The sequence below is a fragment of the Macaca mulatta genome, chromosome 4 (assembly GCF_049350105.2).
Source record: "Macaca mulatta isolate MMU2019108-1 chromosome 4, T2T-MMU8v2.0, whole genome shotgun sequence".
Taxonomy (NCBI): Eukaryota; Metazoa; Chordata; class Mammalia; order Primates; family Cercopithecidae; genus Macaca; species Macaca mulatta.
Window position 1 is genome coordinate 5129437 of NC_133409.1, and position 71821 is coordinate 5201257.

The 71821-nt window shown below is 46.7% G+C and overlaps 1 protein-coding gene across 1 annotated transcript; it reads left to right on the forward strand.

Annotated features, from left to right (window-relative positions):
- The first annotated feature begins 14324 nt into the window (after positions 1-14324).
- On the forward strand, positions 14325-44630 carry RNASET2 (ribonuclease T2). Its single transcript, NM_001266725.1, is given in 9 exon segments — positions 14325-14707; positions 17929-17989; positions 23709-23764; positions 25881-25938; positions 30243-30313; positions 34972-35085; positions 40194-40239; positions 42936-43010; positions 44357-44630. Coding segments are annotated over 9 exon segments (771 nt in total). The 5' UTR covers positions 14325-14621; the 3' UTR covers positions 44561-44630.
- Positions 44631-71821: the final 27191 nt, after the last annotated feature.

The following is a 71821-nucleotide window of genomic DNA, read 5'->3' on the forward strand; positions in this document are numbered from 1 at the left end:
GGCCAGGCTGGTCTTGAACTCGACCTCAAGTGATCTGCCTACCTCAGCCTCTCAAGGTGCTGGGATTATAGGCATGAGCCACTGCGCCTGGCCTATAGATAACATTTCTTAACAAATATTTTCTGGAACGTCTGTGTCATGGAAGAAATGTTGATAAGGACTTGGCATTGGACTGTGTCACTGTTTATGCATTAACTGGCTGTGTCTCCCTCAGCACACACTGAACTTCACAAAGCCTCAATCTTCTCCTTTGTGAAATGGGCATAAATACTTGCTTCATCCAGCCACAGGGTTGTCAGAAAACAAAACAAGATAACTAAAGTAAAATGTATTCTAGGCCGGGCGCGGTGGCTCAAGCCTGTAATCCCAGCACTTTGGGAGGCCGAGGCGGGCGGATCACAAGGTCAGGAGATCGAGACCACAGTGAAACCCCGTCTCTACTAAAAATACAAAAAATTAGCCGGGCGCGGTGGCGGGCGCCTGTAGTCCCAGCTACTCAGGAGGCTGAGGCAGGAGAATGGCGGGAACCCGGGAGGTGGAGCTTGCAGTGAGCCGAGATCGCGCCACTGCACTCCAGCCTGGGCAACAGCGTGAGACTCTGTCTCAAAAAAAAAATAAAAATTAAAAAAAAATGTATTCTAATAAAAAAATTGCTACTTAAATGTAAGTTGATTTTTAAAGCATCTATAGGAGGGTATCCAGGGACAAACTGCTTTTGGCTGAGTGGATAAAGGGATACAAAAATAATAAATGAACAAATGATACTAAAACAATGAATGCCTACCCTAGTCACAGCACAGGGGTGTGTAAGAATTATAAGACACAGCTGTGTCCTGAGGAGTTTATAATTTGTTGAAGAGAGTGATAAATCAGTATATGAGAGTATATTTTCAATGGCTTTAGCCTTCAAGGAAAATAAAAGTTCAGATAAATAACTGAAGGCCTTAGATGAAAGGGGCCAAGTTTCAAGAAAAAGATGAAATATGAGTTGCATTTTGACAAATGAAGAGGATGTGAAGGGCAGAAGGAGCAGAAACTACCAGCAGAGATGCTAAGATGAAAGGTTAGTGTACCAGTAGAGACAGTCAGACTGGGGAAAAGCCTAATATCTAGTATTCTGAGCCATGCGCCCTGGCTGGCTTTGGTTCTGGTGCATTTTCTATTCCTGTTGCTTGTCTGGTGCAGGGCAACCTTCAGTCTCTTCCCCTGTACCTCCCTTTAATGTTCTTTCCCCTGATGCTTCTGTTTGATGTTGATATTAACAGACATGTACAGAAAGTTAACACTATGATGAGCCAATTAGCCATCCCACACACATACTTATTAGGACAATAATGAAAGCCAAAAGATGATGACATCTGGTTTACTTCAAGCTAGTGAAGACAAGTCATAAGCCATCATTTTAATCTGGTCCGGGTAAACAATTTGTGGTTTAACTAGTTTCCCAAGCCAAAATCAGCTCCAAGGGTACAAGTAAATTACTTTAATGACTAACTATATTTTGAAGAAGGAACAAGATAGTATTTAGACTAAATAGACTCTACTTTTCAATCTGTGGCCAAATGCTTGAAAGAGATTAAAGGAAAATGCAAAGATAAATCAATACAAGGAAACAAAATAAAATAAGAAACAAAATAAGAAAGCTCTTTTATTCCTAAACCTGATTTTTAAACATTAATATGGACTTGTGATGTATTTTCTTTAAAACAAACATAAATCAAGGCTGGGCACGGTGGCTCACGCCTATAATCCCAGCACTTTGGGAGGCCAAGGCAGGTGGATCCCCTGAGGTCAGGAGTTCGAGACCAGTGGAGACAGGGTTTTACCCTGTCTCCCGGGAGGCGGAAGTTGCAGTGAGCTGGGATCGTGCCACTGCACTCCAGTCTAGGCAACAGAATGAGACACCATCTCAAAAAAAAAAAAAAAAAAAAAGGAACCAAAAAAAAAGAAAAAAACCCATAAATATAACAAATGAGCAAACAAAATTTATTTCCTAGCTCTATCTGCTGAAAAGAGTTAGAAACAAGGACCAACCCAGTGGCAATAAGCACCCCTTGGACCAGGACTATGACCTCTAAATACAAATTTCAACTAAAAAGAATGAGGGTTCCTTTTAACAAAATAAGGCAGGAGTAGCAATATGTGTATTAACTGATATGAAATTTGAGGCTAAGCATATGACAGTACAAAACAGGACTTTAATGACAAAAAGATGAATTTTATAAAGAAAATCAAAAGAAACTGTATCAAGAAAAATAAAATTTTATAAAGAATGTCAGCCGGGCGTGGTGGCTCACACCTGTAATCCCAGCACTTTGGGAGGCCAAGGTGGGCAGATCACGAGGTCAGGAGATCGAGACCATCCTGGCTCACACGGTGAAACCTCATCTCTACTAAAAATTTTTTAAAAAATTAAAAAAAAAAATTAGCCGAGCGTGGTGGCAGGTGCCTGTAGTCCCAGCTACTCGGGAGGCTGAGGCAGGAGAATGGCGTGAACCTGGGAGGCAGAGCTTGCAGTGAGCTGAGATTGCGCCACTGCACTCCAGCCTGGGCGACAGAGTGAGACTCCGTCTTTAAAAAAAAAAAAAAAAAAAAAAAGAATGTCATGGCCAGGCACAGAGACTCATGCTTGTGATCCTTTGGGAGGCTGAGGCGGGTGGATTGCTTCAGCTCAGGAATTTGAAACCAGCCTGGACAACAAACTGAGATCGTATATTTATTTTGTTTTGAAAGGCGCAGAGAGGCAAGTTGTATTGAAAAAGCAAGACCTATCTGAGTGCTGACTTCAAAAGACTCATCTCATACTTAATGACACCCATAGGCTCAAAGTAAAGGATTGGATAAATATTTATTATGCAAATGGAAAACAAAACAAAAAAAAGCCAGGGTCACTATTCTTATATCAGATAAAACAGACTTTAAACCAACAAAAGTAGAAAAGGACAAAGAAGGGCATTAAATAATGAAAAAGATTTCAATTAAACAAGAAGACTTAACTATCCTAAATATATATGCACCCAACATTGGAGCACCCAGATTCATAAAACAAGTACTTCTAGACCTATGAAAAGACCTAGACAGATATACAATAGTAGTGGAGGTTTTACACACCCCAGTGACAGCATTAGAAAGGTCATTGAGGCAGAAAACTAACAAAGAAATTCTGGACTTAAATTGGACACAACCAACTGGACCTAACTGACACCTACAGAACACTCCACTGATCAACCACGGAATATACATTCTTCTCATCTGCACAAAGAACATACACCAAAATCAATCACTAGCTTAGCCATAAAGCAAGTCTCAATAAATTCAAAAAATCAAGATCATACCAACCACAATCTTGGGCCACAGTAGAATAAAATAGAAATCAATACCAAGAAGATCTCTGAAAACCACACAATTACATGGAAATTAAAAAACTTACTCCTGAATGACTTTTGGGCAAACAATAAAGTTAAGGCAGAAATTAAAAAAAATATTTTAAATAAATGAAACAAAGACATAACATACCAAAAATCTCTGGAATGCAGCCAAAGCAGTGTTAAGAGGAAAGTTTATAGCACTAAACGCCTACCTCAAAAAGTTAGAAAGATCTCAAATTAACCATCTAACATAATTCCTAGAAGAATTAGAAAAACAAGAACAAACTAAACCTAACACTAACAGAAGAAAATAACTAAAATCAGAGCAGAACTAAACCAAATTGAGACCCAAAAATCCTTACACAGAATCAAAAAAACCAATAATTGGTTATTTGAAAAGATAAACAAGACTGACAGACTGGCCGGGCGCGGTGGCTCAAGCCTGTAATCCCAGCACTTTGGGAGGCCGAGACGGGTGGATCACGAGGTCAGGAGATCGAGACCATCCTGGCTAACACAGTGAAACCCCGTCTCTACTAAAAAAATACAAAAAACTAGCCGGGCGAGGTGGCGGGCACCTGTAGTCCCAGCTACTCGGGAGGCTGAGGCAGGAGAATGGCGCAAACCCGGGAGGCGGAGCTTGCAGTGAGCTGAGATCTGGCCACTGCACTCCAGCCTGGGCGACAGCACGAGACTCCCTCTCAAAAAAAAAAAAAAAAAAAAAAAAGACTGACAGACCACTAGCTAGAGGAACAAAGAAAATGAGAGAGATTCAAATAAGCACCATTAGAAATGACAAAGGTAACATTGCATCCAATACTACAGAAATAAAAAAGGTCCTCAGAGACTATTATCAACAACTCTATGCACACAAACTAGAAAATCTAGAGGAAACGGATAAATTTCTGGAAGCACACAACCTCCCAAGATTGAACCAGGAAGAAATGGAAACCCTGAATAGAACAATATCAAGTTCCAAAATTGAATCAGTAATAAAAAACCTACCAAACAAAAAAAGCCCTGGTCCAGATGGATTCACAGATGAATTCTACCAGGTGTTCAAAGAAGAGCTAGTACCAATCCTACTGAAATGATTCCAAAAAATCAAGCAGGAGAAACTCCTCCCTAATTCATCCTACAAAGCCAGAATAACCCTAATACAACAAAAGAAGTGAAAACCACAGGCTAATATCCCTGATGAACACAGACAGAAAAATCCTCAACAAAATACTAGCAAACCAAATCCAGCAGCAACATACATAAATCAACAAAAGTAATACATCACATAAATAGAACTAAAGACAAAAACCACATGATCATCTCAATAGACATGGAAAAAGCTTTCAATAAAATCCAACATCCTTTCATGATAAAAGCCCAACAAACTAGGCCTCAAAGGAACATACTTCAAAATAAGAGCCATCTATGACAAACTGATAGCCAACACACTAAATGGGAAAAAGTCAGAAGCATTCGCCCTGAGAACCAGAACAAGACAAAGATGCCCACTGTCTCCTCTCCTATTTAACGTAGTCTTGGAAGGGCTAGCCAGAGCAATCAGTCAAGAGAAATAAAAGGCATCCAAACAGGAAAAGAAGAAATCAAACTATCTCTCTTCACTGATAATATGATTCTATACCTAGAGAACCATAAAGACTCAATCAAAAGGCTCCTGGAACTGATAAATGACTTCAGTGAAGTTTCAGGATACAAAATCAAGATACAAAAATTAGTAGCATTTCCATATACTAATAATGTACAAACCGAGAGCCAAATCAAGAATGCAATTCCAGGGCCAGGTGTGGTGGCTCACACCTGTAATCCCAGCACTTTGGGAGGCTGAGGTGGCCAGATCACTTCAGGTCAGGAGTTCGAGACCAGCCTGGCCAACATGATGAAAAGCTGTCTCTACTAAAAATACATTAGCCTGGTGTAGTGCCAGGCACCTGTAATCCCAGCTACTCAGGAGGTTGAGGTGAGAGAATGGCTTGAATTCAGGAGGTGGAGGCTGCAGTGAGCCGAGATGATGCAACTGCACTCAAGCCTGGGCAACAGAGTAAGACTCTGTCTCAAGAAAAAAAAAAAAAAAAAGGCCAGTCACAGTGGCTCACATCTGTAATCCCAGCACTTTGGGAGGCCGAAGTGGGCGGATCACCTGAGGTCAGGAGTTCGAGACTGGCCTGCAACATGGTGAAACCCCGTCTCTACTAAAAAGTACAAAAATTAGCCAGGCGTGGTGGTGGGTGCCTGTAATCCCAGCTACTCAGGAGGCTGAGGCAGGAGAATTGCTTGAACTTGGGAGGCTGAGGTTGCAGTGAGCCGAGATTGTACCATTGCACGCCAGCCTGGGCAACAAGAGCAAGACTCCATCTCAGAAAGAAAAAACAAACAAACAAAAAGAATGCAAGTCCATTTATGATAGCCACAAAAACAATAAAATATCCAGGAATACATCTAACCAAGGAGGTGAAAGATTTCTACAAGGCAAACTATAAAACTCTGCTGAAAGAAATCATAGATGAGGCTGGGTGTGGTGGCTCATTCCTGTAATCCCAGCACTTTGGGAGGCCAAGATGGGCAGATTATGAGGTCAAGAGATTGATATCATCCTGGCCAACATGGTGAAACCCCAACTCTACTAAAAATACAAAAATTAGCTAGGCATGGTGGTGCGCACCTGTAATCCCAGCTATTCAGAAGGCTAAGGCAGGAGAATCGCTTGAACCTGGGAGGTAGAGGCTGCAGTGAGCTGAGATCGTGCCACTGCACTGCAGCCTGTGAGACTCCATCTCAAAAAAAAAAAGAAATTATAGATGACACAAACAAAGAGTAAAGCATTTGATGCTCATGGATTGGAAGAATCACTATTGTTAAAATGGCCATAGTGCCCAAAGTAATCTATAGACTTAATGCTATTCTTATCAAACTTCCAACATCATTTTTTCACAGAATTAGAAAAAAACTATCCTAAAATTAATATGGAACCAAAAGGAGCCTGCATAGCTAAAGCAATCCTAAGCAAAAAGAACAAAGCTAGAGCTATCATACTATCCAACTTCAAACAATACTATAAGTCTACAGTAGGCCAGGCTTGGTGGCTCATGCCTGTAATCCCAGCACTTTGGGAGGCTGACTGGGGCGGATCACAAGGTCAAGAGATCGAGACCATCTGGCCAACATGGTAAAACTCCGTCTCTACTAAAAATATAAAAAATTAGCCAGGTGTGGTGGCATGCGACTGTAGTCCCAGTTACTCAGGAGGCTGAGGGAGGAGGCGGAGGTTGCGGTGAACCAAGATCGCACCACTGCACTCCAGCCTGGGCAACAGAGTAAGATTCTATCTCAAAAGAAAGAAAAAAAGACTACAGTAAACAAAACAGCATGGTACTGGTACAAAAATAGACACATAGACCAATGGAACAGAGTAAAGAACCCAGAAATGAAGCCGAATACCACATACTTACAGTCATCTGATCTTCCACAAAGTTGACAAAAATAAGCAATAGGAAAAGGACTCCCTATTCAAAAAATAGTGCTGGGATAGCTGGCTAACCATATGCAGAAGAACGAAACTAGACTCCTATCTTTCACCAAAAGTTAACTCAAGATGGTTTAAAGATTTAAAAGACCTCATACTATAAGAATCCTGTAAGAAAACCTAGGACTCACCATTCTGGACATTGACCTTTGGAAAGAATTTATGACCAAGTCCTCAAAAGCAATTGCAGCAAAAATGAAAGTTGACAAATGAGATCTAATTAAAGAGCTTCTGCACAGCAAAAGAAACTATGAACAGAGTGAACAATCTACAGAATGGGAGAAAATATTTGCAAACCATGCCTCTGACAAAGGTCTAATATCCAGAATCTACCATAAAATTAAATAATTTAACAAGCAAAAAACAAATAATCTCATTAAAAAGTGGGCAAAAGACATGAATAGATACTTCTCAAAAGAAGAGATACAAACAGCCAACAAACGTATGAAAAAATGCTCAATATCTGTGATTGTTAGGGAAACGCAAATCAAAACCACAACACCAACCAGAATGGCTATGATTAAAAGTCAAAAACCCTAGCTATGGCAACATGGTGAGGCCTCCATCTCTACAAAAAAAAAAAATTTTTTTTTTTGAGACAGAGTTTTGCTCTTGTTGCCCAGGCTGGAGTGCAATGGTGCAATCTCGGCTCACCAAAACCTCCGCCTCACGGGTTCAGGCGATTCTCCTGACTCAGCCTCCCAAGTAGCTGGGATTACAGGCACACACCACCATGCCCAGCAAATTTTGTATTTTTAGTAGAGATGGGGTTTCTCCATGTTGGTCAGGCTGGTCTCGAACTCCCAACCTCAGGTGATCTGTCTGCCTCGGCCTCCCAAAGTGCTGGGATTACAGGCATGAGACACCTCGCCCGGCCTACAAAATTTTTTTTAAAATTAGCCAGGTGCTGTGGTATGTACCTGTGGTTCCAACTACTTGGGAGGCCCAGGTAGGATAATTACTTGAGTGCAGGAGATCAAGGCTACAGGGGGCAATGTTCACGACATTACGCTTCAGCCTGGGTGACAGAGTGAGACCCTGTCTCAAAAAAAAAAAAAAAAAAAAAAAAAGTCAAAAAACAACAGATGTTGGCAAGGCTGTGGAGAAAAAGGAACATTTCTACATTGTTGGTGGGAATGTAAATTAGTTCAGTTACCGTGGAAAGCAGTTTGGAGACTTCTCAATGAATTTTAAAAAGAACTACCATGCTCAGGTGCGGTGACTCACACCAGTAATCCCAGAACTTTGGGAGGCTGGGGCTGGTGGATCACCTGAGCTCAGGAGTTCGAGACCAGCCTGATCAACATGGTGAAACCCCATCTCTACTAAAAAATACAAAAATTAGCCGGGCAAGGTGGCAGGTGCCTGTAATCCCAGCTACTTGGGAGGCTGAGGCATGAGAATTGCTTGAACCTGGGAGGAGGAGGTTGCAGTGAGCCAAGATCATGCCATTGCACTCTAGACTGAGTGACAGAGCAAGACTTCATCTTAAAAAAAAACAAACAACAACCAAAAAAACTACCATTCCACCCAGAAAAAAATCCCGTTACTGGCTATCTATCCAAAAGAAAACAAATCATTCTACCAAAAAGATACATGTACTCTCATGTTCATCACAGCACTATTCACAATAGCAGAGACGTGGGATCAACTTAGGTGTCCATCCACGGTAGACTGGATAAAGAAAGTGTGGTATGTACATACCATAGAATACTACACAGCCATAATGAAAGAATGAAATCATGTCCTTTGCGGCAACATGGATGCAGCTGGATTATTCTAAGCAAATTAATGCAAGAACAGGAAACCAAATACCATACCAAAAAGTGGGAGCTAGGCTGGGCGTGGTGGCTCACGCCTGTAATCCCAGCACTTTGGGAGGCCAAGGCAGGTGGATCACCTGAGGTCAGGAGTTTGAGACCAGCCTGACCAATATGGTAAAACCCCATCTCTACTAAAAACACAAAAATTAGCTAGGCATGGTGGCCCACGCCTGTAATCTCAGTTTAGGCAGGAGGATAAGACAGGAGAATTGCTTGAATCCGGGAGGTGGAGGTTGCACTGAGCTGAGTTTGGGCCACTGCACTCCAGCCTGGATGACAGAGCAAGACTCCATGTCAAAAAAATAAATAAGTAAGCGGGAGCTAAACCCTGGGCACCTTGTTGACAAGGTGGCAACAGCAGACACTGGAGACTATTATAGAAGGGAGGCAGGGAGCAGAGCAAGAGTTGAAAAACTAACTATAGGGTACTACGCTCACTACCCAGGTGACAGGATGAACATACCCCAAACCTCAGCATCATGCAGTATACCTGTGTAACAAACCTGCACAGGTACCCCCAAATTTAAAATAAAAGCTGAAAGTTTTAAAAAAATACTTATTCAATATCTATTAAATTAACTGTTTTGTTTTGTTTTTGAGAGGGAGTCTTGCTCTGTCACCCAGGCCGGAGTACAGTGACAACATCTCGGTTTACTGCAACCTCCACCTTCTGGGTTTAAGCAATTCTCCTGCCTCAGCCTCTCGAGTAGCTGGGATTACAGGCACCTGGCACCATGCCTGGCTAATATTTTTTTATTTTTAGTAGAGACTGGGTTTAATCCTGTTGGCAAGGCTGGTGTTGACCTTCTGACCTCAGGTCATCTGCCTGCCTCGGCCTCCCAAAGTGCTGGGATTACAGGCGTGAGCCACGGAGCCCAGCCAAAATTAAATGTTAATGTAATTTTAAACCATTATTTGTAATGCAGAAGGGCTTATCTAAAGCAAAACATCTCAGTTACGTAGTAAAATCTCAGAAGTCTAAAATGCCTTGCTTACCTTTTTAAGATAAATAATTATAAAACAGCTCAAGTTAAGGCAGGAGACCACTACTACTCCTGCTGCCCTCCTCCCCCTACCTTGCCTAGTTCACAAGACAAAAGAGAGAAAGCAAAAAGTTAGAAAGAAACAAAAGTAAGATAAATAGCCAGACAACCTAGGCACCACCACCCGGCCCTAGGAGTTAAACAAAGTAATAATAATAACACCAACCCCTGACCTAAACTACTTCTGTTATCTGTAAATCCCAGACACTGTATGAAAAAAGCGTTGTAAAACTTTTTGTTCTGTTAGCTGATGCACATAGTCCCCAGTCACGTGTTTCCCACGCTTGCTCGATTCATCACAACCCTTTCATGTGGACCCCTTAAAGTTGTAAGCCTTTAAAAAGGTCAAGAATTTCTTTTTCGGAGAGCTCGGCTCTTTAGATGCAAGTCTGCCCATGCTTCCGGCCGAATAAAAAACCTCTTCCTTCTTTAATCCGGTGTCTGAGGAGTTTCGTCTGCGTCTCGTCCTGCTACAAAACAAGCAGCCTAATATCCACATGTGTATGAATACATGTGTGTATGTGTGTGTGTAAGCTCATGGGTCTTTATCTTTTCCTTTTTCAGAGTAAATATGCTTTGAAAATTTGACATCCATGATTAAATGTAATACGTTGCTTTGCTTCACATTTCATAGTAGCATGCTATTTGATCTGATTTATTCTTATTGTCCAGTTCCAAAAAGTTTTTTTCCCTGTGATTCCAATTAGTTAAGTCACACTTGAAGAACAAATTATATTGTGAGAAACACGTGATCGGTCTTTTCTGTTTCTCGCCTGTCCTCCTTTTGTCATAGCCACAGCTCAGAATAAAAGAGTTCCACAAAATGTGTACCACAGTGGCCAGGCTGGCATGGTAAGGCCAGATGTGCTGGGACACCCTGACCAACATGGTCAGACTCTGTCTCTACTAAAAATACAAAAATTAGCCGGGCGTGGTGGCACACGCCTGAATGCCCAGCTACTCCAGAGGCTGGCGCAGGAGAACTGTTTGAGCCTGGGAGACAGAGGTTGCAGTGAGCTGTGATTGTGCCACTGACTGCGCTTCAGCCTGGCTGACAGAGTGAGACTCTGTCTCAAAAAAAAAAAAAAAAAGAAGAGAAAGGGCAGGGAAACACTCAGCAGTTGGCCTCACTTTCTCAGTAAATAAGTAATTCAGAATGCAAAGGAGTTTTTAAGGTGAGATTCTTTCAAGTGTGACAAAGCTCTTTCGAACTTGAGAATCCTAAACTGTGTAGCTGTGCCATTGCTCTGCCATTGGAATGGCCAGCACCAGATATGGGCTGTTCCTACAGCCTGGGTTCCAGAGTGAAAAAGACTGGGGACCACAGTGGCGTCTGACCCACAGCCAGCATGGAATGTGAGCAAATGAATGATAAATGATCAACTTCTGTTGAAGTGAGACACTGAGATTTGGGGGCGGTGTATTATTGTAGCATAACCCAGCAAAAGCTGGCATGGAAACAGGAAACCTGGAGCTAAAGCCGAGAAGAGTTTTGTGGTGAAAGTATCTCAGTCTCTTCAGAATTAACAAGGATTTAAGGATGTCTGTTCACAGACATGGATGTTGCCATCCTGTCCCCCTCCCCTCTCCTGAGGACATGTTTCTACACAAGCCAGCAGCATCTTTTAAATCTCATAGTTTTACCCATTTACACTATGTTGTGGGAGCCAATGTAATTCCCATTCTGGCCCCTGCCCACCTGCTTGATGCTGGAGCCCTCTTTGTTTCTGTAAAGCTGGGCGGCTTCCAGAGCCAAATCCAGCCCTTACAGCCGCTGCCTCTCCCCTATGTAGGGTTCTGTTTAGGATCCTGGTAGGTGGACAAGTAGTCAAGACAGATGACAGATGCTCCAGGTTCACACCCAAGTTTTGGGGGGTTGAGAGCTTTTCCATTTGGATGTCCTTCTTCAAGAACAAGAAGGTAAAATTGTGGATACGGAATGAGATCTGGGGTCTTGGTGGGGCCCAGGCCAGCGAGGGGCTGAAGTTCCTCATTAGCTTCCCATGCAGGGGTGGGGGAGTAGGAGCGGGCAGTACAGGAGGAGGTGACAGGAACTCTCAGGGGTAGGGAGAGCTGTGTCGAAAATAAACAAGGAAGTGCAACAGGAAATGACTGAGTGGCTCCTTCAGGCTGGGTAGGACGCTGCTGAATTTATCTGAGCCCTATGATCCGATTAAAAATCCCGAGAGTTCTGGAAAATGGCTTCCTGCGAGAGACCCCCTTCTTCCCCACATGACATAGATAAGAGTGATAAGAGTGACGGATGCGGCCGGGTGCTGTCTCCAAAAAAAAAAAAAAAAAAAAGAGTGACAGATGCTCCCTCACTCCACCCCCGCACCCATTACTTAGGACAAAGGCAGACACAGATCCTCCAATTCCCATTCTTCGCCTCATCAATGATGAGCTGATCAATAGGAATAACACACTTGCTAAGCAAACTTGGTGAGGCTCCTCTCTTCCCCCGAGGCTGAGCCTCATCTTAGCCTGAGTCAGTCCCTCCTGAGAGAACAGGCTGGTCAAGGGGTCAACCTTCTCTGACCTAATGTCCTATGAAGGTAGGTTCTCATCCCACTTCTCCATTCCCAGTTGGTTCTTTCTCTCTCTTTGTTTTGTTTCTTCCTGTTTTCTTTCTTTCTTTTTTTTTTTTTTTTTTTTTTTTGACGGAGTCTCACTCTGTCACCCAGGCTGGAGTGCAGCCCAGGCTGGCGCGATCTCGGCTCACTGCAACCTCTGCCTCCCGGGTTCAAGTGATTCTCCTGCCTCAGCCTCGGGAGTAGCTGGGATTACAGTCACATGCCACTCTGCCCAGCTAATTTTTGTATTTTTAGTAGAGACTAAAGGCCCCCAGGCCCCTGCAATAATGCTCCTCATAATGCCGCTCCTCCCTGAATCCAGATTTGCTTTATATCTGGCAGTGGTCACAACAGCCCCCCTTGACAAGGGGATGTTTAAACAGACTGGACTGTGATTTAAGGGAAAATGAGGATTCTGGGAAGTACTTTTGTTTTAAGAAAATTATTTTTTAGTTTAAAAGAAAAGAGAAAAAGAACTGTGGCTTGTGTCTATATCCTTGAGAGGAAGGAATGAAAAGAGCCAGAAAGAAGTCGTTAAGGAAAAGGAGAACGAGAATAACACCATGACCTGTCGGAGGTCCTGGAGGAGCTAAGGAGATGTCGGCCGTCCCCCATCTGTTCCAGAGGTGGCATTTTTTTGAGGACCAACTGTCCCTCATCCACTGTGCTCAGTGGCGGGGACTCAAGGTGGGCAAAATAGACATGGGTCTCGCCTTGCAGCCTAGAGGGAAAGACAGATATTAACTGAATAATTATTTAAATATTTTGTTTCAAATAATGGTGATGTATGCAGGCAAGGTCCAGGCCTGTGGGAGAGCTGGCTACAGGCCCACCTGCTATTTAGACAGTTACCAGTGGCAGAGGACTCCGAGGAAGCTGCAGTTTACTTGACATGTAAATAGGAATGGCCTTAACTAGCCGTGGGTGTGCGGGCGGGGAAGGGAGAGAGGAGAAACATCTGCAGAGACACTTCCGGGTGCACAGCCCGTGGGCGGGGCGGGGGTGCGGGGAAACCCGCGCCTTTGAAGGGCTGGGAAGGCCAGGGTGTGGGGGGAGGAGTCCGGGCCTCTGGGACTGGGCCTGGCTGCGCCAAGGTGGGGCTGCCATGAAGTCTCCTTCATCCGTGGGGGGTGGCCCGTCCCTCTAGGAGGGGATCCCTCACAAGATGACTTCCCAGGTCGCGCCCCGAGGCGGCTCTTTGCGGACCCCAAAGAGATGCCTTCCGGGCTCCTGGGGCCCGCGGGGAGGGGCAGGTGACGCCCAGGGCTGGGTGAGGGCCAGGCCCTTCTAGGAATGTTGGTGCTCCCAGCACCTAGCACCGGGAGACCGGAGAGGTTTCCAGGGGAGTGGCCCGAGTAGGTCCCTTCCTAATTCTGGAGCCGTCCCTCGGGCTGCTCAGTGGTGCGCCGAGGAGGCCGGAGGCTGCGGGAAGCCTGGGCGGCCAAGCACCGCCTGCAGTCAGGAGGTCCCGGGCAGTTTGCAGGGCGCAGTTTTTGAGAGCGGGTGCGGCTTGCGGGCCGCAGATGATGGCTGTCCCTGGAGCGCCGGGTGACCCTGGGGCCCGCACGCCCACTTGCTGGCGGGGGTGGCGCAGACACGGGCTGTCCCCCCGAGGGCGGTCCTCACGGGTGGTCCAGGCTAGCTCCGACCCGGGAGTGGGAGAGTGGCGCAGAGCTGCGTGGGAAGGCGCGGGGTGCCTGCGTGGCGAAGGAACACAGCTGCCTGACACGCCCGCAAAGCCCGCGGACCTGCTCTGACCTCTGCCTCTCCCGGCCAGCCGCGGGGCGGGGCGGGACGTGAACGCCGGGAGGGGAAGGGGCGTTCTGGGGGGGCGTGTCCGCCGGCGGGGGCGTGTCGTACTGGGGGCGTGGCTCTCTGCTCCGGTGCAGGCCAACAGGGCGTCCTCGGCTGGGCTGGGCTGGGCTGGACGCAACTGACCGTGGTCGTGGGCGGACGGTGGCTGCAGCGCGGAGGAGCTGGGATCGCGGTGGGCCCGGGACGTGCGCGCTTGGTGCACGAACCTGAAGGGGAGCTCCAAGGGGCCTGGGTCGCCAGGGCTGCTGCTGCAATTCTCAGAGCCCGGCGAGGGGCCCGCGAGTCACTGGCTCAGGCCGTCCCAGGGCCCCGGGCGCACCCGGTGGCCGCTGCTCAGCGGAGGGAGCGCGGCGGCGCGGGGTCTCGGAGACAGCTTTTCTCCCGGAAGCATTCCTCGGGCCGCAGGCGGAAAGTGGGGGCCGGAGCGGCAGCAGGCCGCGTCCTCTCCGCAGGTCGGCACCATGCGACCTGCAGCCCTACGCGGGGCCCTGCTGGGCTGCCTCTACCTGGCGTTGCTTTGCCTGGGCGGTGCGGACAAGCGCCTGCGGTGAGTTACCTTGCGAGGTAAAGTGGGGAGCGTGGGAGCCGGGCCCTAGAGCTTTCCACGGGGTGCAGGCTGCTACTCTCGGGGTCGGCGCTCGCTGAGCCCCGGGCAGCGACTGGGGAGGGCAGCGAGAGCCGAGCACGCTCCGGGGTGACCCCTGGGAAGGAGTGGGTTGGGGGGAGCCCTGAGCACGCTCCGGGGTAACTCCTGGGAAGAAGTGGGTTGCGGGGGGGAGCCCTGAGCACTCCCCGGGGTGACCCCTGGGAAGGAGTAGGGGGTAGGGTGAGGTTCTGGGTACACTCCGGCCTGGAGCAGGACTGGAAACTGGTCCCACAGACAGCTCCCAGCCTAGAACGCGACAGAGCAGGTGGCAGGCTTGGTGGAGCACGGTTCCTGCACTCGAAGTTCTCCCAGAGGTCGAAGTCGTGGAGGGGACGCTTAATTTTAGCTTCCACTGCAGCGGGTGGTGAAACGACTGTTCTTCCTCTTTTTGAGTGGCCTGTTCTGAATCCCTTACCCTGGCTCTCCCTCCCTATTTGTGTGTGTGTGTGTCTGTGTGTGTGTGTGTGCGCGCGCGGGGGTGGGGGCGGGCAGCCGCCCAGATTAATTAGGGGTAAACAGGCGTTGCTGCAAAGAATTCCAACTTTAATTCTGTGGAAGACACCAATATTTGAATACCATAGTTTTTTCCTTCTATTTGGGTAATGATCGGATTAATAAAATGATTTCTTACTTACATAGAAGTTGTTGAAAAGGTGGGTTGTACTTGTTATTTATTTATTTATTATTATTATTATTTTTGAGACAGAGTCTTGCTCTGTCACTCAGGCTGGAGTACAGTGGCGTGATCTCAGCTCACTGCAACCTCCGCCTCCCGGATTCAAGCGATTCTCCTGCCTCAGCCTCCAAATAGGTGGGATTACAGGCACACACCACCGCCTGGCTAAGTTTTGTATTTTGTATTTAAGAACTTCTGACCTCAGGTGATCCGCCCGCCTCGGCCTCCCAAAGTGCCGGGATTACAGGCATGAGTCCCCGCACCTGGCCAGGGTTTTACTTTTTAAACACCTTAGATTTTTTTTTTAATCTTATACATTAAAAGGTAGCATTATATTTCAATGTTCCAGAAAATGTATTTTCTGAAAAAGAGCTACATTTATGTCCTTATTTATTGGCCATGAGGTTCAGAGCCTCTCATTGGGGAAGTCCGTGGCGTGCTGACCGGTGCTGGCTGAGTGGGAACTGCTAGTTCACAGCCAGGTGTGGGACGTTTCAGCTCTTTGCTTTGCAGTTTCCTCTTTTGTAAAGTAGAAATAGTAACAGTCTGCCTCACAGAGTTGGCTTCAGGAGAAATCAGTTAAAGTACAGAATGTACTTGGAATGATGTTAGCATAAAACAGGCTGTCATATGTGGATCCCCCATCCCACCCCATAATTCATGCAGCTGATATAATCGGACAACCTTGAGTAGGCAAGATTTGCCAGAATGTGGTTGATTCAGACCACCAGGGCTTCACAGATCAGCGGGTATTTTCCCAAGTTCTAACTGGGTTTGAGACCTTGGTGATTTTTCTTTCTTCTTAGACTTTCTTTAGCTTCTCCATTACTTTCTCCATGAATAGGGGAGGGGGCGTGTGTGTGGGAGGGGGTCTCCTGCACTCACACCACTCTTTGCCTGGTTGTACATGGAGATTTTGTTACGAATGTCTGAATCTTGGTAGTTTTGTTGTAAGCATATTGATAGTCTCATCTTCCTGGGCGTTGCTAAGCTTTCCAGCCTCAGTTTCCATCTATGTAAAATAAGGTTTTTGCACCCAAGGGTAAAAAAGTCTTTAAGGCTTTTCCCAGCTTTAATTCTCACCCTGCAGCTCATCCTTTTTTTTTTTTTTTTTTTTTTGAGACAAGGTCTGGCTCTGTCGCCCAGGTTGGAGTGCAGTGATGTAATCTGGGTTCACTGCAACTTCCACCTCCTGGGCTCAAGCTATCCTCTTGCCTTAGCGCCTTCCAAGTAGCTGGGACTACAGGTTCATGCCACCACACCTGGCTAATTTTTGTAGAGACAGGGTTTCACCATATTGCCCAGGCTGGTCTTGAACTCCTGAGCTCAAGCAATCCGCCCGCCTCCGCCTCCCAAAGTGCTGGGATTATAGGTGTGAGCCACCGTGCTTGAACCCTTTTTTCCTTTTGTGCTGAGAGCTTGCATAATTAGTTCCAACGTACAACTAAGTTTTCATACCATCTTAATTGTAAATTTTATACAAGTTCAATAGGACTCAATTATTCACAAAAGCTAATGTGTAACAACTTGATCTTTTTACTTGGAATCTTCTCTTCTAAAATTTGATTTATCCTGAAGTGTCTGCTTGACTTATATTCCTGTGTTGCTGCTGGCTTTTTCCATGTGCATTTTTTGCAAGCTGCACTTTTTACTTCAGTCTCATTGTTAAGTCTTGCAGATCTGGCTAGAGGCCTCCTGCCATGAATAAGCTGAAGCTCCACAGTGGCTTCTGTGAGGTCTTAGAGTCAGATGAGTTTCAGTGTTCAGGTTTGTGATCTAGTGTGGCCCCATGTTCTGGGTAACACATGTGATGCAGTGCTGTGTGCATACCATGTCCTGGATAACATTCAGGATGCAGTGCACATACTGTGTTCAAGTTAACAGTCCTGGTGGCATCTGAAGTAGCACCCTAAAATCAAAGGACACATCCTGCAGAGAAGCAAGTGAAATCTAAAAACTGAGTCAGGGTAGTGACGATAAATAACGTTATGCTAGTTCAGGTTATGTTTTGTTGCCGAGTGAATTACAAAAAACTGCCAGGTTTCAAACTTTTATGGGTTTCACGAATGCAGGGGAGGGATGGTGGGTCTGCGTTTCTCTTGAGCATCCTTAGGAGAAAGGTGCTTCGTGGCTCAGTGGCTTCCCTTCAGTGAGGACCTCCCTGGCTGCCCTCCCAGCTTGCCCTGCCTCTGCTTCCCTTCCTCTCCCCTCCTCCCCTTCTCCTATTCATGTTCACTGCCACTCAGCACTGGACACCACCACGTGTGCCTTCTTAGTGTAGGGGTTTACCGCCTTCCTCACAGGAGTGTGCGCAGCAGCAGGGCAGGCAGTGTTCCTCGTCCCACAGGCACTCAATGCTGAATGAATGAAGGGATGGATGGGTGGATGAATTTTTTCTGTAACTTTAAAAAAGTTCTTGAAAAATAAGTTTCTTGTGTTTTAACAGTGACAACCATGAGTGGAAAAAGCTGATTATGGTTCAGCACTGGCCTGAGACAGTATGCGAGGTGAGTGTTTCTGCCTTGACGGGCCCTGGGGCCTGGGGAGCCCTGTGAAGAGAGGTTTGCGTGCATGTGCCCGTCCAGGGCACCCACGCTGCTGGTGCAGGAGGTGGGCACTGCTCTGGTGGGTGGGCGGTGTCTCCTGCAGAGACTGCCCCAGGAGGGCTGTGTGTGAGCTTCCCAGGGCTGCTGTAACAAAGTGCCACAAGCTGGGTGGCTAAGAGCCTCAGGAATTTATTCTCACAGTTCTGAAAGGGGAAGTCTCAGCCTAGGGGTCAGAAGGGTTGGTTCCTCCTGGAGGGCTCTGAGAGAGTTTGTTCTGTTTCTCTGCTAGCTTCTAGTAAGGACCCGTGGTCCTCTGCGTTCCTGGGTGACCCATTACCCCAATCTCTGCCTCTCCTTCACAGTGTGCTCTCCACTTTGTGTCTCTGTGTCTCTTCTGATGAAGACACCAGTAATTGGATTTAGGGCCCACCCTAATCTGGTATCACCTCATCTTAACTTGATGACATCTGCAAAGACCCTGTGTCTGTGTCCACACATGTTCACACATGTTCACACATCATGTCCACACATGTTCACACATCATGTTCACACATCATGTCCACACATGTTCACACATCATGTTCACACATCATGTCCACACATGTTCACACATCATGTTCACACATCATGTTCACACATGTTCACACATCATGTTCACACATCATGTTCACACATCATGTTCACACATGTTCACACATCATGTTCACACATCATGTTCACACATCATGTTCACACATGTTCACACATCATGTTCACACATCATGTTCACACATGTTCACACATCATGTTCACAGATGGGAGGAGGGGTTAGGACGGGGATATATCTTTTGGGAGGACACAGTTCAACCCACAGCAAGTCTCAGTTCGACTCCTCCCTCTGTGGGTGGCAAGCCACCAAGGTGCCAAGGCAAGAGACCGAGGGCACAAGCTGTTCCAGTATAATAAAGAAAATATATAAAACAAGAAGAGCTATACTATAAATAGATTATAGATATGATGATATATGAATATTATTAATCATCAGTTTGTAGCATTACTCTTTATTCCAATATTATAAAAATCCTTTTTTTTTTTTTTTTTTTTGAGACGGAGTCTCGCTCTGTCGCCCAGGCTGGAGTGCAATGGCCGGATCTCAGCTCACTGCAAGCTCCGCCTCCCGGGTTCCCGCCATTCTCCTGCCTCAGCCTCCTGAGTAGTTGGGACTACAGGTGCCCGCCACCTCGCCTGGCTAGTTTTTGTATTTTTTAGTAGAGACGGGGTTTCACCGTGTTAGCCAGGATGGTCTCGATCTCCTGACCTCGTGATCCGCCCGTCTCGGCCTCCCAAAGTGCTGGGATTACAGGCTTGAGCCACCGCGCCCGGCCAATAATAACCCTTGCTCTACAATTATAACCTAGGAAAAACCAGGCCATACAGAGATAGGAGCTGAAGGGGCACCGTGAGAAGTGACCAGAAGACAAGTGTGAGCCTCTGTCGTGCCCATACATGGCCACTAGATGGCTCCTTGGTCTAGCGGTAACGCCAGTGCCTGGGAAGGAAACCCTTACTTAGCAGACCTTGGTCTAGCCGTAGCGTCAGTGCCTAGGGAAGGCACCCATTACTTAGCAGACTGGGAAAGGGAGTCTCCCTTTCCCGGGGGGACTTAGAGAAGACTCTGCTCCACCACCTCTTGTGGAAGGCCTGACATCAGTCAGGCCTGCCCACAGCCATCCGAAGGCCTAACCATCTCCCCATGATGCTGTGCTTCAGTGGTCACACCCCTGTTTCACTTTCATGTTCCATCCTGTACACCTGGCTCTCCCTTCTAAATAGCAGTAGCAGAATTAGTGAAAGCACTAAAAGTCTTTGAAGACGAAATAATGGCGTAAGGTGTCCTCTCTCTCTCTCTCTCAAACAGGGAAGGGCCCCCCCGTCCAGTGGACACGTGACTCACATGACCTTATCAATCATTGGAGATGACTCACACTCCTTACCCTGCCCCTTTTGCCTTGTATCCAATAAATAACAGCTCAGCCAGGCATTCGGGACCACTGCTGGTCTCCACGTCTTGGTGGTAGTGGTTCCCCGGGCCCAGCTGTCTTTTCTTCTATCTTTTTGTCTTGTGTCTTTATTTCTACAATCTCTCACCTCTGCACATGAGGAGAAAAACCCACAGACCCTGTAGGGCTGGTCCCTACATCCCTCCATGTATTGGACATTATTGAACATCTTATTAACATGTCCTGTGAGTGAAGAGGACCCAAGAGCATCCCTGCCTCCTTTTGCTGTGCTTGGCACCCATGGCACCCACAGCCCTCCAGGCTGGCCCCTCTTCATCTGGCTCTGTTTTGCTCCATGCCCCACATCCCTTCAATGTCCCATCAGTGTCCGGGCCCTTCTCCTTGGAGCACCCAGAGCCAGGACGCTGCCTGGATCTGCCCCTCAGGGCCTGCCCTGCTCAGTGTATCAAGCCGACCCTGGTGTGCCTCGCACACTTCTACAGTGTTTCATCGTATTGCTGAGCTAGCTCCACATTCTGTCAGGAGCACGCAGGCTTTATGTTTTGCCTCTAGCACTGAGCGTTAATGATTTTCTCTTCTACTTCCTCACTGATTTTTCTGATGACAAATGAAAATGAAATTTTGCTTATCTGGCTCAAATTATGCTCTTGCTCATTTCTATACATGAGATTGCCCCGTTTTCAGTTTTGCGGACTTAACATTGCGCTCCTGGTGCTGTTTCCTTGCCTTGGGGTAGGGGCAGTGGACAGGAGGAGCCGGAAGCTGCTTGGCACCAACTTTCAGTTGTTGGGAGTGTGGCTGGCGTTCTGAGATATAGTGAGGGATTCCTGGAGTCCTTGGTTCCTACGGAAGGAAGGACCACCAAGGACCATGGAGGAGGAGCTTGAACTTAAGCACTGTCTTTGACCCACACTGAAGGATCTGCCTCCAGGGCCTGAGACCCAGCTGCTCTGCATTCGGGGAGGCACTTACATGACAAAATGTGGGTGTGTCCCTGCACACTAATGTAAATATGCATGGAGGCACATCTTTGCCTTGAGGCTTTAGAAAAAGATTTTTTAAAAATCTGTAGCAAAATGTCCTTGTTAGGGAGTGTATTTCCTACCAGGCAGCCATGGTGAAGGGTTCTGTTTCAGCCCAGGTGTCCTCCTAGGCAGTGAGGGCCGTCCCTGGTGCCCTGTCTGATGAGATGCTTGTGTCAAAGGTGCTTGGTCTGTCTGGGGTTCCCAGTGTCCTGGGCTCTCCCACAGCTCCACGCAGGCAGGCCTGGGAACCGAGTGCTGTGCAGAGCCCTCAGAGCCCCGTGTGGTGCAGGCTTTGCTCTCCGCAGTGCCCCCAGGAAAGGAGCCCAGCTTCTGGCTTTGAACTGGGTTCCCTGAGGGATGGGGTTGGGCGGCAGAGGTGAAGTTACAGGTTTTGGCGTCTGACCCTCTTCCTCTAGCACTGAGCAGTAAGGACTTTCTGTTCTACTTCCTCAACTGATTTTTCTGTTGACAAATGAAAATGCAGTTTCGCTTATCTGGCTCAAATTATGCCCTTGATCATTTCTTTTTTTTTTTTTTTTTTTTTTTTGAGAAGGAGTCTCGGTCTATCGCCCAGGCTGGAGTGCAATGGTGCGATCTCGGCTCACTGCAACCGCCGCCTCCTGGGTTCAAGCCATTCTCCTGCCTCAGCCTCCTAAGTAGCTGGAACTATAGGAGCCCACCACCATGCCCAACTAATTTTTGTATTTTTATTTTTTTTTATTTTATTTTATTTTATTTTTTTTTTTTTTTGAGACGGAGTCTCACGCTGTTGCCCAGGCTGGAGTGCAGTGGCGCGATCTCGGCTCACTGCAAGCTCCGCCTCCCGGGTTCCCGCCATTCTCCTGCCTCAGCCTCCTGAGTAGCTGGGACTACAGGCGCCCGCCACCGCGCCCGGCTAATTTTTTGTATTTTTAGTAGAGACGGGGTTTCACTGTGGTCTCGATCTCCTGACCTTGTGATCCGCCCGCCTCGGCCTCCCAAAGTGCTGGGATTACAGGCTTGAGCCACCGCGCCCGGCCTTTTTGTATTTTTAGTAGAGACAGGGTTTCATTATGTCAGCGAGGCTGGTCTTGAACTCCTGACCTCAAGTGATCCACCTGCCTTGGCCTTTTAAAGTGCTAGGATTATAGGCCTGCGCCATTGCGCCCAGCCCAGTCTTGCTCATTTCTAATACTAGAGATTGCTCTGTTTCCAGGCATTTTGCCGCTCAGACGTTCAGTAGCTGACACCTCTCAGCTGAACCAGACTCCCCCTCCTTTCCAGATCAACCGTGAGCTGAAGCTGCCTCCCACAAAAGGCAAATTCGGGGAAAGCGCTGGGCGGGATGGACCCTGGTGCCCGGGCGGGTCCTCTGGGCTCAGACTTATGCTTTCCTTTGCTGCCCCCACTGTGTTGGGCCAGGCATGCCCTGTGCTTCATCTGCTTCCATAGCCCACATATATTTCCAGATGACTGTTTTGGAAAAACTCCATTTTAGCTAAACAATTTGAAGGTACTTAAAAAATGCTAAGCTGAGATTTTTTTTCTCTATTGTTTTATCTTTATGATGGTGATTAAGGATATACTCCTTACCTTTTTATTTTTCTGGCTCCAAATTTTTTGATACTTATTATTTCACTAATCTATTTAGACTTGGTACCTGAACAAGTATTAGTTTAGCAGGATACTCTCAGCCTTTTGTCCTTAAACATGTATTTTCGGGTGTGTGTTAAGTAAATTATCTCTGGGCAAATGAGAGTGTTCCCATCAGATTGGCTTAACAAAAACAGCTTTTTTTTTTTTTTTTTTAAGATGGAGTCTCACTCTGTCGCCAGCCTGGAGTGCAGTGGCACAATCTCGGCTCACTGCAAGCTCCGCCTTCCTGGTTCAAACGATTCTCCTGCCTCAGCCTCCTGAGTAGCTGGGATTACAGGCGCGTGCCACCATGCCCAGCTAATTTTTGTACTTTTAGTAGAGACAGGATTTCACAGGTTGGCCAGGATGGTCTCGATCTCCTGACTTCGTGATCTGCCCAACACCTCCCAAAGTGCTGAGATTACAGGCATGAGCCACCGTACCCAGTCTTTTTTTTTTTTTTTTTTTTTTTTGAGACACAGTTTTGTTCTTGTCACCTAGGCTGGAGTGCAATGGCGTGATCTCGGTTCACTGAGTTCAAGCAGTTCTCCTGCCTCAGCCTCCAGAGTAACAGGGACGACAAGCGCCTGCCACCACACCCGGCCAATTTTGTGTTTTCAGTAGAGATGAGGTTTCACCACGTTGGCCAGGCTGGTCTAGAACTCCTGACCTCAGTTGAACCACCCGCCTTGGCCTCCCAAAGTGTTGGGATTACAGGCGTGAACCACTGTGCTCGGCTCGTAAAAGCACCTGTTTCTGTTAAGTCAAATATTTGAGGAATGGCTTAACAAAAATGGCTGTTTCTATTAAGTCAGTTGTTTGAGGATTGGCTTAGAACATCCAGCCCTAGAGTAGCTTCCTCATGGATGTGTTGTTGTAAGCAATTTATTATGAACTAACACTGGTTTTAGCTTGTGTTATTAGCACAGTACCTGTATCTCATTGGCATATGTTGCAACTAGTTGCTAAATGTATTTTAATAGGGTTCTAAGTGTATTTTAATAAAGAACCAATCATTTTCTTTTTATATTTTCTCCCTAGAAAATTCAAAACGACTGTAGAGACCCTCCGGATTACTGGACAATACATGGACTATGGCAAGTGTCTCACACAATTAAATCTTAGGCAGAAGAGGCTCTCTGACTGGGAACCCTAGCTTGAATGTATTTATTCTTGTTTATTTTTAGGAGTTTATCCAACAGACCAGATTCTTTTTTTTTTTTTTTTTGAGACGGAGTCTCGCTGTCTGTTGCCCAGGCTGGAGTGCAGTGGCCGCAATCTCGGCTCACTGCAAGCTCCGCCTCCCGGGTTCACGCCATTCTCCGGCCTCAGCCTCCCGAGTAGCTGGGACTACAGGCGCCCGCCACTGCGCCCGGCTAATTTTTTGTATTTTTAGTAGAGACGGGGTTTCACCATGGTCTCGATCTCCTGACCTTGTGATCCGCCCGCCTCGGCCTTCCAAAGTGCTGGGATTACAGGCGTGAGCCACCGCGCCCGGCCCAGATTCTTATTTAAAAATATCTTTAGTCTTTCTAGCAGAACACTGATTCTCTTGTTCTTTAATTCTGTCTTCATATAACAATAACACTTTTTTTTTTTTTTTGAGATGGAGTCTTACTCTGTTGCCCAGGCTGGAGTACAGTGGCACGATCTCGGCTCACTGCAATCTCCGCCTCCCAGGTTCAAGTGATTCTCCTGCTCCAGCCTCCCAAGTAGCTGGAATTACAGGTGTGCCCCACCACACCCAGCTAATTTTTGTATTTTTTAGTAGAGACAGGATTTCACCATGTTTGTCAGGCTGGTCTTGAACTCCTGACCTCAGGTGATCCGCCTGCCTTGGCCTCCCAAAGTGCTGGGATTATATGTGTGAGCCACTGCGCCCGGCCAGTAACACTTTTTAAAATAGTGTTCACAGATTCTCGGTACATGTTAGGGTCACTACATTTTAATTTTCTCATTTTGTTCTTCTCTTGGGATTCATTATAAATAACTGCATGAAAATACATAAATGTGTGTATCTCTCTTGTACACATTTCGGAGACACTCAAATTTATTTTTCTGGTTTTGTCTGCCTTTAGTTAATTCTTTTCTATTGAACATGGACATACTTGTGACGTTGAACTGGGCGCATGAATCGCCCCATCTGAAGGACCGGTTTTGTCCTGCTGCCTCGATGCCGGGATTGAAAAGGGCCCTTTTAGCTTTATTGGTGCCTCCTGGTTCCTTAGGAAGAGGGATTGGTGGAAAACAAGTTAAATTGGAATTTAGCTACTGGGGTTTCACTTTCTTCTCAGGCTGCTCAGATGACCTTGACTTCCTGTCTCTGGGGCTCCTGGCTTTCCTAGACTTTGCATGGTGTCCTCTCCCCTGCTGTTGCCAACTGCACTGGTTGTGTCTCTGCTCGTCATGGCCGTTTCATTTCTGAGGCTGGAAGGAAGCTTTGCAATGCCGTCCAGTCCAGTGCATGGAATCAGGCGGGTTTCAGATGCTGGTCCAGCTGTTGACCCTGAAGACACGCTCCTCCCTCCCTGGCCTCTTTGGGGCTCTGAGGGGTCGGGGTCTTAGGAAGTTGGTGACCTGTGGAGTAAGCAGCAGTCAAGAGTCAGAGGTGATATGTCCAGAATTAGATGTGTGAGGATGGAGTTAAAGTTCTAGACAGTGTAAGTGCGTTTGCTACTAAAAATGAAATGAAAATCCTGCTAGCTGATCTTCTGTCATACGCTAGGTACTTTCTGACAAACATGTTACATTTGTCATCTCCTGAAGTCCTCCTCACCATTGAAAGGAACAGACTCTCACTGTTCTCATGCTGGATCTGTGGCATGGAGATTGGCCAGGGGTCAGCTGACTTAGGTCCCGGTGCTAGGGAACAGCAGAGGTTGCTATCAACCCAGTCAGGGCTGACCCCAGAGCCCCCGCTCCTAGGTGCTACTAGGCCATCCATTGCGCTTCCTTTACTAAGCAGCAGCCTGTTTACATTACTCCTGGATGCTCTTAACACAATTTCTTTTCTCTTCTAAAGAAATCTGAACTCTGACTACTCTTACCTGCGTCGTCTTTCTTAAGCGTCCTGCATGGGATAAGGAATTCCCAATTAGAATTTCTCTTTTTATGCTTTGCAGACTTTAATGAAAGTGTTTTCTAAGGTCATGTAGAAGCCACCCCAACCAAGACTCATATTTCTTATTTTCTCTTTTAAATTTGAATTTCCAGGCCTGATAAAAGTGAAGGATGTAACAGATCGTGGCCCTTCAATTTAGAAGAGATTAAGGTATTGATTTTTAATTATATTTCTACTGCAGAGTGTTGACCTAGATTAACTCTTTTCTTCACACGTGTATCTTCAAAGTCATCTTTAAAATTATGGGGTCATGAATGTATTCACCAGGATTGAGCCCTTGGTGCTGTTTTAGTAAGTATTGCTATCTCAACCCCACAAATTACACCAACTGACCTTTCCCCTCTCCTTCCCTCCCCTCCCCTGCCTTGTACCCAAGCCACTGCATGAGGGGCCTGAGCGAGGGGCTCCAACCAGAGCAAGCCCTGACACTCCCCCGTGCCAACCTTGTGCAGATCCTGACGCTCGCCTGCCAGCCCTACCTCGTCCCAGGTCCCAGGACTCCTGGGTCGGATGGCTCACGTGGGAATCCGGTTGGTGTGCTGTATTGCCAGGCATTTCCAGACAGCTGAGGCTCAGAGAGCACAGGCCTGGGGCTGTCCTATCTGGTGGACGGGTTTCTGAGCAGGGTGGACATGCTGGGCCTTTCCAGTACAAGAGCTTGATTAAAGAAAGCTCACAGGGTGGGAATTTATTAGAGATACTAGCAGAGGCGTTCCTTTGAGATACCCGTACCTCATATGGCATACGGAGTCTTCACTCGTATGCACGCCCTCATCTTTCCTTAGGGGTGCCAGCAGTTCCTGTGTGTAACCAGTATATGTCAGGGTAACTGGTCCTGGACCCAGGGAGGCAGTGGTAACTGGGGCCTTCTTTAAAATATGCAGTAGAATGGAAGGATTTGTGGAAGTTGTGGGTCCTTCCTAGGAATGCTACATTTCCCAAGGTCATTAGTTGCAAATCCATCACGAGTTCTTTTTTTTTTTTTTTTTTTTTGAGTTAGAGTTTCGCTCTTGTTGCCCAGGCTGGAGTGCAATGGCACAATCTTGGCTTACAGCAACCTCCGCCTCCCAGATTCAAGTGATTCTCCTGCCTCAGCCTCCTGAGTAGCTAGAATTACAGGCATGTGCCACCACACCCAGCTAATTTTGTATTCTTAGTAGAGACAGGGTTTCTCCATGTTGGTCAGGCTGGTCTCGAACTCCCAATCTCAGGTGATCTACCCACCTTGGCCTCCCAAAGTGCTGGGATTACAGGTGTGAGCCACCGCACCCAGCCCACAAATTCTAATCCGTATGGAATTGTTTTCTTTTTCCTCCCCATGAAGACCTTCAGTGGGATAAGCCAAGAGGCTGGGGACTGCCACGAGACTTAGAAGGGACACCCCAGAGCCTGGTGCTGTCTCTAGCTCCTCACGAAGACTCTCCTCCTCTCCTCCAGGACCCACTGCAGGGAATGGGCTCTGGGGAGGCGTGATGAAGAGGCCACTTCAGGATATGTTGAGTTTGAAGTGCCCTTGAGACCTCCAGGTGGTGACATAGAGGATCTTCAGGGTCAGAGGAAAGGTGGCTTTAGGCACAATTAGCATGAGGATGGTGAATCAAAATGACAGGTGTAGGGATGTACATGGGTCTGTGGACATGGGTGGATGAGGGGCCAGGGCTGACAGGTGTGGGTGTGGGTGGGTGAGGGGGCAGGACTGACGGGTGTGGACCTGGGTAGGTGAGGGAGCAGGGCTGACAGGTGTGGGTGTGGGTGGGTGAAGGGGCAGGGCTGACAGGTGTGGGTGTGGGTAGGTGAGGGAGCAGGGCTGACAGGTGTGGGTGTGGGTGGGTGAAGGGGCAGGGCTGATAAGTGTGGACATGGGTAGGTGAGGGGGCAGGGCTGACAGGTGTGGGTGTGGGTGGGTGAGGGGGCAGGACTGACGGGTGTGGACCTGGGTAGGTGAGGGAGCAGGGCTGACAGGTGTGGGTGTGGGTGGGTGAAGGGGCAGGGCTGACAGGTGTGGGTGTGGGTAGGTGAGGGAGCAGGGCTGACAGGTGTGGGTGTGGGTGGGTGAAGGGGCAGGGCTGATAAGTGTGGACATGGGTAGGTGAGGGGGCAGGGCTGACAGGTGTGGGTGTGGGTAGGTGAGGGAGCAGGGCTGACAGGTGTGGGTGTGGGTAGGTGAGGGAGCAGGGCTGATAGGTGTGGATGTGGGTGGGTGAAGGGGCAGGGCTGACAGGTGTGGGTATGGATGGGTGAGGGGGCAGGGCTGACAGGTGTGGATGTGGGTGGGTGAAGGGGCAGGGCTGATAAGTGTGGACATGGGTAGGTGAGGGGACAGGGCTGACAGATGTGGGTGTGGGTGGGTGAGGGGGCAGGGCTGACAGATGTGGGTGTGGGTGGGTGAGGGGGCAGGGCTGACAGGTGTGGGTATGGATGGGTGAGGGGGCAGGGCTGACAGGTGTGGGTGTGGGTGGGTGAAAGGGCAGGGCTGACGGGTGTGGGTGGGTGAGGGGGCAGGGCTGACAGGTGTGGAGGTGGGTGGGTGAGGGGGCAGGACTGACAGGTGTGGACCTGGGTAGGTGAGGGAGCAGGGCTGATAGGTGTGGATGTGGGTGGGTGAAGGGGCAGGGCTGATAAGTGTGGACATGGGTAGGTGAGGGGGCAGGGCTGACAGATGTGGGTGGGCTAAGGGGACAGCACTGACAGGTGTGGGCCTGGTGGGCAGAGGGGCAGTGCTGGTGGAACCCCGTGATAACAGCCAGGTGAAAAGGGGCATGTGTGCCTGCAACCGGGAAAGGCGGAAACTCAGGAGAGGAGAGATTCGTGCAGAGGCCCCATGGGACTGCATATCCCCGGGGCATCCAGGACAGGAAGGCTGAAACACCTTTTGGGTGGGGTCGGCGGGTCATGGGTCTGTGGTGGCCTGAGCCGCCGCTCCTCAGAGTAGTCCTGGCTTCCTCGTTGTGTAGCGGTAGGTCCAACTTTGCATTGTCCCAAACGGAAGTAACCCAGTTTGCACAATCATCGTGGCCTAGATCATCCCGAGGGCTGATGGGGCTGAAGCCAGCATGGTGGGGCAGGAGAGGTGGGGTGGGGGCTGCAGGGGGTCAGACCTGCGCCCACACGGGCAGGGGCTGTGGGGTGGGGGCCGCGTTACAAATGGGCTGAGGAAAAAACCCTTATATAGGGTGCTGGAAAACAGGAGAAAGGGAAGAAAAATGAAGTTATCTGAAGTTTGTTATTGGGTTTTTTTGGTGTAGAGGGTGTGTAGAAATTGAAAAGTAAACTCCAGTTCTGTTGAATTTAGCATGACCGGCGCAGTGTGGAGCCCAGGCTGCCCAGCTCACACAAGCTCTTCTCTGGGAAAAGAAGAGCTTGTCCTTTGTTTGTTTGTTTTAATTGATGGTTTATTGTTTGTTTTTTAAGACGGAGTCTCACTCTGTCACCAGGCTGGAGTGCCCTGGCTCGATCTCGGCTCACTGCAATCTCTGAGTCCCTGGTTCAGGTGATTCTCCTGCCTCAGCCTCCCGAGTAGCTGGGATTACAGGCATGTGCCACCATACCCAGCTAATTTTTGTGTTTTTGGTAGAGACGGGGTTTCACCAGGTTGACCAGGATGATCTTGATCTCCTGACTTCCTGATCCGCCTGCATCAGCCTCCCAAGGTGCTGGGATTACAGGCGTGAGCCACCGCGTCCGGCTGATGTTTTTAGAACAGTTTTAGGTTTACAGAAAAATTGGATGGAGATTATAGACAGTTCACTCCCTTCCCCCTCAAATCTCCCAATCATTAACATCTTCTATAGTGTGTTACATTTGTTACAATTAATGAACTGATACTGATACTTTATTATTAAATAAAGTTTAGCGTTAACATTAGGGTTTAGTCCTGTGTTGTGCAGTTGTGTGGCTTTGGACAAATGCAGGAGAACAAGTCCCACCCAGTGCAGTGCAGAGCAGCCCCTGGCCTCAGACCCCCTGAGCCATACCTCCCTTTCTTTCCTCCCCTTGAACCCTTAGCAACCGCAAATCTCATTTCTGTCTCTTAAGACTCCCTTTTCCAAATTGTCACATCATCGGAATCATACAGTATGGAGCCTCTGCAGATTGGCCTCTTTCACTAGCAATATATGTTTACAGTTCCTCCAATGGCTTTTCATGGCTTGATAGTTCATTGGTTTTTGTTGCTGCGAATATTCCATTGTTTGGATGTACACTTTATCCCTTCACCTGTAAGAGCTTGTATTTTCGTGTGCAGTTTTATGATTACTCAAATTGCACTTGTAGCTATATCTTAAACACTTTGTACAAAATAAGTATAGGGTTATTTTACTCACCCAAGTATTGTTAATTAGCAGAGCTCAATTCTTTGAATGTGTCAGTTTATCAAATTTACCTTCTGGGTTTGGAGTTGATTATTAAGATCCTGCATAGACTTCTTTTATTTATTTTTTTATTTTAATGCATAGGATCTTTTGCCAGAAATGAAGGCATACTGGCCTGATGTAATTCACTCGTTTCCCAATCGCAGCCGCTTCTGGTAAGTCCCAGCCTCTGATTGCTGTCTTGATTGCTGTCTGAGCGGGTGTGGGGAGCGTGATGAATCGCTCTAAGTGGAAACTGTGTGGGAAGCAAGATAACAGAATTTGTCTTATGGGGCTGAGCAGTTTGAACAACCTTTTATGAGATATGATTCTGTTATGGCATTTTTGGTTCCTTTCTCCATTGTATAAAAAAATGAAAGCAAGTGGAATTTACCTTATAAGCCTGTTTTCTAACCTATGTGATATTTATTACTTTGCTTGAAAACTTTTCTCAGCCAGTCACAATGGCTCATGCCTGTAATCCTGGCACTTTGGGAGGCTGAGGTGGGTGGATTGCTTGAGTCCAGGAGTTCGAGACCAGCCTGGTAATATGACAAAATGCCGTCTCTACCCAAAATTTAAAAAGTCAGGCAGATGTGGTATTGTGTGTCTGTGGTCCCAGGAGCTCAAGGTTGCAATGAGCTGTGATCAGCTGGGGTGATAATCAGCCTGGGTGACGGGGGGGTGAGACCCTGTCTCAAAAAAAAAAAAAAAAAGAAAGATACGAATTTTCCCTTCTGAGGCTCAACAAAGTCAAATGCTTGCATATCTAAGACTTAGTCTATATCAGACAGGAGAGAATATTTCTTAAGGAAATTGTGCTCCTGTCTTGAAGTACATGAAGAAAAAAGAGAACAGTCACAGTGGTTCACACCTGTAATCCCAGCACTCTGGAAGGCCAAGGCAGGTGGATCACTTGAGGTCAGGAGTTCAAGACCAGCCTGGCTAACGTGGCAAAACTCCATCTCTACTAAAAATACAAAATTTAGCTGGGCATGGTGGCGTACACTTGTAATCCCAGCTACTTGGGAGTCTGAGGCAAGAGAATCAATTGAACTCAGTAGGTGGAGGTTGCAGTGAGCCGAGATCACGCCACTGTACTCCAGCCCAGGTGACAGGGCAAGATTCCATCTCAAAAAAAAAGATGTCTTCTAAGATGATGATCTCATGCCTATGACTTAGGGAAGAGAGAAAGTGAGACTTAGCACGTGAGACTGAGAGTTCAGTCGGGGTGAAGTGCCTTTAAGTTCAGCCGAAGCTGAGCCTAAGACCTAAATGCCACATTGAATTCAAGGTAGCTTTTAAAATCATGGCTTTTGGCCGGGCGCGGTGGCTCAAGCCTGTAATCCCAGCACTTTGGGAGGCCGAGACGGGCAGATCATGAGGTCAGGAGATCGAGACCATCCTGGCTAATACGGTGAAACCCCGTCTCTACTAAAAAATACAAAAAAAACTAGCCGGGCGAAGTGGCGGGTGCCTGTAGTCCCAGCTACTCGGGAGGCTGAGGCAGGAGAATGGCGTGAACCCGAGAGGAGGAGCTTGCAGTGAGCTGAGATCCGGCCACTGCACTCCAGCCTGGGTGACAGAGCAAGACTCCATCTCAAAAAAAAAAAAAAAAAAATCATGGCTTTTTTAATAACATGAAGTGAATTCCTTTTATTAAGATTATGTTAACTGAAGGTAATTATTTTCTCCCACTTCAATGTTGCAATTTATAATTCAGATTACAACCCATCAAATTTTAGGTAGGAAGGTTAACCTAGTAATATTTTTGTGTGTAATTTTCAGGAAAGTTAAAGTTAAGTTTAGAAGAAAGCTTTTTAAAACAAAATGAAATGGAAGTGATGTCTGTCTTCCTGGTTCATCGGTGTGGCAGTGAAGTGGCCTTAGGATTCACGGACCCTCAATCTGTGCCTTGAATCGCCCTTGAGTACAGAGAACCACTCTTAATGAAAATTCGGATGGTGAATGGTTCAGGTCTCAGTCACCTGTTCTGCACAGCCTGTGTTCCAGAAAATTATTTCAAAATAATGGCCATGATAAGTTGAAATGGAAGAAGATAGGAAAAAAAATTGTATGTCACTTCACAGTGTACTTCAGATAATGAGTGTATGGTAACTGAGTTATATGAAAGAGAATTTTTCCAGTTGTTACAATGTTCCATGATAGAGTCTGTCAGACTAGCCAAATGGCTGAAAATAAATCAGCAAACATGCAAAGGCCTTCAGTGAGCTGGATCTTGAGCATTTAATCAAAACAGTGTGGGCAAAGTATGCATTTATTTTTGTGCTCTGATAAAGGCAAGATGACTTACTTTAAATTTTCAAGCTGATAGTTGAATTACACACTTTAAAAAACTGTCTGGTTCTAAATGAAAAGGATAAATCTCACACACAAATTAATATTTATATTTTTGAGTGCTCCTAAATACAAAAGATCAGGGAGGAGCTCCTGTCTGGGCTGTGTCACCCAGTCCTGTGCCTATCACTCAGGTCACCTGACTAACTCCATGGGGGTTGGCCTCTGGCTTCTCCACCTCTGCTCCTTGGGCAGAGGAAGGTGTCACAGCACTGCTGTGGAATGTGTCTTTGGGCATAACCGGCCCCAAGGATTGGCTGCCTCTTGTGGCCCAGCGGGCCAGGTGACAGTGGGTGGGTGAGCTCGGGACATCCGCTCCTGGCTGCATCTACGCTTGGTGGGTGAGTCAGGGTGTCTCTCAGCATAGAGGGCAACACGCTGAGTCACTTCGCATTGGTGACTGACCGTTTTGATGCTTAAAAAAGGTCCAGTTCCAAATGAAGTGTGAGTGAATGTCGTTGAGCTCCGTGAATATCAGTCTATTTCCAACATCTGTTGAGTTAAGCTTGCTCCAAGAATAATGATGGCTGACATTTGCAGTTTATTGTGAGCAAGGAACTGTTTTCATTCGTGTGGAAGGGCTCGGCACACCTCATCTCACCTGCAGAATTACCTCTGTTTTATAGCAACTAAGTCACCTGGAATTCAGGTTACATTTCTATTAGTTTAAAATCATCTCTCTTTTTCTACCCCATAGGACATAACAAGTTATCAGGTAATTCGCTCTGGAAAGTCTTCTAGATTAAGATAGTTACTCATCCACTTTTATCCTTCCTGTTTTCAACTTTTCATTGTTTTCTGTGACTTAAGTCGATAGGAATTATTTAAAACTAGTATTTTGGATGAATTTTGCCAATGAATTAATGCACATTTAGATTGTATTTTTAAGACTGCATATAAGTGCTTTATAAGTGGTTGCATGAATGTTATTTATTAAAACATCATGAATTCATCACTAATGAAGCTGAGGAAATCTGATTCCCATTTTGTCTTTTCATGCTAATGATGATAAACATCTGAATGACACGCTGGTCATTGTGAAGGTGGCTGTCAGTCTCGTTAGCAGTTGATTGGACGGCAGCCCAGTGCAGTGGGAAGGGTGCTGACCTTGGACTTGAGAGTGGCCTTCAAGGGCAGGCTCTGAGTGACCTTTCAGCAAGTCCCCTGGCCCTTCTGGGCTTCCGTTCCCTGTCTCTAAACTAGCAGTGATATTTTCGCCTTGCAGAGTTTTGAGAACCAAATGAAGAACGTGAAAGATTTTTGTAAGCCTGTAATCTGCAGTAAAATATCAGAAATCATTGTCGGTGACCACATGTTTCTGGAATACAAATTGCTGTTGATGTGCAGCCCTTTGGTTATGGGCTGTTCAGTTGTTCTTATTGTCCTCTATGTAGAATGGATGCTTGAACTATCATTTGTAGCAGCTGAAATGGAAAATGGGCCTGAGGTGTTTCCTGGTAATTAGCTGTCCTGCCTTTCCGTGGCTGGTTGCTTAGAAATGACAGTTTGTGCCACTCTGCGAAATTCCCTGGCTGCGAAGCACCCACTCGCTGCAGGAGACCACACGCTGCTTTGTGAATCAGTGGGGGGTTAGGGCAGCATCGTGTTCTTTTTTCTCAGCTTTGATTTGTTGTTAATTGAGCAAGCTGTAATTGTAGACGTGAACTGAAACTGATTATTTCATCGTGGGGGATTGAAATAATCGCCTATGTTGCATATAAGGAATTTTATCCTTCCTACTTTGTAAAAGAAATGACATGCCTACTGCACGGGAATAGTCTGTGCTAAGAGAAAACATGCTTGAGCATTTTTATTAGGAATCAGTTTCATCACCTTTTTTTTTTTTTTTTTTTTTTGAGACGGAATTTCTCTCTTGCCCAGGCTATAGTGCAATGGCATGATCTCGGCTCACTGCAACCTCTGTCTCCCCGGTTCAAGCGAATCTCCTCCTCAGCCTCCTGAGTAGCTGAGATTTCAGGCACCTGCTACCACACTCGGCTCATTTTTTTGTATTTTTAGTAGAGATGGGTTTCACCATGTTGGTCAGGCTGGTCTCAAACTCCTGATCTCAGGTGATCCACCCCCTTCAGCCTCCCAAACTGTTGGGATTACAGGTCTGAGCCATTGCGCCCAACCTGTTTCATTCCTTTTTTTTTTTTTTTTGAGATGGAGTCACTGTTTGTCGCCCAGGCTGGAGTGCAGTGGCCGGATCTCAGCTCACAAGCTCCGCCTCCCGAGTTTACGCCATTCTCCTGCCTCAGCCTCCCGAGCAGCTGGGACTAGAGGCGCCCGCCACCACACCCGGCTAGTTTTTTTACTTTTTAGTAGAGACGGGGTTTCACCGTGTTAGCCAGGATGGTCTCGATCTCCTGACCTCGTGATCCACCCGTTTCGGCCTCCCAAAGTGCTGGGATTACAGGATTGAGCCACCGCGCCTCATTACTTTTAAGTGGAGATTTTTTTCTAATCCTCACAGGAAGCATGAGTGGGAAAAGCATGGGACCTGTGCCGCCCAGGTGGACGCGCTCAACTCCCAGAAGAAGTACTTTGGCAGAAGCCTGGAACTCTACAGGGAGCTGGACCTCAACAGGTGGGTGCGCCCTTCCCCCTGCTGCTCTTCCCAGTGGGGATCCCTGCTGTCTCCCAAGCCTGACGGCTGGATCCAGGGAAATGAGTGTAGACCACGCTGCCCTCCAGCAGCTTCTGCATGTGCACTGTTTGGCCAGTGAGATCATTCCTGAGGAATGTTCTGTGCCTACCGAGCCTTTCCGGATCATTCTACACCATGATCACACAGAGTGGGTGCAGAGTATTGGGATGCCTGTCTGGGCACCATCTCATCATCAGAGTCTGCCGTAGGGAAAATGAGAACTCCAACCAGCGCGTGCCTTTCTCAGCCATGATTCCTGATAAAGGATGGTGCATTAACAGGTCGTTTCCTTTTCCCTAGAAAGACGGAACCTCAGAAAGTCTGTGGGTCTTTGTCACAGAGCTCCTGGAACAAGCAGGCAGGAAAGAGATGTTGGCCAGGGCTCTTTAAACCCCAGAAATGGGCCGGGCGCGGTGGCTCAAGCCTGTAATCCCAGCACTTTGGGAGGCCGAGACGGGTGGATCACGAGGTCAGGAGATCGAGACCATCCTGGCTAACACGGTGAAACCCCGTCTCTACTAAGAAATACAAAAAAAAAAACTAGCCGGGCGAGGTGGCGGGCGCCTGTAGTCCCAGCTACCTGGGAGGCTGAGGCCGGAGAATGGCGTGAACCCGGGAGGCGGAGCTTGCAGTGAGCTGAGATCCGGCCACTGATCTCAAAAAAGACTCCGTCTCAAAAAAAAAAAAAAAAAAACCCAGAAATGATCCAAACCTGCCTGAATCGTCCCTGCCTGCCCTCATCTCAGTTCTCGAGAAGGGGAATATGTTGTCACCACTTGAACCAGTGAACTTGTAAAACAAAGTGCCTCCCGAGGGCCACGCCCAGCCCACTCACTGTCCAAATCTGGTCGCTAGAGATCCAGGGTGTGCCCTTACCTCTCCGTCTGGACGTTTCAGTATGTCAGTGTCTTAGCTGTTCTCACTGACCTTCATCATAAGAGGTCATAATAAACCAGTGAAGTGCTAAAAAAACATGACAGGCGATTGCACAGCCTCTGTGTTGCTGCTTTTGCAATTTACGCAGCTTGTTTTAGAGCAATTCTCCTTCAAATCAGAATAATACCAGGAGCCTTTGCTAATCAGCTGTATTTAAGGTTTCTGAATTAAATCTGCTTAAAAGATGAATAAACCTCCATTGCTTATCTAGACATGTGCTTTACCTCAATGCACAAAATTGTCTCACACAGATGGTCTCCTGTGTCATCTGATGAAATGCGGTCTAACAGCTGCGACTTGGGTGGGATAGAGCTCAGGCGCTGATAGAAGAGGGGCTTGGCACGGTTAGCGGGGACCAAGATTACATCAAATAATGCCCTGTGAATAAGCTTTTTTAAAAATCACTTCCCAGAGCGCACGGCTTTAGGTGGGCCTTTTCATCCTGGTTCTGACACTAACTAGTTGTACAATTTGTGTATCTGACCTCTAGATCTTCTTTCCATGCTGTAAAATAAATAGATAGGTTGCCATCAACCCTGCAGTCTCTTCTAGCTCTTAAAATCTGCACTACCAAGTACATACGCTAAGAAATGTACACAGACCTCCACACTTTGATTTGTATATAGTTTGTGTATATAATTTGCTCTATATAATTTAATCTTAGGTTTTTAATAGAGGAAGCATTGCTTTCTTGCAGTAAGAGCAATATTTTAGGAAACATTTTCTCACCCAAAAAATGTAGCTAATTAGCTGTTCAAAAGTCATTGTGGGCCGAGTGTGGTGGCTCGTGCATATAATCCCAGCACTTTGGGAGGCTGAGGTGAGTAGATCACCTGAGGTGAGTTCAAAACCAGCTTGGCCAACATGGTGAAATCCCATCTCTACTGAAAATACAAAAATTAGCCGGGTGTGGTGGTGCATGCCTGTAATCCCAGCTACTCGGGAGGCTGAAGCAGGAGAACGACTTGAACCCAGGAGACATAGGTTGCAGTGAGCTGAGATCGTGCTATGGCACTACAGCCTGTGCAAACAAGAGTAAAACTGTCTCAAAAAAAAAAAAAAGTCATTATGACGGTTAACCAAGAGAGTGTCTTAGGTAGCTCCTGGAGCACAGGAGACTTACAATTAAAAAGAAAGTCTGTCATCGCTGAAAGACTGGAAGGGTAGGAACCACTTTGGAGATAACAAGAGAGATGCCCTCTGTTTCAAAATATGGGTCTTACGGTCCCGACCCTGCCGCGGAGTGCTGGTGCTTTCCAGGCTGACTCCATAAACCAGTTCATTTAATCAAACAGAGAAAGGAGGATAAATGGATACTGCCGAAAATTTTAAAATCAGTTTTCTAAATAATTCATCTCTGTATCCAACAAATAGCTTATTAAGTGGCTCCTACTTATACTTGTTGAAACTCAGTAGCTTTCCTGCTATGGTTTGGATGTGGTTGGTTTATCCCCACCAAATCTCATGTTGAAATTTGATCACCAGTGTGGAGGTGGGAGGTGTCTGAGTTGTGGGGAAGGATCCCTCATGAATAGATTAATGCCCTCTTGCAGGGGTGAGCGAGTTCCCACTCAGTGCCCCAAAGAGCTGGTTGTTCACAGGAGCCTGGCACCGCCCCCACCCCCTGGCTTCCTCTCTGGCCATGTGATCTCTGTACACACCAGCTCCCCTTTGCCTTCTGCCATGAGCGGAAGCTTCCTGAGGCCCTTGCCAGAAGCAGAATCTGGTTCCATGCTTCTTGGACAGCCTGCAGTCCCGTGAGCCAAATAAACCTCTCTTTTAAATAAATTACCAAGCCTCAGGTGTTCCTGTATAGCAACACTGGACAGACTAAGACACACACACACGAGACACGTGCAAAACTCTTAAGTCCTGGAGTCCCTGTGGGGATTCAGCAGGGCCCAGTGCTGCCCCGCCATTGATGTAGATGGGGATGATGGGTCCTGTATTCATTCATTCATTCATTCATTCATTCATTCATTCATTCAGTAAATGTTCACCGAGGGCCTGCGAGGGCAAAGCACTACTGAGAGTATGTTTGCTAGAACCTATAAAGAACAATTACAGGAAAATTATATTCTTAGTTTCTGCAAGGGAAATCTATAATTCTTAGTGCCTTAATTTTAATCTAAAAATAAAATTAAGAAGTCAAAATTTAAGACCCCTCATTTTTCCTCGTAAACTGGTATCACAAATTATCTTTTTCTCATAGGTTGGCTTTTCAAATTATCATAAACTGTAACAGGCCGGGCACAGTGGCTCATGCCTGTAATCCCAACACTTTGGGAGGCCAAGGCGGGTGGATCATGAGGTCAGGAGTTCACGACCAGCCTGGCCAACATGGTGAAACCCCATCTCTACTAGAAATACAAAAATTAGCTGGGCATGGTGGTGCACCTAATCCTAGCTACTCAGGAGGCTGAGGCAGGAGAATCTCTTGAAACCAAGAGGCAGAGGTTGCAGTGAGCCGAGATCACACCACTGCAGTCCAGCCTGGGCCACAGAGCAAGACTCTGTGTCAAAAAAAATAAAATACAATACAAAACTGTAACATTTTTTTCTTCACTTCATAGTATGAAGGCAGCAAACCTGAAAAACCACAAATCATCTTGACGCAAAGTTCTCAGGGTTCCCATAGACTCAGATGAGCTGATGGCACATCCTAGAGTACCCACAGATAAAGACCTGGGATGAGTGCCAAGCTCATCGGAACTCAGCAGAAAGCATGGTGCTGGGCTAGGTGCTGCATTCCCCCACATCTTTCTCTCTTTGCCTTACTCCCTTGATCACCCAGGTCAGGAGCATGGTACCCAATAGACATGTAACACGAGCCACAGATGTCATTTAAAATGTTCTAGTAGCATCATTAAAAGGAGCAAAAAGAAACAGTTTAAATTAATTTCAAAAATATTTTATTAAACTCAATATTCAAAAATAGGATCATTGAAACTTAGGATAAATATCAAAAAATTCATGAGCTAGTTTACTTTTTTTTTTTTTTGCTGCAAAGTCTGAAACCTGTTATTCATACAACACCAACAGCTAGGGTATGTGAGGTCCTGTGGGTTTGGGCCATGTCTGGGGCTGAAAGGACCCTGGCTTGGCATCTCAGTCCTTGTTCCAGGAACTCTGTGGCCAAGACAGTCTGACAATCAGTTAGTGCCCACAGAGGCTGTCAAAGTCCTTGTGTCCACTCTGTGATCATGATCTAGAATTTTCTACAAAGGCTTGAATATGGGGAACTAGGATATTCTTCTGGAATGATTCAGAATTTTTACAGTGTACCTTTATAATTTAATAAGTCAATTCTGTATATAGTAGTTTGGTAGGATTCTGTGTAGCAGTGCTTTAGGAGGCGATTGAAAGCTATAGGGACTTAACATATGGTTGTGTATTGCTTAGTGATGGGGTATAAAATTGTCATTATGTGAATATCTTGGAGTGCACTTACTTAGCTGATACAGCCCACGACACACCTATGCTTTGTGGTATAGCCTGTTGCTGTGAGGCTACAAACCTGTACAGCGTGTGACTGTACCGAGTACTGTAGGCACCTGTATGTAACACAGTGGTAAGAATTTGTGTATCTAAACATATCTCAACATAGAAAAGGCACAGTAGAAATATGATCATATGGGACCGCCCTCGTACCTGCAGCCCGTCACCGACTGAATGTCGAAATGTGGCGCATGACTGTGTTTGAAGATTTGACCAAATGCAGTTTACCAGGATAAGCCTGGAATCCAATTTCATTTGCTATCTTTTAAAGCAGGTGTGGCAAATGGGTGGTGCTCTGTGTGCCACCTCCACTTGGTGGTGGCCCCTGTGATCCCATGCTCAGAAGGAGTCAGGAACTGGAAAGGGTGTCTGGAGCAGTTAGTGTGTGTGCTGAGGGGTGGGAAGGTGGGGATTGGGAACCATCTATTTGCTGTCCATGTTGACACATTTGTTGCATAAAGTCATAGAAAACACTTTCCTTTAAGAGTGTCTTAATTTTTGCCATGAAATGTGATATCTGAAAAGAACAAGAAAGGAAAATGGACCTTCATTATACAGCTAACTTTTTTTTTTCTTTTTGAGATACAGCTAACTTTTTTAAATTTAAATTTTAGTGTGCTCCTAAAATTGGGGATAAAACCATCCATCAATTACTACCAAGTAAGTCTTGCTTTTGCTTCTTTTCTCATGTGTATCTCCTGGGGACCTCCAGCAGGGCCATTTCAGCCTCTGAGTCAGTGGACTGTAAAGTGACCCAATGCAAACTCCCTTCCTACTTAACCGTTATCATTTAAACAGATTTTATTTGCATTTTATTTTTCTGTGCATGTTGCGTATGAACTGAAGGCTTCTTAGACCAGTGATTTGGAAGCACAGATTCACGGCTCCTTTTGTGAGAAGCGTGTGCCCCAGGGTCTGGCAGAGCAGGTGGAGTCTGCAGTTTGAAGAGTCACATTCACTTTTGTAACATAGTCTTATGTTTGTGGTTTGTTTTATGATTAAAAAAAAAAAAAAACTATAGACATTTAAGCATGACAAGATGTTATTAGCTGGTAAGCATATACAAAAAGTTGTTTTTGGCCAGGTGTGGTGTAAATCCCAGGACCTTGGGAGGCTGAGGCTGGAGGATTGCTTGTGGCTAGAAGTTCAAGACCAGCCTGGGCAACAGAATGAGACCTCTACAAAGAAGTAAAAGCAACTGAGCATGATAGTATGTGTCTGTGGTCTCAGCTATTCAGGAGGCTGAGGTCAGAGGATTGCTTGAGCCTAGGAATTTGAGGCTGCAGTGAGCCATGATCGCCCCACTGCACTCCAGTCTGGGTGACAGCCAGATCACGTCTCTTAAAAGGAAAGAAAAAGTAGTTGTTTTCCACTCTTGGTTGCCTGTTTTTGTCAACAAAATTGTAATCCTTTATTACCTGGGGATGCTTGTGCTCCCATGATGTAGCTGCCGTAGAGACCCATGTGTTACTCACAAAGCCTGGGATATTTACAACGTGGACCTTTACGGAAAATGTTTGCAGACTCTTGCCTTAGAGAAATGTATCGGATTCTTTGAGATAGTTTTCGTATTTATCACATGTTGTAGATTTAGAAAAAGGTTGAAAGTCACTGATTTTAGCAGTTCTGGGGTGATGGCTGTATGTTGAACAATTATTTTGGTGCCTTGACAGTTGGAGAAATAAACTGGCAACAGTGTCTTTGCTCTCAGTGGTGTCTGCTTACCTGTGCAGCCATTTTTCCAGGGTGTGGGGAGCAGTGGACTTGAGGAGGGAGTCTGCCAGCCCTTTGCAGACTCCCCCACAACCCCAGCCCCGGGAAGCCGTAAGATGATTGCTTGCAGGGCCCTCACAGTCCTCACCCGGACTCATGTGCGAATAGATGAGGGGAATGTGCCTGCCATGTTTGCCCAGAACTTGGCGTTCAGGGAACTGATTCCAGTGGTGAAAGCCACAGCGACCACACACTTGCTGAGCTGCTTCCAGGTGCTAATGGCGTTTGATTGGGCATCAGAAACAGCACGGTGGATACTCAGAATTCTGTCCTTTGAAAGGAGTTTGATTTATCGTCAGGAGAGACTTTCTGCTTTTACATCCAGCATCCAGCCACTTGTCCACTCATCTGTTTTATGGGAAAATCAGGACTGTGGGAAAACCCAGGAGAGTTGCTGACCCAGACATTTCCTGGGAAATACGTTGCTGAGATGGAGGCCTGCAGCCTGCCCAGGCCCTGGGGGGAGTGGCTCAGTGGAGCAGAGCTGGGGGCTGGAAGATATGAGACCAGTTGCCACTTGAGGGGGATCGAGGGAGAGCAGGAAGTTTGGGAAGAGGCCAGGTGGGAGCCACAGACGTGAGGACCTCATCCTCCAGCAGCGCTGAGCTCTGAGCAGGCTGGGGTGTTTGCTTGTTGCTGTGGTTGCCTGGTGCTGGGGAGAGACTAGGGACAGAGACCCTCCAAGTAGGCCACATGGTGGGGGAGTCTTGGCCCATGGCCATGCAGCTGGAGAAGAAGCGATAGTGTGAAGGAGGCCAAGGCGTTGGGGCAGGAATGGCAGCCAGTAGCCAGGCGGTCAGTGGAGCAGGTGCTCAGGAGGTCACAGGAGAGCTTTCTGGAAGGAGTGGACAGTGTCTGCGCAGACAGGCAGGCAAGGGGCAAAAGGCATCTGCTGGAGCTGGTGACCCCAGCTCGGTGCCCCCCAAAGCCAGAGCACGAGGCTTAGAGGATGCAGGTGTCCTCCTAGGAGGTTTGACTCAGAAGGCACGAGGCAGAAGCAGTGGGAGAGGATTCCCTCAGTAGAGCGGGGAGGAGGCCTCTCGTCCGAGAGGAGGTTGGAGCACACGGGGGTCTAGGTTTGCAGTTTTGGGACTGGTACCTGAGGGCTCCCAGGGCCTGCCTTCTGTGAAGGAGAATGTGTCCGCCGTGGGAAGTGGGTCGGGAGAGAGGGAGACTTCAGAGTGGGCAGGGCTGAGAAAGCTTTGTGGGCCATGAAAGGCGGAGTAGGAGTTGGTGGATGAGGGTGGCTGTGGCAGGTGGCATTTCAGGTGAGACAGCTTGGGAGGGAGTGTGGGGCCCGGAAAGACACTGGGAGGAGGAGAGCTCCGCTCTCCAGAGAAACAGGAGTAGAGAGAAAACAGAGCTGCAGTGAGTAGCTTGTGGTCTGGGGATGAAGCCCAGGATGACAGCATCCTCTGCTTTGCTGGTGGGAATGGGAGCTTCATTCTCACACCTGTGCTGGCTTCTGTCCCTGCCAGCCAGGGTAGAGCAGGACCCTGCCACTGTTGCGCTTGGGATAGCCCAGAACTGTCAGATCTTTTCTGTTGAAGTTTAATTTCTAATACACTTGTATTTAATATCAGGTTGCAGATTTTAAAGATGCCCTCGCCAGAGTATATGGAGTGATACCCAAAATCCAGTGCCTTCCGCCAAGCCAGGTTAGACAGTTATGTTGTGTCTTCCTTTTTTTCTCAAGAAGACAGGTTCTAGTTTCCTGATGGCTTTGTCTTCACCATACAGTTCCCATGGGCAGACTTGTATTTGTGCATTTGTGTCTGTATATGTGGGCATGTGCTGTGTGTGTGCGTGAGTGTGTACCTGCATGTGTACATGTGCTGTGTGCACCTTTGTGAGTGTGTACATGCATGTGTGCATGTGCTGTGTGTGTGCATGGTCCTGTGCATCTGTGTGCATGTGCTGTGTGTGTGCATGGTCCTGTGCATCTGTGTGCATGTGCTGTGTGTGTGCATGGTCCTGTGCATCTGTGTGCATGTGCTGTGTGTGTGCATGGTCCTGTGCATCTGTGTGCATGTGCTGTGTGTGTATGTGTGCACGTATGGGCATGTTCTGCATGTGTGCACAGGCCTGCGCATCTGTGTATGTGGGTGTGCATGTATGTCTGTGGGAGCATGTGCTGTGTGTGTGCATGGTCCTGTGCATCTGTGTGTGCACGTATGTCTGTGGGAGCATGTGCTGTGTGAGCAGACGTGGTTCCTTGACAGCGTGTGAGGACAGGGTTGTATTCTTGCTTATCTTTAACAAGAATATACCTGTTCTTTTAGCAATAGGGTACTGTTGCCCTTTTGGCCTACAAAAGTCGTTTTTCCTCCTCAAATCTTTTTTTTTTTTTTTTTTTTTTTTTTGAGACGGAGTCTCGCTCTGTCGCCCAGGCTGGAGTGCAGTGGCCGGATCTCAGCTCACTGCAAGCTCCGCCTCCCAGGTTCACGCCATTCTCCCGCCTCAGCCTCCCGAGTAGCTGGGACTACAGGCGCCCACCACTTTGCCCGGCTAGTTTTTTGTATTTTTTAGTGGAGACGGGGTTTCACCGTGTTAGCCAGGATGGTCTCGATCTCCTGACCTCGTGATCCACCCGTCTCGGCCTCCCAAAGTGCTGGGATTACAGGCTTGAGCCACCGCGCCCGGCCTCCTCCTAATATCTTAATAGGTATGTTGAGTGCTGTTGTATCTGTGTCTTTGTTAATTTTCTCTAAGATAAAAGCAGAGGCTTTTCACCGGGGCTGCCAGGCTGGCCTCTGGTGGTGACCAGGAGATCCAAGCCCCAAGCCCAGCTCCACTGCCAACAGGCAAGTCGCCTAGAGCCACCCGCTCCAATTTAGTGCATGTCAGCCTTCTGCTAAATGAAGGGGTCTGTTCTTGGAAACTCGAACCTGTGGTGTGGAGCCTCTGCTTTTGTTATCTTCAAGTTCTGAAAGTTCATGATCATAAGACCTTGATGATAATCCAAGATCTGAATTCTAAAGTGTCTTTCATTGTTTATTTTTAGGATGAAGAAGTACAGACAGTTGGTCAGATAGAACTGTGCCTCACTAAGCAAGACCAGCAGCTGCAAAACTGCACTGAGCCGGGGGAGCAGCTGTCCCCCAAGCAGAAAGCCTGGCTGACAGATGGGGACACCGAGAGCCGGGGTCTGAGGGTCTGTGAAGATGGCCCAGTCTTCTATCCCCCACCTAAAAAGATAAAGCACTGATGCCCACGTTTTGGAAATATTCTGTTTTAAAAAGCAAGAGTAATTCACAAACTGCAGCTTTCTAAAAAACAACTCCAAAGTGAAGTTTCGTGTGTGCTTTTTCACAGCAAGCCTTTCTGTTTGCTTTGCTGTTTCCCTTCCATGCCTGTGAATTGGATGTTGTGGTCCATGTAGAGTGAGTGTGTGCAGCGTACATGGGGAGAGAGGAACTGTCTCACGCCTCAGTGGCTGTTTTGTCCTTTGGATAAAGCTCACAGATTGTTTTTTTTTTCTTCTTGATTAAGCTCTTCAGTGCCCTGGTAAATCAGGCAGGCATACTTGGAATTTGGACAGATGCCGCCAATTCAGGGGACTCTCTTGCTTGAGTTTACCCCTCAGAGCCTGTTGCCTTCTTGGCGCAGGGACCCCGTCCAGACGAAGAGCTCTGCGCATGGCAGGCGCCCATGCCGATGCCTGGTGGGCCCGGGCGGTGTCTGTAGCTCAGATTGGGTCTGTTCCATGTGGCCAGAGCCCCAGGACATCGTTCCTTAGCCAGCTGCTCCCTTGTTGCAATCCTTGTGTGGTCACGGGTGTGTCCTGGAACGGTGACTTTGCCCCTCCTGCCCTAGGAGATTTGGGTGTATTCACAGAGCAGCCAGCCCCTGTCTCCATCAGAGCAGTCTCTTCCGGGTTACTGGAAGGGCAGTTTCTGTCAGGCCTCACTTCCTTCTTATCAGAGGGTCCCTGCACTGACACGTATTTAGAAATGTACATGGAGCCCCCAGCAAAATGTGCCTCCGTCGTATGTTCCAGAACCAGAAGTGCCCTTTCCTTCTAGATATGTGATGACATGGCTCTCGTCAGGCAGACTGCTGTGCCCACGGTCTCGGCCTGCCGTGCAGGGATTTCGCTCGTGGAGTGAGGCGTCTGGGGGCTGTGCCGTGGGAACTTTCCATGTGTTGTTAAGACGACCTGTTGGCATTGTCTTCTCCCAGGTCTCCTGGCCTCTTCTCTCTTTAAATCCTTTTCTTTATCTTAATCATGCTAACATCCTATTTATGTTTTATGCAACACACATTTACAATAGAACTTACACTGTGCCAGGCATTGTGTTCAACACGTGAAATATTTAATCCCAAGAATAACCATATTGTCAACATAATTTACCAAAAAAGCCAGCTGTATCAATGCGTGTGAATATTTGGCTTTACTTGCCCATTTAAAGAAGAGATTTTCAAACTGGCTCAAGGCAAAACCTCGCTTCATGGTGTCTACAAGACAATCTGAAATGCAGAATGTTCAGAGAGAGACAAAGGTTTACCAGGCAGATGGGATAGTGCGAAAGCAGGTGTTGGCAGTCCTGATCCTAGACTAAGTGGCCTGTGTGTCCCCCGCAGGCATTAAAGGAGACGCAGGATGGCCCTCTGCCCCTCCGGAAATGAGCTCTGTGGTAAGAGCCGGTTCCCTGAGACAGGCAGCCCCCAGCCAGGCCTGACAGCTTCTTCAGACGGACAGAGGGAGATGATCAGGGATTTCACGGAAGCAGTCCCTTTATTTTGCCTCCTCTATAATAGAGGGAGGAGCTCAGCCCTCTTCTGCATGCTGGGGGAAGGCTACTGGAGCCCAAGGGTCCAGGGTCCCCACGTTGTCATTGTCCCTCAGCCCTTCTCTGAGCTCATTTCTGTCTCCAGTGTTTTTCTGCGGCGTGGCAGGGCAGGATTTGTTTCTGTCGGGAACTGGTGATTTGTGTTTGGATGCCTGTGAAAGGGACAAGGTCTGATTTGTTTTGCACCTGGAAGGGCATTATTCCTGCATTTGCTCTGTGTCCTTGGGCAGTGGGTGTACTTCAGGGTGTGGACCCTTAAGCCTCAGAGTCCTTTAAATGATGTCAATTCTTTTTTTGAGTCATTTTGCAAACACGGCTCAAGGCTCGGGTTTTATCTTCATTATTCCCAGATGAGCTGGTGGATTGGAACAGCCTTCCTATTCAAATTGCATTTATTTTATAGCCTTGGGGGGTCAAGGAAAGCAGCTCCTCAGAGGCTGTCTGCAATCGGCTGCCTTTGCAGTTTTTAAACAAGTCATTCTTTTTTTTAAGTAGTGTGTATTTATTATATTAGTCTGAGCATTTGAGAGCGGACTGGGATGCCAACAGGGTTACATCCTGGTGGGAGGCATGGGTTGCGGAGTAAAACATCGTATGCCGAGTGCTGGTTTCCTGCCATCGTCACATCAGCTAAATGGAAGAAAGCACTGATGAGGTGCTGGAGGGTTCAAAACACCAGCACAAGCAAATGCTTAGATCTCTTAATATTCCTTTTTTGGCCTAGAGCTTAGTAGCAGGTAGAACATAAGTGTTTGATAACCTGTATCAGATCACTTAAGTATAAGGCACTCATGAGCCGCAGGAGACGGGAGAAGGGGAAGACTCTGCGTTTAAGGTTCGTTGATGGAGATCAGATCCAAGCACATGTTTTTACATCATTAAACAAGTAGGTCATGTGCATTTTCCAGATTCAACTCGGAAAGATGCAACTCTGACCACATGGTTCTCGCTGTTAACACTGGGCAGAGGTGACTGAGAAAGGGCTCCCGTGTGAGCAGGGTCTGAGGCTTGTATGTGTGGAAGGAGGAGCAGGCAGGGCTCTAGGATCAGAGCTGGGAGTACGAGGGGGGCAGAGGAGCAGGCACATCTCAGGACGGAGAGCAGCCAGTAGGGGCAGCTGGCCTGGGTCTCAGCCAGAGGAAGCTTCTGCCTGGAGCATCTGCAGCACCGTGGAAAAGAGGAGCCGTGAACTAGGCCCAGGGATGAGTGGAACTTACAGTGGAAAAAGACACCACAGATAAAAGTGAGAGAAGAAAACCAGGTTCCCATGAAAATCCTCCAGACCAGCCCCTTCTCAGCAGGGCTGTTGCTGTACCCGAGAGCATTTCTCTTGCCCTGTGAGGGGACAATGCTTTGTCACCTAGAAAGCAATGCTTCTCTCCAAGCTAGTAGTGGAAGGTATTTATGTGCTTGAATTACTAACACTAGCAATTGTATCATATTCAGAACTAGGTATCTTTTCTTTCTTTCTTTTTTTTTTTTTTTTGAGATGGAGTCTCGCTCTGTCACCCAGGCTGGAGTGCAGTGGCACGATCTCAGCTCACTGCAACCTCTGCCTCCTGGGTTCAAGCAATTCTCCTGCCTCAGCCTCCCGAGTAGCTGGGACTACAGGCGCACGCCACCATGCTCAGCTATTTTTTGTATTTTTAGTAGAGTCGGGGTTTCATTGTTGACCAGGCTGGTCTGGAAATCCTGACCTCGAGTCATCTGCCTGCCTCAGCCTCCCAGAGTGCTAGGATTACAGGTGTGAGCTATCGCGCCTGGCCTAGGTATCTTATCTTTCCACTGAAACTTTCGCCTCCATCTCAGTGAAAAACATCACCATCCTCTTATTCCAGGTAAAAACCTCAAAGTGAACTGGCAACTTAAAATTTTTTTTTGCCTAAATTGTGAAAGTATTCTGAATTATATTCAGTTTCTCCTTCTCATTATTGACTTAGTTCAGAGCCTCAGTTTCCCATCTGGGCCACACATTGACTGCCACCCCACCTGACTGTCATTCTGGATGCTAGTACCGTGTTTGTGTCACTCTCCATAATCAACCATGGCTCTCTGCTCCCAGATCACACCTCCAGCCCCAGTATGGCAGCTCAGGGACCTTCCCTCAACCCCACCTGCCTTGTCACCAGTGCCTCCACCCACTCCCCCACAGCCCATGAGGGCTCTGCTTAGCACTTCCTCGTGCCTGGATTCTCCCGCGCAGTTTGGGTGACCTGGAGTGCTCTTCTACTCATTTAGTTTAGCATGTTCCATTGGATGTCAACACCCAGCTCCACATTTGGCCGTTAAGAGATCTCTGCAGTCCTAGGCGGCTCTGGGCTTCCACATCCAGGGACCAGGGCCTCCCCTCTTCCAGCTCTTGTTGCGTTACAATGAAGGTGCCAGCTGGATGGCACAGGGGAGGGCTGTACAGTGTAGGTGCAGACAAGTGGCATAGGTGAGGACTGGACAGCAGAGGCAGTGGCTGCATGATGGAGATGAGGGCTGGACGGGGGAGGTGAGGGCTGGGCAGTGTAGATGAGGCCTGGGTGGCAGAGGTGAGGGCTGTGCCATGCAGGTGAGGACTGGGTGACAGGAATGATGCCTGGATGGAGGGGGTGAGAGCTGGGTGGCATGAGTGAGGGCTAGATGGCATGGGTGAGGGCTAAGTGGCACAGATGAGGCCTGAGCAGTGGAGGCGTTGACTGCACATTGCAGGTGTGGACTGGACAGCAAGGGTGATGCCTGGACAGCAGAGGTGAGGGCTGGGCAGTGGAGGTGGGGATTGGGCAGTGGAGGTGAGGGCTGGGCAGTGGAGGTGAGGGCTGGACAGTGGAGGTGAGGGCTGGCAGTGGAGGTGAGGCCTGTACATCTCCTGCCATTAAACCAAGAGCTGTTTATGGATTCCACACTTTTTTCGACACTTCCTATGAGCCGCCTCTCTCCTTGGCACTGCGACATGGCCATGACAGGGATCTCTTTCCTCTTGGAGCCCACTCTAGCACAAGGCGGCAGACAGCACAGGAAAAGAGGAGCGCAGCTGGTGCGTTTGATGGTGGTAGGTTGGAGGGAGGGAGGAGGTCAGGGTTATGAAGGTGGCCAGGGAACGCTTCCTCGGAACCTGAAGAAAGGGAGGCAGCAGCCGCAGGGAAGGACCTGTGGGCCCTAATGGCCGTGTCACACTGCAAAGGCCCAGACTTTGTCCACCTCGCTTCTGTGCTCTCTGAGTGCACCCGTGTCTGAGGCACATCAGCTGTAAGCCAGCGTTCTCTAGTGACGGAGTGAATAAATGAGTAAAATAGAAAGCAGAGGCCAGGCGCGGTGGCTCACGCCTGTAATCCCAGCACTTTGGGAGGCCGAGGCAGGTGGATCACAAAGTCAGGAGTTCAAGACCAGCCTGGACAATATGGTGAAACTCTGTCTTTACTAAAAATACAAAAATTAGCCGGGCATGGTGGCGGGCGCCTGTAATCCCAGCTACTCGGGAGGCTGAGGCAGGAGAATGGCGTGAAACTGGGAGGCGGAGCTTGCAGTGAGCTGAGATCGCACCACTGCACTGTAGGCTGGGCAATAAACACACTCCGTCTCAAAAAAAAAAAAAAAGAAGAAGAAAAGAAAAAAAGAGAATGCAGCACCCGTCCCAGCGGAAGATGCCTGCTGTTGGCTTCTCGCCACGCCCAGATGAGGAAAACACGCAGATGGCCTGTTTTCACTTTTTGTTTCTGTGAACTTTGGATCAGGAATAAAAATAATTTACTCCAGGTCCTAAGGCAACTGAGAATTGTAATGTAAAATATTTTCGGAATTAAACTATACTGGCTAGATCTATCACTGCAGAAGGCTGAAAAAGACTCAGAAGTTAAAATACTACTTTTCCTCACAAGCTCTAGCTCCTGAAATGAAATTACCAGGATAGAATCACAGATACAAAGTCAGTATTTGCACGTCTATGGAAGATAAGTCCATTGCATTGCTTATGGGATAAGCTACGTTTCCCATAGAAAAGGGAGTAGTGAGGGTTTTCTTATCTGAAGCAAAATCTCTGACAGATGATGAGAAATGCTGCAGTTTTATGTCATTGTTTTCTGATAAAAATTCTATTTTTTTTTTTTTTTCTGAGTGACTGTAATGAGCCTTCTATTTATTTTAGACAAAAAGGACAGAATTAGCATTTTAGGCTCAGATGATAGAAAGTTTGAGATGGACCGGGCACAGTGGCTCACGCCTGTAATCCTAGCACCTTAGGAGGCCGAGGTGGGCGGATCACTTGAGGTCAGGAGTTCAAGACCACCCTGGACAACATGATGAAACCCTGTCTCTACTAAAAATACATTAGCCAAGTGTGGTGGTGGGTGCCTGTAATCCCAGCTACTCAAGAGGCTGAGGTGAGAGGATGGCTTGAACCCAGGAGGTGAAGGCAGCAGTAAGCCGAGACTGTACTCAAGCCTGGGCAACAAAGTAAGACTCTCAAAAAAAAAAAAAGGCCGGGCCCAGTGGCTCACGCCTGTAATCCCAGCCCTTTGAGAGGCTGGAGTTGCAGGGAGCCGAGATTGTGCCACTGCACTCCACCCTCCAGCCTGGGCGACAGAGTGAGACTCTGTCTCCAAAAAAAAAAAAGTTTGAGTTGGATAAAGTTGAGATCCATTAAATGCTGTAATGACTTTATGCTGATGTGCTTTTCACATTTCAGACCTGTGCATTCTTATGCATTTACATTCCCTTTATTTGAGGGAGCAAAAATTACACGATAACCTTCTCTTACCTGCTTTTAACACTGAAAAAAAGTCTGCAGAGTGGCAGTGGCCCATTTTTACCAGCGAAGACATTGAACCTGGTGTGTACAGCTTTGGTGGCTGGTACCTGTCACCATCTGCTCTGCTGTCTTGATGACCATATGTCTTGGGCTGCACCCTGAGATGTGGGCTCCTCGTGCTGTCCCAGTACTCAACATAGCTACTTGGGTATAGTAGGTGTTTTGAAAATATTTAACCTGAATTGAGGAAAGAGAGTCAGCAGTGGCCCAAAGATAACAACATATATCAAAAGCCATGCACTGGTTAAATTTAGAAGATTCAGCCAGTCACCAAGATGCTCCCAATATTCAGGGGCTTGATACCTCATTAATCGAAACTGAAATGTCACCCGATTGGTTTTTCTCTGAATGTTTTAGAACAGAATAGACCCAACTATGGGAAGAGATATTTGAGTGGCCTCTATTCGGGTTGATTGGAGTTTCCCCCAGGTTAATCATTCCACTTAAGTCAATGAGTGAAATTTTGTACGTCTGAGAATCTAGCCTTGATTCCTGGAAATCAAGTGGTGTTTGTGACGGGGGGTCAGTGGGATGCAACTTGCTCATGATGAGAGATGAGGTGTAAGATATTATCAGGCAAACGCCAATGAAACAGGATTTACTACAACTCGCAGCACTGCACTTTTCGAGTGTGTCAGTGAGTAATCCATAACCACATTTACAGATACTTCTTTCACATTTATAATAATGTCCCCAACATAAACATGTAAACACGATCAACATATATGCTTAGCAGTTAGGATCCTTATAGTTAGAAATTTAAAAAGGAAGCTGTCTTTAAAAACAGAGAGAATTAATTGACTCAAGTAATTGAAAATTTCAGTTTGTCCACCTAAATGACAAACAGGCTCTCTAAAAGAAAATGATATTTATTTGGGCATAGGGCATTGCAATAACCATGTGGCCTATCTTCTTATTTCATATAACTTTCCCAGAGAAATTTATCCAGGTACAGCATGTGGTATTAACAATAGTACAGACATTTTAAAATTTAACCAGTAGATACTAAGGATTTCTTGGGTCAGGTTATGTCAAGTTATAATAGAAGTTAGTAATTGTGAAATTTCAATTATACCATTGTCCTGCCAAGTGAAAAACGTGGATATTAAGAGAGATAAGTCTCATATGATATGGAGTCTCATTCTGATGTCATGGGAAAAGCTGTCCACAGCATGAAAAACATCAACTTATCCAAGTTTGCTGTTGGAGTGTCACTGGGTTATAGCATTGAGCAGTTTGGTGAACTTACTGCATGGCTCATACATCAGACTTTAAGAACAAAGCAGTTTCCATTTTTAGTAATTCTGTGGAGGACAGTGAGATGGGAGGAAATCTGAAAGAATTCAGATCTAGTTTAGCCTATAGATAACAAGAACTTTCAAACAATGAATGGGGCTACAGTCTAATAGCAGGTTTATGACAGTCTTTTAGAAACACAAATTTTTCTCTCTGCATTGATCACATAGGAACCTCAGGTTTAAAAGCCTCTTGAGGCCAGAAAGCCAACCCAATGCAGACTTCAGGTTTTCCTTACAGCCTTAAGGTTCCTGGGCCTGCCAGGAAGTGATATTTTTTCCTCCGTCACTTAAAACTGGGAACTCTTGAAGACAGACATTCTACACACATTCTTGAATATGAAATTTGGTCAAAGCCTTGGTAATATAATCAAAGTTTACAATTTTATCCTGCTATAAAGATAACAGGTTTTTATGGAACTTAGGCACACTGTCATAAAAAGAAAGAATATGAATAGTTACCAAATTTTGGAGGAATCAAGTAGGAAGAAAAAGCAAATGCTTTCACCTTTATTCACAAAAGTATACTTTACCAAACTGCTGTAGACTATAGATAGCTTAAGACAGAACAGTTTCTTAAATCTGGTGAACAAAACATTTAAGTAAAGAACTCAAAATGTTTTAAACAAAAGTTATAAAAACGTGGTCAGTTACTTAATTTTATGTAATTAATTTTTTGTTTTGCTTGATCTTGATTAGCAGTTCCATGAATGCTTCAGTTTTTGGTTAGAGTTCTGAAAATTGTTATTTAGCCCATTGATCTTAAGGTTTTCAGAAATCTGTGTTCAAGAGTGCTTGTTAGGGTCCTTTCCATAAAAAGCAATTTTAGACTATAGCTAATTGCAAATGCTTTTAGAGAAAAATTCAAACAGTAACTGTGGATGATAAAAGCTTACACTAGCTATGGGTGAAAATCATATGACAGTTCACAATTGACAAGAAAGTTTATTTCTTTCTATTGTGGCATCTTAAAGAGAACACTCAGAATCATGAATGGCAGCATCACATCAAGACCATCGGACTTTCATAAATTCTACATAACTTTTAGAATACATCAACAATATTCATGTAAATATAACTTAAAAGAAGGTTTAGCAACCAAAACTATGACTGATAACATACTAGATCTCTAGAAATGTATATAGTTTTTGAAACATTCATATCAGTACCATTCCCATAAATGTAACTGAAAGAATATCCAATATCACTTATCATTTGATTATGTTTCCCATACAATTTACTAAATAAGTCTAATCATCTAATATCTCTATAAGATGAGAGATACATTCTTTCAGGCTCCCCAGGGACCTAACTGGAAACCCAAAGTTAATTCTAGGTCAAAAGACTCACGTTAGAATTTTGATCCCAGGGAAACCTGTCATATATGTGAAAAGGTTTAAAATGCTTGCTCAAAACAATCATAGGTCACTGTGCAATAATAGTCATTTAACAAGAGTGATAATCAAAAGACTTTGAGAGCAATACAGAAAGTTACATGGATGTGAAAACCTTAACTTTTTCAAAGCTCAGTTTCCCTTAGTAATCAAAAACCTGAGAAAGACAACACAGAAAATTATCTTGATAAAACATAAATTCTTTTAGGCCAGTTACCAAAAAGGCAACGAAAAACCTCTTACAGTGTGAGTGTTCTCCTTGCGGAAAGCTTGTTTAGATAACCTGGAAGCCAGACCTTTTGAAAATGATACTTGAATTTAACTGAACACAGGAAGAATGTGTGTCCAAGCTATAAGTGTACCCCATGTTATAGGGAAGAAACAAGAAAACTCAGGCAGGGGAACACATGGTTCTTAGTGAAAATAAAAGTATGTGTAGATTCTTGGTTGCATGGAACCATTCAGGCACAAGAAAAGCCAAGAGCACAGAATCAAGTTATATTGGAAGGCAACATTACTTTCCGAGGCTTTCAAGATAAATATTTCAGTGTCACGTTATAATAGCAGATATAGAACTGGAGGAAAAAGTACAGGAGTGACAAAGATTGAAGCAGAAGATTATCATCACGGTCTTCTCAAAGAGAAACAGCTGAAGGCCATGGTTTGTGACCTGCAAATAATGTGCTGTGAGATACAGCAAAAGCTGAGCTTCTGAGATAGGAATCGGAGAAGGTTTAAGAAGAAAATTCTTCCATAAGAAAGAAAACTTCATTCTGAATGAAAAAGATGGCATTTCTAACCTGTAACTAGGGAAATTAAAAGAATCTCAGTAAGAAATGTGGCAGAAAGAGAAACCCTCTGCAATTTAGAAGATAACTTGAAGAAACCGATTTCAAAGGTAAAAATTAAAACCTCCTTACAGTTTTACTAAGAATAAATCAATATTTTTTTTTTCTTTTTTTTTTTGAGACAGAGTCTCGCTCTGTCACCCAGGCTGAAGTGCAGTAGTGTGATCTCGGCTCACTGAAAGTTCCACCTCTCGGGTTCAAGCAATTCTCTGCCTCAGCCTCTTGGGTAGCTGGGATTACAAGTTCCTGCCACCACGCACAGCTAACTTTTTTGTATTTTTAGTAGAGATGAGGTTTCACCATCTTGGCCAGGCTGGTCTTGAACCCCTGACATTGTGATTCACCCACCTCGGCCTGCCAAAGTGTTGGGATTACAGGTGTGAGCCACCGCACCTGGCCGAGCAAATCAATATTTCAAGAAAACCCTGTTCTGACATATGGGATCAAATTTTTAGTTTTCTATTAGTGTATTTTTATATCAAAGCTCAAACTTCAGAAAGAATTATAATTTCCTTCTAATTATAGCCAACTTAATACTATGAAATTTCCTCATAAATTCATCCTTCATTAACCTTTATTTACCTGCTTAGAACTTTTACAGAATGTTTAGACTTTCTGCTTTGTCCTATACTTTCTTTTTTTAAAAAACCAACCAGTCATTTTATTTTAGTACAAAAAATTATCACACAAGATTCTCATATAAAATTATTATCTTGTCTTTTCAACCTTTCTAACCAAAAGTACATCTTCATACTCATAACTTTCTTTACATCTCTCCTGCTTACTGATTTCCTTGTAACTTGTTTCTGTTTTCTTTCTAATTCCGTATGTTAAAACCTTTAACCTTCAAATTAGACAAAATTATTCTTTAAGTAACACATGTTTAATGCCTTTTAAAAATGGCTTTTATTATTAAAACATCTTAGGTACACTTTATGTACAGTTTATAATTATTAATTAGAATTTTAACTCTTAATAACCTTAATTTTTAGCAAGTAATTTTAAACTGTCACATGCTGGTAGTTTATAGATAAGAACCATTTTATAATTTTAAAAAATGTTTCTCCACAACATAAATTTTATGTACATTAATAGAACCAAATATATTTAGTCATAAAATTTAAGAAGCAAAGAACAAACATTTATGTTCAGAAATTTCTCAGTTTTAACTTCATTTGGAAATAACCCAGATATTTAATGAATATTAATTTAATTTAGCTTTAATATTTCAAATTACATGAAAAGTTAATTTATAAATGTGTATCCCATTTACACTTAACTAATTTATCTATTTTGAACAATATACCTAGATTACTTGTGAAAACCAAGATATTAGATAAGGCTAGTTATTTCATTTTTCTTATTGTTGTTAACTATTTTTATAGCCTAAAGAATATCACATGTTCACCTAAATAAGAATCTCAAAATTAAGTAGGTGAATATTTTGCAAATAACTCAGAAGACACAGCTATTTATATTAAACCAACAATATTAAATTAGTCTTATCAAACAGTTGGACAAAGATCATCTTGTTGTTGGCTGGGTTTATGGTTTTACAACCTGTATGTTAAACCTCGATACCTTAAAATATCTTGTTAGAGAGAGAGACTTAAAACTGACCGATAAACTCAGGCAAAAATGTATTTTGACAATTCTTAAGATATTTTTATTTTTCCAACAATTTTAGAGCCAGTTTATTAAAGATTTACTTAAGTCATATGAACTAAAAGTGAATTAGTGTATATTTTATATGAGTGCTTTTTTATCTAAGACAATCTGAATAAAATTTCTTAAGAGATTTCTGGCTGAACATGCCAGTTTTTGCCATGGAAACACAACATACAATATAATACATGTACATATGCACAAACACACAAATTCACACACAGAAACAAAGCTCTGATAGCTTTCATTTTAGAATTTTAGTCATAATACTGTAAAGCATACAAACTCATTTGTTTATAAAAGACAGTTGGATCCAAATTGTATATCTGACAAAATTGGGACCTGTTCACATGACTACACTTTGTTTGCCCAGATAGGTAAATACAATAAAAGCTGTGTACCAGAATTTTGAGTAAAACAGTTTGGTTTTTAAAAAGAATGAAAACACCTCTTTTAATCCTTTTTTTCAGTTTCAAATGACGTTAAGGTTACATTTTCAATGTTTATATTTTAGCTAAATTATATAAGAAGATCTCCAAGTGGCCTTGGATTTTAGTAACAATTTACCTTTTTGCTGGTCTGTTTTGCTTGACTAGTCATTGTGGGTGGGGAAGCATTACAGTACATTATGTTTTGGCTTCACCCCTATGTGGCAGACAAAGCAATTTTTATGCCAGATAGAAATGTCTTATTCCTCTGAGCTCAGGAGTTCGACTTGTTTTATTTGAAAGCCTAATCTTTATATCTTTATAAACATTTATCTAGTTCTTTTAGTTTTATATTAGCCAGTCCTTCAATTAATTATTAATTATCCTAAGCAATTGTTAGGCAAGCCCAAATTTACATGAAAAGAGTTGACCCTTAGGTCTAGTTTCTTGGTTACCATTGAGCTCTTGTTATTTGTAAAGCGATTAATTTGAATGACTTTTAGGACCTTTTGTAAAAATATTGGCGGAATGCAATAAGCAGTGAATTTTATCTGAACACCAGTAGAAAAGTCAGCAGATTCAAAGTAGGCAGAAAAAAATTGAAAGAGAAAGTTAGAGAACTTAGAAGGCACTACATGTTAACTCTATAGTTTCAGGGGTGTTTTTAGAGAGTTTCAATAAAGACCATTTCAGCCTCTGAATTTTCCTTGATGTAATTGGGCAATCAGTTTAAAAATATGCACAAGAGTGAGCCATGATATCTCAGAAAACTTAGCATGCCTTTATGTTTGAGAATCCCATTCCATTTCTTATTAATCTCTGAAGAAAACAAGATCCTATAAATCTTGTCAGAAGTTTGGACTGATGTTTTAGACAGCAGCAACCACCCTGATGGCTTTTAGCCATTTAAATGTTTATTTTTTGCTCTCAGACTATACTCAAGAGTGTTCATTTTAACCCAGGGATGATGATCAAACAAATTATTCAACTAGGTGCATAGAACAAACGTAAGTTCACCAGAAAATACGTACCTCATAGATAGAATATAAATTCTGTGGAAACCAGGGTACTCAAATCAGAAAGATTCTTGTTTTTATACCAGAAATGACTTGCCAGAAAAGACAAAAAGTCTTTTATCATCTCCAGGAAGGATGTAAGATCCTTTATTAAGACAGCCTTGTAACCAAACAAAATCCTGAATAATATAAAAAATTCTCTACCAAAAAGAGTGAGGCTTGTCCTGAGAGAAAGTGCACCAGGGCAGAGAAAGTGAGCCCTGGAAGCAGAGCATTCAACAGGCTCAAGTGAGTAGTCCACACCAAGTCCAATAATCACTGGTGCTTTCTGATGGTCTTTTTCAAGGTCCCACTTCTGACACCATTTATGTCATCCTAAATAACACATAGACATGGGCACTCTAAAGAAAAATGATGGCCAGGCGCGGTGGTTCACGCCTGTAATCTCTGCACTTTGGCAGGCCGAGGCAGGTGGATCACGAGGTCAGGAGATCGAGACCATCCTGGCTAACACAGTGAAACCCCGTCTCTACTAAAAATACAAAAAATTAGCTGGGCGTGGTGGTGGGCACCTGTAGTCCCAGCTACTCGGGAGGCTGAGGCAGGAGAATGGCGTGAGCCTGGGAGGCAGAGCTTGCAGTGAGTTGAGATCACACCACTGAACTCCAGCCTCGGGGACAGAGCAAGACTCAGTCTCAAAAAAAAAGAAAAAAGAGAAAAATGATATTTATTTGAAGATGGACATTGCAACGGGAATACATGTGCCATAGTAAACTATGGGCATATTTGGGGAACTAAAAGAAGACAAAGGTTTTTAAAGGAAAAATGCAGGAGAATGACATAATTGTTTTGTGATAATTATCCTTGGCTACAAGGATCAATAATAAAGATGATGCTATTCTGAGACTGGAAAGGCAGTTGCTGGGCAGATGTCCTCACAGAAGCACTTTTTGTGTAAGTTTGGGATGGCTCTGTGCAAGGTTGTGTTTTTAGTAACCTTTTGTGACAGTTTTGTTACCAGGCATGCAAGCATGAGAACCCCTTCTTCATATCCTTCCCCAGATCAATTTGTCAGGGTTCTGTTTTTGTTTTTGTTATTTTACACAAGTGACTTCATTTTGATTCTGAAAACTTTCACAAGGTACAGTTTGATCAGGGGTCCAGGTTAATTGTTTCCCAGGTCGCTGGGCTCTGTCCTGCTTTATATTATGGCTTTTCTCTTAGCTTGTCTTCCATGTGAAACAAAATGGTAGGAGCCATGCCGGGACTCCAATCCATCTGGGGGAAAGTTCCCATTTATTTTCTTTGTAATGCAAAGAAACTTTCCCCAAAACCAAGTCTCTGAAATAATTTTCTCTTTCATTTTTTTCTATATAGGATTTATGAGGACAAGTGGTCCCTTTCTTATAGGCACTATTAAGAGCTGGAGATTCTAATAGAATAAGTCATTTTCCATCTTATGCATAATTGTAATATATAATAAGTGCAAAAGTGCATATGCTGGGCATTTTACATATATGTTCCTATTTAATTGTCACAACAGCTCTGCAAAGTATAGTCCCTGCCTTTTTTTTATTTTTTTTTTGAGACGGAGTCTCGCTCTGTCGCCCAGGCTGGAGTGCAGTGGCCGGATCTCAGCTCACTGCAAGCTCCGCCTCCCTGGTTCACGCCATTCTCCTGCCTCAGCCTCCCGAGTAGCTGGGACTACAGGCGCCCGCCACCTCGCCCGGCTAGTTTTTTGTATTTTTTAGTAGAGACGGGGTTTCACCGTGTTAGCCAGGATGGTCTCGATCTCCTGACCTCGTGATCCGCCCGTCTCGGCCTCCCAAAGTGCTGGGATTACAGGCTTGAGCCACCGCGCCCAGCCCGAGTCCCTGCCATTTTAATGAAGCATCAAAAATAGTCATGTTAAACAATTTGTCTAGGGACACAGTGATGGTAAGTGGCATTTTTAAAAAAGCATTTGAACTGTTAAAATCACTAGTTGAGCACACTTTCAATCACAACACAGATTTTGATTTATCTTTGTGGAAGGAGTCAATGATGCTGAATGAACAGGCTGTGCATTTAAATCATGCAGCCTTTTTGCCAGCCTCTGTCAGTGTGTTGCGCAAATAGTTGGTGCTGTGTGATTGCTTGCTGAATTGAATTGAAGACGTCATTTCATTCCAGGCCATTGTAAACAGCTGCTAGTTGCTGGCATCCTCCAATTTTCTTTGTGAGTTTGAGACTGAAGCTTGAGATGTGAACTTGAATGCCTTTTTATGATCCTCTCCTTTGGGTCCTAGCTCATGCAAAGAAAAAGAGAGTTTGGGGAGAGCCCCAGTGGAGCAGGGCTTCTACAGCAGATCTGCACTCACAGAGGCAGGGCTGACCTGGGCGAACTGAAGATGGAGGTCAGCAGGAGTCACCCTTGCTGCAGCTTGGTGAACACAAGTAGGGCCCCATGGGCCATGTATCAGTGAGGTAAGGGACTTCAAGGTCGCCATACCACTTTTTCAAACAACATAGGACCTGTAGACCCTCAGAAAAGCAGAGACAGGCACAAGCCTTGAGGGACGGAGTGGCTCTCTAAACCTAGACTTTAGACAAAGCACCCCGAATGTGCAAGGTGTAACATACAGAAATGTACATTTGCACATGCAGGACTGTGATGTCTCTGGGCTCTGTCTTGTGCCCATCTTGAATGGGGACTGTAGCTGCCAGCACACATTGAACAGTGATGCTGAGAATGCAAGAAGATACAGATTCTTCTACATCCTGTCCTTGTGCTGTTCTCTGGGGACTCTTCACTGGTGAAGAATGCAATCACCGAGTAATTTTTTTATTGGGCAAATTGGGCTTACAATGACATCTTTTTCTCCATAGTTCTTCCAAGAGAGCAGGCAGGTGGCAACCAGGACTTGTAATGGGTGTTTGCTAAGCACATCCCGCATGGAACCAGCATATCACCCTGTATTACTGAGTCCTGATAAATGAAACTGGAACAAAGTAGACTTCTGTGCTGAACACCTGAAGCGTTTGTGTTCTGAGGATAAGAGCCCTGAAGACGATGTGAGACTTTCTTTTAAGCAAAATAGCTTCCTGATTGTGTCCTATTTGTCTCAAGTTCAATTTTTAAAATCTGAGTTATACCAGATATGGACAGGATCTTTGATAAAGGGAAACTAAACCCAACAACAAATTGAATTGGGTTTGGAAAAGCATGTATGAAATTCAGCCACTCCTCCGAATCTCATCTCTCTTCACCACAGATCGTTGGGGGCTGCACGTTGCTCATTGCTGTTGTTGAGAATTAGTTTTTTCATCAATAGTCCATATTTCTAAATTGGAAAATATGGATGGGCCGGTTACGGTGGCTCACACCTGTAATCCTAGCACTTTGGGAGGCTGAGGCGGGCAGATCACTTGAGGCCAGAGGTTCAAAACCAGCCTGGCCAACGTGGTGAAACTCCTTCTCTACTCAAAATACAAAAAAATTAGCAAGGCATGGTGGCGTGTGCCTGTAATCCCAGCTACTTGGGAGGCTGAGGCAGGAGAATCACTTGAACCTGGGAGGCAGAGGTTGCAGTGAGCCGAGATCGCACCAGTGCACTCCAGTCTGGGTGACAGAGACTGGAGTTGAGAGAGAGGGAGAGAAGGAAGGAAGGAAGGAAGGAAGGAAGGAAGGAAGGAAGGAAGGAAGGAAGGAAGGAAGGAAGGAAGGAAGGAGAGGAAGAAAATATGGATGATGACTTTCTAAGATGATCACCAGGAGGTGGATGGCAACTTGTTTTTACTCAGGCACTATGACTTGTTCAATATAAAATTAGGAGCTCTTCCCTCTTCTTCTCTGAATGCTGTTGCTGGTGATGCTGTCACTTCTCTCCGCCTGGCATACAGTGTGGTGATCAAAATCAGATGTGCAGAGGAGTAGAAACAATGGGTTATCAACACACGGACGGCAGAACCAGGGTGTGTTATGAAGTTCGCCTTGCTCTTTCATGATCCCTTTTGTTTTTTCCTGTCGGATGGGATACCTGTTATCCCATCCCAGTGGCTAATTTCATGCATCAACTTGGCTGGGTTCAGGGTGCCCAGATATTTGGTTGACATTATTCTGCCTGTTTCTGTGAGGATGCTCTTGGATGAGATGAGCACTCAAGTAAGTGGAGTTGAGTGGAGCAGATAGCCCTCCCTAGTGTGGATGGGCTCATCCTGTCAACGGAGGCCTGAATACAACAAGACTCACCTCCCCCGAACAAGAGAGAATTCTCCAGCACACAGCCTTTGGGCTTAACTACAGATTTTGGACTTGCCAGCCTTAGTAATCACATGAGCCAATTCCTTAAAATAGATTGATCTCCCTCCACACACACATCCTATTGGTTCTGTTTCTCTGGAGAACCCTGACTAATCCATCCACTGTGAGTCAACTTCGTCTGTTCGGTGCACGCAGGCGCCCACACACCTGACCTCCCTGGGCTCTCTCTGAGCTGTTCCTGGTGTTCTCCTTTTGGGGGGAAGATGAAGAAATAACATATGGTTTCATGCAGGGCTTCCTGGATGGCTTCCATTCCCAGGAAAGAACAAGTATGCACAGACACAGATTTCACTACCAACGTGAACAGAATCGGTGGAAACGGTCAAAATTCGGAACCAAAGGGTATTGTGACAAGTAGGCCTCGCTCCCAGCCCCATCCCTTAGTCAGGTGAAGCCTTTCCCTAGATGTTTGGACACCTGATTCCGTATTTCTTTTTCTTTTAAAAAGATTTAAGTTTACAGGAAATTTGCAAGAATGGCGCCAAGAATTGTTTTCCCCCTGAAACATTTGAGAACAAGTTGTTGATATGACGCACATCACCCCTAGATACTTAGGGCACGTTTTCTATAGAGGATGTTCTCTTACACCTCACAACATAACCACCTGGATCAAGAAATGGGCCCTGACACATCCCTGTCACCCCATCCATAGGCCTCATTTCACTGTCACCAATTGTCTCAACAATTTCCTTTTGAGCAAAAGCATCCACCCAGGACGCACAGGTGTTTGGTTGTTGGGTCCCATGGTCTCCTGCAGTCTGGAATGCTCCCTGGGGTTTCTTGACTTTTGTGAAGATTGCAGGCAGTTATTCTGTAAACTGTTCTCAGCTTAGCTTTGCCTGGTGTTTCCTCGGGGCACGCTTCTGGGGTGAGCAGTGGGGCTTCTCCTTGTGGCATCCTGTTAGATGGCGTGTGATCCTCACAAGACTCACTGGGGCTGGGTCCGTCAGCTTCTCCACTGTTAGGTTTGCATTTCTTCTTTGTAATTAATAGGACTCAGAAGTTATGTAAATGTTCCATTGCTGATTTATGAATTTAAGTTGATATGAAGTTAAGGAAGTTAAGGATTCCTGTTTCATTCTGTGAGTTAAAACCCATTGCTTTCATTATGGCTTAAAAAGGTCTCATTTGGCCAGTGAGAGACCCTCAACCTGGTGTCTGGGTCATCTTCTCACCTCCAGGCCATTGTTTGAGCCTTTCTTTACTCTTGGGCAGTACAGTGCTTTCTAGCTCATATGCTTCCCAAAGCTGGAGCCAGCCATACCTCCCAGGAGAGAAGTACTGCTCTCCACACACATGGATGTCTACATTCATACCTGCATTGATCCACATATACTGCAAGCCATGGGTTCATACCAATGCTTTTAATTCTAGCCTAATACTGCAGAGATCATTCTAGTTTTTTTTTCTGTCCATATTTGTAACTTTCTCTAATATTGATAAACCTGGCTCCCATTGTCTTTACTTATTTTATCAATCTATGTGTGTGTTACCAAGCTGTGCTGCTATTCACCCTGCAGATGGGGGTGACACCTTCCCCTCAGCGCTCACATGCCCTGCTGGGCCTCTGCCATCCTCCATTGTCAGTTCCTCACTCCACTGGGGCCTAACACCCTAGAACGAAGAAGGGAGGAAGGGAAGAAAGAGGGAAGGAAATTACCACACTTCAAAGCATTATATGTTTTCATTTTTACAATCTGTAAACTCCATTCATGTGCACATTTATGTATTAAAATTCTCACCAAAGAAGTTAAATGCAAGCACAAGACCAAAGAGAGGAGGATGTGTGTTGTGCTCTAACAGCTAATGCACAGACCATTGCATCCCTGTCATCTGCTGTGTGAGTCCCTGCGGAGGACGGGGAAGAGCCTGATTCTCAGCGCAGAGTTAAGACAGGAGGCTGCCCTGGGTATTATCTGCCTAAGGCTGGCCTCCAAGGCTGCAGCATTCATCCTGAGAGGCTTTGTTCCTGGCGTGCTGGGGGACTGACGGGTCCCCTCCTCTGTTGACCTACAGTGCTATTTCTAGTTCCGTTTATCCCATATTTTTGTGATGCTGTGATAACATCTTTTCACAACAATTTGTTTTCTTCTCTCTCCTGCTTCCCATGCTGGCTGTGGCAGGGAGAACAGGGGCACTTCCGTGGAACGTGTCTGCCCTGGCAGGAGGGAAGGCATCTGCTGGGAGCCTCCAGAAGCCGCACTGCAAGCAGCTGAGCTGAGCAGAGCAGAGCAGAGCAGAGCTTGTCAACCAGAGGAGGGAGGAAACAGTTCAAGGGAAAGGCTAAGTGAGCAGGCAGTGTTCCCTTTGCAACCGCCAGGCATGACAGAATGTCCTTGAGCACAGGAGAGAGAAATCACATTGCTGCACTAACATTTGTGCTTCAAAGAGCTCACGCGATGCTGTGCAAAGCTATAGCTATTTGCCCAGGTCCTGATAAAGTTCTGTGCCCATGGATGAGGACGGAATCTTGTATTCAGCATCCTACTTCCCCGGTGTCGTCTCACAGAGCAATCTTCACTCAGAGTTTCTATGGTGGATGTGATATTGCAGAGTGTTTGCTTTTCTCCCCTAAGGCTTACCATAGAAGGCCCCTTGAATAGGAGACAGAGGAAGCAGAAATGTGGCATGATGGGTGTTTAGTACATGGCACGTCTGCTGTGTGCACGCCATCTTATGTTGGTTTCACCCCAAATAAGATCCCAGTGAGGAGACACTGATTCCTTTGTGAGTCATTGGAGAATCTGCCACATGCCTGAGGTTCCACAGGTCCATGGCCAGGCAGACACTCAGACCTAGGCCTCCGGCCCCAGCCAGCTCTCCCTGACTGTCGCATCTTCCATAAACTGCTTGTTGAACCAAGGACAGACACAAAAGCAGGCACCAACACTGCCCAGTCCCCATCCTCTTGCCTTCATTATCTTACGAGGGTTTCTCTTGTGCTCTGCATGGGAGATATGCTGGGCCAAAATGAAACAGAGGAAATCCCAGATGAGCACAATGCAGCTAAGTTTTGTACTTCATAGAAAAACCACATGAATCAATAATATTCAAGGGCTATTTTAAAATTAATAATATTCAGTCCATTGCTGATGAGCAGTTGAGGATGCTGCTTACCTAGTGTCTGACAGCTGAGAAAGCCATTGAGAGTGGGGAGAAAGGAACTGGTGTCTTGCCCTGGAGTGTGGGTTAGGGGACAGAGTGGGGGTCCTCAGTGTAGAGGAACATTCAGAAAATTCCCGAATAAAAGTGGCTTTTATTCTACATGTTTTAGCTTAAGAAAGATATCCACCTTGATTCGAAGGTTGACTATGAGGAATGATTGGCAAAATGCAAGATGGATTAAATTAAGATATACTCAGAAAGCCAGTGTATTAGGATTCACTAGCCAGTAATAAAGACATTCAGGCAGATTTTCATCTAATCCAGGTGGTAAGAGAGCAAGAGAAGCACGAACAGGGCCCCATTTCATGAATTCACCACTATGTGGAAGTCAGCCCTGTGTCTGCTGAAGCCTGCTGCTCAGAGAGCTAAGCTGGCGGGAGGAATTGGTGGGGAGAGCGGGGCTGGGCAGGGAGGTGAGCTGGCATTGAGGAGTTGGTGGGGAGAGTGGGTTGGGCCTTCAGGGTGGGTGGACGGTGGCAGCAATGACATCAGCGGGTAATGACTGGGGCATGCAGCAGCGGCGGGTGGAGATGGTGGGGTGGCAGTGCAACTTGTGAACAGGAGTGGGCAGCGTAGGAAAGGGGTACAAGGCCTCAAGGAATATGTTAAGGTGCAGGAAGTGGAGAAGGAAGAAGCATTGGCAAAACCTGCAGCAATTGCTTAGGGGCAGGGAACTGGTGGTCAGAGGAGAGAGAGTGGGGAAAGAAGCCAGAGGACTAAGGCCTGAAAGCACGTGAGGCACGAAAAGGCAAACACAGCCTGGTGCCGGCGGGCATTTGTCCCTTGCGCTGCTGAATGGGAGGACAGAGTGTGACTGCAGGCTGCGGGGCTGCAGGGCCACGGGTGTTCTGCTGGGGATGATGGGAAGGCAGTGGGAAAGGCCCGAAGAGATCCTGGGAGTCCTAGCTGGTTCCTGGATGGAAATTCCCTATATGTCCTAAAGGGAAAAGTGCAGGAGCTCCGGAGGGGTGAGTGCTCCACACATGGAGTTGTGCTCCGGAGGGGTGTGTGTTCCCACACACGGAGCTGTCCTCTGGAAGGCAGTGTGCTCCCACACATGGAGTTGTGTTCTGGACGAGTGTGTGCTCCATACACAGAGTTGTGCTGTGCTTCCACGGTGCGGGCAGCATGTGTGTGGGTGTGTGGTGGTATAACTCATGGCGTGGGAGATCTCCCAGGAGTGTGGTCCTCCTGCTGTTCCTGGCAACTCTTGCATTTCCCATTGAGTCTCACCTTTATTTCATTCATTGGCTCACTTGTTTATTCAGCAACTATTTGCAGAGTTCCTGCTCTGGGGGAGGAGCAGTGAGCCAGGGGTTGGGAATACCCAATGGGAGGAATGTGGTCCCTGCTGCTTCCTGCCTTTCAGAGAGGACACACGCCTCCCATGGCTCTCGAAGGGGATGCACACAGTGCCGTGAGCACAGGCGCTATGTGGAGCACAGGGAGACCCAGCACCACCCAGCTCCCCCATCCCTCTTCAGGTAGGCCTGGCACCACCCAGTCCCCCCATCCTTCTTCAGGTAAACCCAGCACCACCCAGCCCCTCCAGACCTGGCACAACCCAGCCCCCCATCCCTCTTCAGATACCCGGAACCACCCAGCCCCTCCATCCCTCTTCAGGGAGACCTAGTACCACCCAACCCCATCCCTCTTCAGGGAGACCCGGTACCACCCAGCTTCCACATCCCTCTTCAGGGAGACCTAGTACCACCCAGCTTCCGCATCCGTCTTCAGGGAGACCCAGAACCACCCAGCCCCTCCATCCCTCTTCAGGGAGACCCGGTACCACCCAACCCCATCCCTCTTCAGGGAGACCTAGTACCACCCAGCTTCCACATCCCTCTTCAGGGAGACTTAGTACTACCCAGCCCCCCATCCCTCTTCAGGGAGACCTAGTATCACCCAGTCCCCCATCCCTCTTCAGGGAGACCTAGTATCACCCAGTCCCCCATCCCTCTTCAGGGAGACCTAGTATCACCCAGTCCCCCATCCCTCTTCAGACAGACCCAGAACCACCCAGCCCCTCCATCCCTCTTCAGGTAAGCCCGGTACCACCCAGCTTCCCCATCCCTCTTCAGGGAGACCCGGAACCACCCAGCCCCTCCTTCCCTCTTCAGGGAGACCCGGTACCACCCAGCTTCCACATCCCTCTTCAGGGAGACCTAGTACCACCCAGCTTCCACATCCCTCTTCAGGGAGACCTAGTACCACCCAGCTTCCACATCCCTCTTCAGGGAGACCTAGTACCACCCAGCTTCCACATCCCTCTTCAGGGAGACCTAGTACCACCCAGCTTCCACATCCCTCTTCAGGGAGACCTAGTACCACCCAGCTTCCACATCCCTCTTCAGGGAGACTTAGTACTACCCAGCCCCCCATCCCTCTTCAGGGAGACCTAGTATCACCCAGTCCCCCATCCCTCTTCAGGGAGACCTAGTATCACCCAGTCCCCCATCCCTCTTCAGACAGACCCAGAACCACCCAGCCCCTCCATCCCTCTTCAGGTAAGCCCGGTACCACCCAGCTTCCCCATCCCTCTTCAGGGAGACCCGGAACCACCCAGCCCCTCCATCCCTCTTCAGGGAGACCCGGAACCACCCAGCCCCTCCATCCCTCTTCAGGGAGACCCGGTACCACCCAGCTTCCACATCCCTCTTCAGGGAGACCTAGTACCACCCAGCTTCCGTATCCCTCTTCTCTCTGCTTCTCCATTCTATTTCATTTCTTGACCAGAGAATCTCCCCCTCACACTGTCTCTGCGTGGTTTCCAGAATGGAAAAAACGTAAATATCTCTATACAACCCCCCACCCCTGCTGCCCCAAATAATCTCAGGAGGTCAAGACCCCTGGATCTCCTTGCACCTCTGCTGTGGATTCCACGCAAGGCTTCGCAGAAGCCATGTGAGTGTGCAGGAGACATGGAGCCCGTTTGCGCCTCCATGGAAACCCAGCTCGCTTGGGCTGTGCCGGAGGCTGTGCCCCTCTCTGTTGGCTGCAGTCAAGGCTGTGAGCAAAAGGAGGGAGGCTGAAAGCCGGTAAAGTAGAATTGTATTTATAGTGATACAAAGCCATGTGCCACTCTTTCTACTCAGTGGTGGGAATGACAGCATAAGAGTTTAATGCCTACATCCAGTTAGGATCAGGCTGGAATTTGGGTGTTTGGTTCCCCATGTTTTAACTCACATTCCTTTAATTGGGTCATAGTCCTGCCCTTGCTGTCATTTTTGCCAGCTGCATGGTTCCCTCTGAGCTGCAGAATCAGGTACATCAGAAGACCCAGGTGATGCTGGTGTTTACCTTCTTAGTTGGGAATTAGTTGGCAGTGGCTGCATGACTCTGATATTCATTTCAAATATAATCTGCAAGGAGCAAGGAAGAGACTGCAAGCAACACACCTTTTTCACCCTCAAATTACATCCCAGCTGAGACCGCTGCCTGGAATTTTCTCAGCATCCTTCCTGCCCCTCAGCAGGACATGCTGAGCTGTTCTGAGCCAATTTCACCTGTGTTAGGAGCCGTGGAGGGAAGTTAGGCAGAGCAGCAGCTTGACTAGCTCATTTGCCTCAGGTGACTCCTGCTGCCTTTCTCCTCTTCTCATGCGGCAGTGGCCAGCCAGCCCCTGCTGTCAGCACTTCTGAGCTAAGATCTCTCTGACTCCACAGGAACTGGCAGTGGGAATCCAAAAGTCACCATGGTGACGAGTCACTTAGGAGTGTGCTGTTTCCTGATCCTGCAGCAGCCATGGGGGTAGGCTGGGCAGGTGTGCTTCTACCCACTTTAAAGGCCACCCAAAGCTGCCCACTGGCCAGTGTTCCTCCAGTGTGGGCCTCGGCCCGCAGCACTGGCGTCCTCTGGGAGCTGTTTAGAAATGCACATGTGGGCCCTGTGCAGTCCTGCTGCTCAGAGTCTGCATGTTCACAGGGCCCAGGAGGCTGCTGCACGTAGTGAAGTGTGAGGAGCCGGGCTGGGGTGGTCCACCCCATGCACAGAGCCAGGAAGTGCCATGGCCTGCACTACTCCACAAGACCTTCTGATAGAAAGTCCAGGCTTTCCCTGCTCTACGCCGACTCCCACCACAGTCTTATGGAGATCTAATATGAGGAACTAACTCCATTCACAGCTAAGGGGCTGAACCAAAGCAGTGGGGGCAGCAGTGGGGGATGGATGAGATCCTGTCTGGAAAATGGGACAGCATTAGGGAGGAGTGAGTCTATGCAAGGAAGGCTTAGAAATGTGCCCACACATGTCAGGGTCTCAAAGGCTCCGCAGTGGTCACTCCCTGAGAAGCCCCGGCCAGGTGAGAGGTGCCAGGGCACAGGTCAGGAAGCAGCTGAACCCCTGCCTGCTAGCCAAGCTCCGGTTCTCATCCACTGTGCCTTGGTCACACTCTTCTATCTGGATTCTACTGGTGTTCACATTCCTTTTGGACGTGGTGGAGTTCCAGTTCGGATCTGGCTGCCCATCATTGTGGTGGGAAGAGAGATGCTGAACAGCAGGCGAGACCCCTTTGCCGAGGGGCGTTGCTGCACTGTTGTGGCAAGGCCTGAACAGGAGGAGGAGACAAGGGTCAGAGTGCTAATGTCCCTTGGAGGGCAAGCTGGGGTGGGCCAAGAAAGGGGCCAGGGCAGAGCTTGAGGAATCTGCTGAAGGAATGGCCTGTTCAGGCTGACTCAGGTCGGCCCAGAACTCCCTTCACCACCCCAGGTCCTTTGAGATACAGAGGAGGCAAATGAGAGAGCAGCTTTGCAGCCTGCAAGAGGTCTCCTGGACCAGGCTTATCTAATTTCAGATCTAGGCTCCCGTTCACAGCCCTGCATGTCTCCATGCTGGTTAGGATGATGCTAGCCCTGTGATAAACACATCCCATCACTTCACTAGCTTCATGCACTGGAAGTTTATTTCTTACTCATGTCCCTTTTTCAGCAGTACCCCACATAATGAATCAGGACCCAAGGCTCATCAGTGCTCCATGGGGTGACTCAGGGTGCAAGGCTCCTCGGGTCCAGTGGCTCTGTCATCTCCCTTTCACCTTATTGCTGGGCTTCATCTTTTTTTGTGCCATGAACCCCTTCCAGTGGCCTGATGAATGGTCTCAGAATAAGATTTTTTTAACACATAAAAGAAAGAACATAGGATAGCAAGGAATAGGATATGAAAATGTGTTTTGTACTGCCAGCAAAACACCAGTCCTGCTGAAGCGACTGTGCTTTTTTGCCTACACTCATAACTCACGGAACTACTAAATATGAGGTAGAGGTTAGTAAAAATAAAGATGTAATTGTTTTCCTATTGGAGGTCACAGGCCCCTGAATCTAACCCTGGGTTTAGAGATCTAGCCAAGAGTCAGGGAGAAGAGTGTGGAGAAGGCACAGCCGCTTCCTAGTGCCTGTGCTGGGAAGGACACTGGTTCCTCCATGCCCCACTGGCCAGCACCACTGACAGAGCCACATCCATGGGTGGGCCGTGAGAAAAGAAAAACTTCAGCTGAATTAAATTTAAAGGCATGTACTTGAGCAATGAACAATTTGCCAATCAGGCAGCCTTCTAAACCAGAGTAGACTCAGAGATTCCAGCGCAGCCGCATGATGGAAGAACTACCCTGTGTTCACCCAGCATTCTCCCCTCGATGCGATCCCGCGGCACTTTCCCCAGTGTGTATTTACCCGGCGTTCTCCACCCTGTGTGATCGCCCAGCGTTCTCCCGCGTGTGCGTTCACCTGGCGTTCTCCTTTGTGGGTTCACATGGTTTTCTCCTCACTGTGCTTTCCCTAGGCGTTCTCTCCCCTGTGCGTTTCCACGGGGGTCTCTTCAGGCTGTGAGTTCCCTTGGCATTCTTCCTCCTGTGTGCGTTCACCAGGGGTTCTCCTTTCTTTGTGCGTTCACATGGCATTCTCCACCCGCGGCCTTCTCCCCTCTGTGCCTTCACCAGGCGTTCTCCCTTCTGTGTGCTCCTGCGGCCTTCTCCCCTGTGTGTTCACGTGGCGTTCTCTCCCCCGTGCGTTCACACCGCATTCTCTTTACTGTGTACGTTCTCCTAGCATCTCCCGCACCCCCACCGTGTGCGTTCACGTGGCGTTCTCCTTTCTTTCTGCATTGGCGTGGCATTCTCCCCACTGTGCGTTCCTGCAGCGTTCGTCCCTCTGGCGCTCACTTGGCCTTCTCTCCCTTGTGAGTTCACCCGGCGTTCTCCCTACTCTGTGTTCGCGCGGCGTTATTTCCCGTGTGTGCGTTCACGGGGCGTTCTCCATCCTATGCTTTCACCAGGTGTTCTCCCCGCCCCGCTTGCGTTCAAGCGGCGTTATCCCCGCTGTGTTTGCGCGGCATTATTTCCCATGTGTGTTAGGGCGGCGTTCTCCCTCTCGTGCGTACACCAGGCGTTCTCCTCGCTGAGGGTTGCGCAGCGTTCTCCCTCCTGTGTTTTCAACCGGCGTTCTCCACCCTGTGCGTTCGCGCGGCCTTCTCCCCCGTGTGTTCACCGGCCGTTCTTCTTTGTGCGTTCACCAGGCGTTCTTCCACCTGTGCATTCGTGCGGCGTTCTCCCCCCAGTGTATTCACGCGGCATTTTCTCCCGTGTGTGCTCACCTGGCGTTCATCTCCCTGTGTGCGTTCACTCTGCATTCTTCCCCCTGTGTGTTTTTGCAGCGTTCTCCACCCCAGTGCGTTCACACGACGTTCTCACCCTGTGCGTTCACATGCATACTCCCCTCTGTATGTGTTTACCCGGCGTCCTCCCCCGCGTGTGTTCATCCAGGGTTCTCCCCTCTGTG